The sequence below is a fragment of the Lactuca sativa genome, chromosome 8, assembly GCF_002870075.4.
Source record: "Lactuca sativa cultivar Salinas chromosome 8, Lsat_Salinas_v11, whole genome shotgun sequence".
In the NCBI taxonomy this organism is placed as follows: Eukaryota; Viridiplantae; Streptophyta; class Magnoliopsida; order Asterales; family Asteraceae; genus Lactuca; species Lactuca sativa.
Window position 1 is genome coordinate 207,828,295 of NC_056630.2, and position 72,089 is coordinate 207,900,383.

At 35.1% G+C, this 72,089-nt stretch overlaps 1 protein-coding gene and 1 pseudogene across 5 annotated transcripts; both read left to right on the forward strand.

The window, feature by feature from the left end:
- The first annotated feature begins 36,799 nt into the window (after positions 1-36,799).
- On the forward strand, positions 36,800-39,317 carry LOC111915610 (uncharacterized). 5 transcript variants are annotated; one of them, XR_002858213.3, is made up of 4 exons: positions 36,800-37,165; positions 37,257-37,593; positions 38,032-38,158; positions 39,043-39,317. XR_002858213.3 is itself a non-coding variant. In XM_023911253.3 (3 exons), exons 1-2 carry the CDS (start codon positions 36,847-36,849, stop codon positions 37,553-37,555), a joined length of 618 nt encoding a protein of 205 aa, XP_023767021.2. In that variant the 5' UTR covers positions 36,800-36,846; the 3' UTR covers positions 37,556-37,593; positions 38,032-38,313. The 5 variants fall into 5 exon arrangements, 2 of the variants coding, with proteins under 2 accessions (XP_023767021.2, XP_023767020.2); XR_002858211.3 differs by having other exon boundaries at positions 37,257-37,496; XR_002858212.3 differs by having other exon boundaries at positions 37,257-37,496; positions 39,048-39,317.
- Positions 39,318-51,104: 11,787 nt separating this feature from the next.
- LOC111915605 (uncharacterized) lies at positions 51,105-55,803 on the forward strand (annotated as a pseudogene).
- Positions 55,804-72,089: the final 16,286 nt, after the last annotated feature.

The following is a 72,089-nucleotide window of genomic DNA, read 5'->3' on the forward strand; positions in this document are numbered from 1 at the left end:
TTTGCGGAAAAACTTATCCTTACAATCCATATGAAAACTTGTTGTTATCTATTCCTTAAGCAATATCTGATAACTCCTAAGAAGTAGCTCAAGAATCCGATCTTCAAACTACGCGATAGAAATCCATCTACGCCATCAGATTCAGCATATTCTTTCTTTAAGTTTCTTCACTTTCCTTTGATTCTTAAACCATCACCATGTGACCCAGTCACATCATGTATCAAGAATCTCAGAATAGAAACTTAACAGAGTTAGATAGTGGAATTTACCTGAAGTAGAGTCAAACTTATTGACTTTAACATCCTTAGGTAAATTTGGCAGCTTCGCAACCAATGCCCTTTCTTTGGCAATACAAACATATGGACCCTTTGATAATGGTACACAGGACTATCACAGACTTAGCTTTTCTCTTTACCATTTGGTCAACCGAGTTGACTATAGCCGATCCCTTTCCATTGGGAAGAGAATGCTTTACTGGATATCCAATGTCATCATTGTCAATGTCCATAAAGTTTTAGGAAGTTGATCTTAGCAAATAGATAAGATCATTAAGGGTCTTGTCATAGTCTGTTTCATAGGTGTCCCAAAGGAACTCACTATGTGACTTAGAAAGTGATTGAACCACCAACTTTCTCAAGACTTTGACACCCAACTCTCCCGGCTTGTCAATATGTGACTACATCTCCAAGATGTGATCACACCTAGACCTTGCCTTGCCAATAGGGCTTGAGTGACCTTAAACTTTTCAAGAACTTGTGGGTTAGGGAGAATAGTTGGAGGAGGAGAAAGAAGTATGATATCCATGGGACATCATCTTCATTAGGAAACCTTGTTTCAAGAGATTTGGGAAGATCATAGGTGTCTAAACCAGACATCTTTTGGGAGATATTCAAGATAGTTGATTTAAAGTCCTTAATATAACACCCAATATGAAATATTAAGGCTAGAACCCAACAAACTATTTTATAACTTAGAAGAGGTATGCCGTAATCCAAGCTATAAAATATTTGAAGGTAGGTGAATGACGATTCACCAATTTCCACCAAGATAAACGAAATGTATAATTAGGTTTTAATTGGTTTTTGAAACTCCTAGATCTTTGAGATTCATTGAACTTTTCAAAGGCATGTTTCAATCTCGAGTGTGCCCTTCAGGTTTTGTGACTGGGATGCCGAGGATCACAAAACAAGGTGTGAAGTAACCATGCAAATCACTTGGTACCCTTAATAAATTACCCCTCAATCGATGTGCCGGTTAACCACACACGCTCCATCGATACTATGATAAATATTAAGTCACCCTTTACCTACCTTGTTAAGTCCAAGTTAGTGTGCCGGTTAACCACACACGCTCCACTAACGACTTAGACAAAGTGTAAAGTGTAATTTCATGGATTAGCACCTTATTCACATTTTTCCTAAGTAACTAAGATTGGGTATTATTAAAAGTTTAGTTACTTAGTATTTTCATTAATACTTTTAATGAAGGGAGAATTATAGTCCTGTCAAACCCGTTCGGCTAACGACCCTCCACCGGTCAAGCAAGCGGTGGGTGAGAGTGGACACCCATTAAGTTGCCATTTTATAGGCAACAACCTTATACCCACCTTATAGACCGGCTTCGTGAATGAGGCGTACTAGCGGTAAGACTGACTTTACTCTTATACATATATATATTATTAACTTATAATATTATAAAGTATAAGGGTTGAATTTTAACTTTTAAAATTCTAAGGGCTAACTTGGAATTAAAGTATTCATTAGAGAAAACTTTACAAATTCCAAAACTTGAGGGCAAGTTTTGAAACTATTCAAAACTAATTAATTCCATAACTTATGTGTTTAAAGTAGTTTTAATCCAAAAACTCTTCAAGTTCCATAACTTGAGGACAAGTTATGGAAGACTTTAAACTAATAAAAGAATTAACTTTTCTTTATTTTATAACTTATGGAATTAATTAAGGTTACACCTTTTTTTATTTTATATTATTTTATTAAATGAAGAGACTCTTGGTCCTCCATAACTTGAGGACAAGTTATGGAGTCATAAAACCATTTAATTAGAACTAGACTCTTCATTTTGTAACCTTTGCCAATTTTTATGAGTTTTATGATTCTTAAATGTGACTTTTCATATAACTTGAGGACAAGTTACAAAAACACATTTTTGAATCAATTCTTAGATTAATTTGGATTAAAACCAACTATCACATAATTTTCATCATTAATCCAAATTCACTCATAAAACAAGATAACACAAAAAACTTTTGGTGATCCATAACTTATTCTTAAGTTATGTAATCCTTTAAAACATTAACACCAAATTTTGTAACTCCAAAAAAACTTTGAATCAAAATTTTTTTTTTTAAAACCTTTTCAAATCCATAACTTATGGAGGTTTAAAAAAAAAATAAAACTCTTTAGATCAAACTTTTAAAACTAATAAAATAATCATATTATTTTATCTTTTATTAAATTTGACCTAATTCAACTCATAAAGCAAATTATTCAAATTTTACAAATAATTAGTTTTTTCACAAGAACAAGTAATTATCTTAAAATTTGACGAACTTCATGTTTTTTTTTTCTTTTTTTTTTCAACTTTGAAAATAAAATATTTGCATCAATATAACAGAAAACAACCCGTGGCTCTGATACCACTGTTGGGTTTTGAGCATTCTAACACTTCCTAAGTGTACATGCAACCCTAAATACCTTGGATCTATGTTTTCTCTATTATACATGCAAATAAGAACTTCCAAGGTATTATCCTAATCTAGCATACAAAACAATAACTATAGCAAGATAGAATACATACCTCTTTGGTGTAGAATGTCTTCATGAAGCTTGAGTGCCTAGTGCCCCAAGTGTGACACCTCAAGTGGAATCACAATCATCAAAACACTTAGAATAACTTGAGAGAATTCTTACAACTCATGAAATCGGCTAGCCCTCTCTAGAATAATACTAGTGCCGATTTTGCCAAGAATAATATCTTTATATAGTGTTACAATTAGGGTAAACTCTTAATTGTCATGGCTTTCCATTTCCTTGGATCCATGGGTTCAAATACACCATGGAGCATCCATGAACCATCTTATGGGTTTTAGCCCAACTTGATTATCCATGGAGCATTAGCCCACTATACAAGTATAGATGATTTACACAATCAACCCATATATTTAATTAGTCTTCTTTTGATCACTTAATTAATCCTAGATTAATTCTTGATCAATACTAATTAAATAATCTCATTATTCTTATTATTAATATACTAGAACTTATAATATATTAATAACCATAAGTGTCTTATTTCTCTCATTATAGTCTATCCAAGTGCATGATGGTATGCAACCCAAATGGACCATGCCGGGTCGGGTCAAGTCTTACCAATTATAGTTATGGACTTAGACATTAATCCAACACCCACAACAATCCTTTGGTTACCTCTTCTACAGACCTAGTGATAATGTGGTCTTTGTAGCAAGAAGAGGAGTTTTTTGAGAGAGAGAATTTATAAGCCAAGGAAACAGTGGGAGGCAAATTGATCTTGAAGAAATTCAAGAGTCAAGTGGTGAAGGAACTTCAAACCCTAGCCCTCAACTTGAGGAGGAAACTCCTGTTGAGCCAGTTGATGTGCCTGTACCTCTGAGACGTTCCACGAGAGTTAGGAATACACCTGAGCATTATTATGGCTTCCATATTACTGCGGAAGGCGAGACACTTATTAGTGATGAGACACTAGTAGGTCTGGATGAACCTAACAGCTACACGGAAGCTATGGCAGGCCGTGAGGCTGCTAAATGGAAAGAGGCTATGTATAGCGAGATACAATCCATGTATGACAATCAAGTTTGGAACTTGGTTGAGAATGTACCTGGTCGTAAGACTGTAGGGTGCAAATGGATCTTCAAGAAGAAGACCGACATGGATGGTAATGTACACACTTATAAGGCACGACTGGTTGCAAAAGGTTATTCTCAAACTCCGGGAGTTGATTATGATGAAACTTTTTCACCAGTGTCCAAGATAAAGTCTATTATGGTTCTGTTAGCCATAGCTGCATTTCATGACTATGAAATATGGCAAATGGATGTCAAAACCGCTTTCCTTAATGGAAAGTTGGCTGAGGATGTTTACATGGTTCAGCCAGAGGGTTTTGTCAGTACAGAGTACCCCAATAGAGTGTGTAAACTCGAGAAATCCATTTATGGATTGAAACAGGCACCTCGCATGTGGAATCTTTGCTTTGATGAGAAAGTCAAGGAATTTGGTTTTTCAAGGAGTGAAGATGAATCTTGCGTCTATATCAAGGCTAGTGGGAGCATAGTCAGTTTTTTGGTACTGTATGTGGATGACATACTACTCATAGGAAATGACATCCCAACCCTGCAGGAAGTAAAGTCCTGGCTTGGAAAGTGTTTCGCTATGAAGGACCTTGGTGAAGCTGTGTATATCCTAGGGATAAAGATTTTTAGAAACAGGAGTAAAAGGCTAATTGGACTTAGTCAAAGTACCTACTTGGACAAAGTGTTGAAAATATTCAACATGCATAACTCCAAGAAAGGTGAGTTACCCATTTAGTGTAACGCCAGATTGAGTAAGACACAAAGCCCTAGTACTGAGGCTGAGATAGCAGAAATGAGTCGACTTCCTTATGCTTCTGCTGTAGGATCGATCATGTATGCTATGACGTGTACTCAACCTGATGTAGCCTTTGCTTTCAGCATGGTTAGCAGGTATCAGGGGAACCCTAGCAAGGAACACTGGACTGCGGTAAAGAATATCCTCAAGTACCTGCGAAGGACTAAGGACTGGGTCCTTACCTTCGGTGGGAGTGATGACTTGAGAGTTGTAGGGTATAGTGATGCTAACTTCCAGACTGATAGGGATAATTTCCACTCTCAGTCGGGCTGGGTCTTTACCTTAAACGGAGGAGCAATCACTTGGAAGAGTTCCAAGTAGGAGACAGTGGCTGATTCTACTTGTGAATCAGAGTATATAGCGGCAAGCGAGGCAGCAAAGGAGGCTATATGGCTAAAGAACTTCATCGGAGACCTTGGAGTTGTACCAGCTATAAAAGAGCAAATGGAGATTTTCTATGACAGCAATAGTGCGGTTGCCTTAGCCAAGGAACCAAGAGATAATGGGAGATCCAGACACATTGACAAAAAATATCACTTCATCAGACATCGAATAGAAGAAGGGATCCTCGTGGCGAAGAGGGTATCATCAGATGAGAACCCAGCAGATCCCCTCACGAAGGGACTGAGTAGGGTTAAGCATCTCCAGCATGCTCGGAGCATAGGGCTAAAGGATGATATAATTTTTAGTAGTTAGATAAATTATGAAATTTGTAAAGTGTAATTGACATTTGATGATGAATAAAAGGTGTTTTATTTATGAGTAAAGTGTTGCTATCTCTTGTCAATCGTTTACTATATTTCTTTTGCATGTTTTGTCTTCCAGAATATTTATGTTTGGTATATCATATTATTCAAACCTCCACAGTCGGTCATATGTCGGAAGTAGGTATGAATCAAGACTGTCATGATTGGTTGCAGAGGTCTAAGGTGTTGGACATGGCTACAACAATCATGAGTGCTCATAAGTTCTGAGCATTGGACTCAACCCACGCTCACTGGAATCACTTCATGGAATTTTATCTCGAGTGATCGTGAGACGGTAATATCATATAAGTCTTCAAACCTAGAGATATGATTTGTTACTTACGAGTTGGTTATGCATTGATTGTACGAAAATGCATTGGTAACTCGATTTTATAAAATGTGCTTTTGTGTGTAATTCAATGAGTGGTAGAACAAACATATGTGTCGAAGTTTATCTGTTCCTTCTTGGATTAGAAGCTGGTATCTGGGCCCCTCGATGATTCTGTTTTGACCTATGTACCGGGCCCGGTCAGAACTAAATTGATGTGTTCAGTTGAGTTCTATGTCAAACAAATCGGAAATCGGGAAACAAATGCTGGACAATAAGCAAGACAATGTTCCATGTATTTGTCCGGCTGATATCTAGAACAGAGGATTATATGATCAGTTATCTAAATGGCGCGTTCTAGTTCAACAGAGTTTAAAGAGCTACGATTGCTGATCGGTTCCTGAAGTTATACTTGCAAATATAGTTACTAGACTTATCCAAGTGGGAGACTGTTGGATATAGTGTCTAAGTCCATAAATATATTTGGTGTGTACTTGACCCGACCCGGCATGGTCCATTTGGGTTGCACTTCACCCGAACAATTTATGGATAATATTTGAGAATAGTACAAGTTATGATTTATTAATATATTATAAGTTCTAATATATTAATACAAGATCATATTATTTAATTAGTAGTGATCTATAATTAATCTAGGATTAATTTAGAGATCAAAGATGTTACTAATTAAATATGGGCTTCTATATTTATATAGTGTGGGCTAGTGCTTATTTGGAATGGGCTAGGCTTGCATGGAAAAGTCCATGGATACTCCATGGAGCTTTGACCCACAGATATCATGGAAATGAAGAGACATGGGTATTAGGGTTTACATGGATGTAACCCTAATCCATCCACACTATATAAAGGAGGCTTTGGTTCTTGAAATCATACTAGTTGACACTTGTTGAGGTGAGGGCAATTTCAAGATAGTAGTGACTATTCTCTTAAAGTTCCAAGTTTGTGGTGATTTGTGATTTCCACTTGAGGCATCCACACTATTGGTGCTAGGCTCTAAAACTCCAAGCAATCAACTTCAACTACAAGGTAAGTGTTTCTACTAGCTTTATTTGATTCAAGTTCCCCATGCCATGCTAGTTAGGATATAAGCCTTGGAAAATAATTATTTGCATGTATCTTAGACAAACATAGATCCAAGGTTTATTAGGGTTGCATGTACACTTAGGAAGTGTTAGAATGCTCAAAACCCAACACCATATCACTTAGCTCCAGCAGAAATGCAGGAATTATCCAGTCAGCTCAATGAGCTACTTAGTAAAGGGTTCATCAGACCGAGTTCCTCACCCTGGGGAGCCCCGGTATTGTTTGTGAAGAAGAAAGATGGATCCTTTCAAATGTGTATAGACTACCATGAGTTGAATAAGTTGACCATCAAAAACCGTTATCCTCTTCCTCGAATAGATGAGCTTTTTGATCAATTTCATGGAGCCAGCTATTTCTAGAAGATAGACCTTAGATCAGGGTACCATCAACTTCGAGTTCACGAGAATGATGTGGCCAAGACAGCATTCAGAACTTGATATGGTCACTACGAGTTCGTAGTGATGCCCTTCGGTCTAATCAACGCACCGACAGTGTTCATGGACCTGATGAACAGGGTGTGTCGCCCCTTTCTGGGCAAGTTCGTTATCGTATTCATTGACGACATACTTGTCTATTCCAGAAGCGGAGAAGATCACAAACAACACTTGAGATTAGTGTTGGAAACTCTTAGATCGGAAAAGCTGTACGCGAAATTCTCCAAGTGCGAATTCTAGATTCGGAAGGTAGCTTTCCTAGGTCAATGGTAAGCGAGGAAGGCATACACGTGGATCCGTCCAAAATCAAGGCGATAGAGAATTGGTCGGCATCGAAGACATCCACATAAATCCGTCAATTCTTGGGGGATTGATTCAGAATTTTTCCAGAATCGCCAAACCCCTTACTACTTTGAGACAGAAAGGTGTACCCTTTTGTTGGAGTGAAAAGCAGGACACTGCATTCTAAACATTAAAGCAAGCCTTGTGCAGCGCACCTATCCTGTCCCTGTCCAAAGGAACAGATGATTTCGTTGTATATTGCGACGCGTCCAATCAGGGCTTACGCTGTGTGTTTATGCAAAGAGGAAAAGTTATCGCTTATGCCTCGAGACAGCTGAAGGCACACGAAGTTAACTACACGACTCACGACCTGGAGTTAGGAGCAGTGGTCTTCACACTGAAGATTTGGAGACATTATCTCTACGGAACCAAGTGCACGATCTTCACTGACCATTAAAGCCTGCAACATATCTTCACTCAGAAAGACTTAAACATGAGACAACGGCGATGGGTAGAGCTGCTCAGTGATTATGAGTGCGAAATCCGCTACCATCCCGACAAGGCCAATGTGGTGGCAGATGCCCTTAGCCGAAAAGAGAGTTCAAGTCGCAAAGTGAAGACATTGACAATGACCATTCATTCCCACTTATCCGCACAAACCCAAGAAGCTCAGTTAGAAGCCCTCAAACCAGAAAACGTGGTGAATGAATCTTTAAGGGGAATGGATAAGAAACTTGAGATCAGAGGTGACGGAGTGTACTGTTTCGTGGATCGAATCTGGACCCCAAAGTTCGGAGGTTTCAGGGAAGTTGTCATGAACGAAGCTCACAAGACCAGATACTCCGTTCACCTAGGTTCAGATAAGATGTACCTGGATCTCAAGAAGCTATATTGGTGGTGTTGGGTAAAAAATATGGTTTATACTTTGCTTTTCTAGGAAAATATATTTTTATGTAATGTTGTATGTGTTTGCGGTTTGTGTGTACGGCCGTACATGTGTGTACGACCACACACCCTGTGTACGGCTGTACACATGTGTATGGCTGGAGGTCGATATAAATAGAGGAGTGCATGTGGGACTATACGGTTAAGAAGGCTAGAGAAGAGAGAGAAAGTTAAAGAGAAGAAGTGTCTGAGAGAGAATCTATTGTAAGGAGCATCAATCATATCATCAATACATTAGATTCAAGTTATTCTTCTTCTCCTTCTCTTCTATATTGATCTGACATCATCCAATTGATTGGGATTCCGCACCATCAATTGGATCTGATTGATGCACAAGCAATTTTGGGGACTTACAATTGGTATTAGAGCAAGGTTGTATTAGTCAATTTTGTCATTTCTGGAGCTTATTTGATCTTATTTTGAAAAGACAATTGTTTTTTTTGGATAGATCTCGGAAAAATAAAGGGGGTTTCTTCTTTGCATTTTTCATAAAAACGAGTTTTTGATCGAGTTTTGGAGCAAAAATGGTGAAAAACGTCGTTTTTTTTCGCAAATATGTTGAAGGTGTGCGGCCTCAGTGTGTGCGGCTCGGAGTATACGGCTCGGTGTATGGTCCTCATCCTCGTATCGCAACCTCGCATCGCCTCGGATCCTCGGCCTCGCAAGCAGGAACCTCGCACAGAAGCCCTTTCATAAAAAAGGAAGCGAAGTTGAGCCACCAGGGATCGAACCCTGGACCTCAAGGTCATTGCCCCAGCGCCTTACCATCTCATCTAGCGCCTTACCATTTCATCTGGAATACTCCTTGTGTCACTCTTTCGAAATTTAAAACATAACTTCTGCTTCTCGGTTATTATTTTCGAAAATTGGCACTTTTAACTCTAAAAATCAATTTTTTTATTTCTAAATTCTATTTTAAACCCAAATTTTTTTTTTCTGTTTTTAATTTTTGATTTTATTTTTATCTTTGAACTTAAAATGTTGACTTTGACTTTTAAAATTTGACCTTTGACTTTAACCTTTTGACTTTCTCGTTTGACTTTTAATTTTTCAAATTTGACTTTTCGGTTTGACTTTTAAGTTTGACTTTTCAGTTTGACTTTTTAAATTTGACTTTTAAGGTTGACTTTCTCGTTTTTTAAGTCAAAGGGCAATTAAAAATATAAAAAAATATAAAAAAATTAAAAAAATAAAAATAAAAAAAGAAAATGAAAATGAGTTCCATATCAATTCCGGTAAATGAAGTTTCATGTACTCCATCTTGTAAAGCTACGATTAAATTTCTTCGCGAACAAATTGATTTATTAAAAAGAGAAAATGAGGACCTCAAATACGAAGGCTATACTCTTAGGAAAGGACAGAAACCGTTAAAAGCTCAATTAGAAACAAAAATCAAGGATTTCCGGAAATTATATTAAGATTACAGCAACAAGTGTGAAAATTATGATCACATTAAGAAAAAACATGATGTTGTAACTGAAGAACTTGACGCTTTGAAAATAAATTGTGGAAAAACAGATGTTAGTTTCAAAAATTACACTGCATCAAGTAAGACAGTCGACTCCTTATATGAAGCCCAATTAAAATTCAAAGAAAATCAAAACAAGGGTCTAGGGTATGATAGTGTTCCTCCACCTTTCAATCATAACTACACACCCATCCCTATGACACATGACGAAATTGAAAGGGAGGTACATCTTCGATATGGCTAACCAGCTGGATTTGTGTAAGGAGGTATTCAAGTTGAAGATACTAATGCTTCTACTTTATGTGCAGGTAAAGTAGCAGAGGATGAGAACAAGGAGAACACCATTGAACAAACCAACATCTCCTTGAACTCTGAATCTATTGCTTCGAACTCAAATGCTTCTGATCAACCTGTCGTTGAGAAATACAAGCCACTAATTCCAACGCAATAGAGTTCTTGTTGCAAGTGTGCATATGGGAACAACAAGAGACAAGGAAAAGATACGCCACCAGGGGCAAGAAGAAACAACTCCACAGTGAAGAAAAAGACATGTTTTCACTGTGGAACACCTAGACACATTGCCAGAAATTTTCCAAATCGCGCATACGTTCCCTACTACGCACATGGCTGGCAGAAAACACCAAGAGGGAGATACTCCAAAAGAAACCCCTCAAGGCCACATTCAGAAAATAACGACTGGAATGCCACGAAGGCCAAAGATCAACCCCACAAGGCCAAGAAATCAACTCCCAAGGTCAAGAAGGGAATGTCGGACAAGAAGCCAAATCCAAGAGATGCTCCCATGAAGCCAAAATCAAAGTTATCTCGACGATCGGCTTCAATTTCAAATCAAGTGCCGAGGCACCCATCCGCTCGAAAAAGAAATGGGTTAAACCCAACTACAGATGGGTACCGAAGGTGCAATCTCCCAAATCATCTAATGCTTCTAATATTTCTACATTTTTTGTTTGTGATAAACAGGATATGTCATGGGAGAGAGTACCGTGAAAGGATGACAAAGGTCAACCCAGTTTCAAAATGGACTGGGTTCCGAAGACCAACTGATTCCGCTCCGTGTCGGAGCAGCTATGGAGGCATATCATCAGACTTCGGTTTGTTGGTAGTGGCTGTTCCTGGCACTTGATAGGGGACATCTCTCAACTATACAACACTCGGAATTTTGTTTGAGGGTATGTTTCCTTTGCGGGAAGGGAAGAAAGGAAAGGATCACATGGGGTCTGTGCTTAATGACATGAAGAATTTTCGGATCTTTTTTGAGATTATGTGTGCTGTTCTCAGACCTTCTAGATGCAAATTCAATCGATGATTTACGGTTTGAGTTTTCTTCTCTATACTCCTGAGTTTTTCTTAAGCTGATTCGCTTTAAAGACTAATTTTTGTTTTAGGATAGTTTAAATTTGCGCATTTACTTTCATTTCTCTCCTATGCACAATTTTAGGGGGAGAAATAAAAACAAAACAAAAATTAGAGAATTTAAAAAAATAAAAAAAAAATAAAAATAAAAAAATAATAATATGTTGGTTATGGAATGTGCTTTAGGGAGATGTTTTGGGAAGTGGTAGGTTTAGCAGGGAGATATATATGGGAATCTACTCGTCATATTAAATGAACCTGTATCTGGAACCGTGGTTTAACTTTTCCTTGATGTGCGGATTCTGTCCTTCATTCCGGTTGGATGGGCGACTGGTAAATTCCGATAAATTAGGTATGTAGAATATCATTTTCTTTCTTTCTGTCTGTTAGTCATATGTTGTCTCCTTTGCGTGAATTCCAATCCGACTTGGTACACAACATATGCAACTCTATTTCTCTGCATGTTATATATGTGAAATACTTCTTATCTATTAGCCATATGTTGTCTCCTTTGCGTGATTTCTAACCCGACCCGGTACACAGCATATGCAACCTTCTACTTCTCAACCCCTCTGAAATAATATGTAATAGAATTCTGAATCTATCCTCTCTCTTAATGGTTGTCTGCTCACCCGGTGTAAGGAGTACTCTAGAAGTTCTTGATGGCTGGGGCATATCAGGAAGTAGGAAACACGTTCTAGTACACTTAAAATTGAACACATACAGATTGTCTATAGATCTCGCTGCTCAATTTAGGTGGACAATAATATCCCTTGTCGTCGTCAGCTGAATGGTCCTTAAGATATAGTATCTAGAAACTTAGAATCAGATATAATATCTAGGAACTCAGGATCACATTGTCTTGTCACTTATAGTATGTCCTAATTTTGTCATAATTTTTTGTGTTTAAGTGGACAACAATATTGGTGATCGACTAGACAAAGACGTGAAGATAGAAGGTACCGACAAGCGGATAAAGGCTGTCTAAAAACTTTGATCCCAAATCATTCTTAAAGTTAGATATCATTTTATTTTTGTTAAATTTGTTCATAGTTCTCCTCTATGCACAAATTTTAGGGGGAGAATTAAAAATAATTCAAAAATAAAAAAAAAATCAGAAAATTAAAAATCCAAAAATAGTGTTATTTCTTGTTCAGAAAATCCAAAAATATTTTTGTTTTTGTTTTCATTTTTCTAGAAAATATAAAAAAAATCCAAAAATATTTTTTTTGTGTGCTAATTTTTCTTTTAGTTTTGTTTTGTCTTGAAAAGTGTTTTCAGGCATAATGAGACTCGTGGTGACTGTATTGAAGATCTTTTGAGCCAAGGCTTCATTTGTGAGCATCGAAAAATTCGCATTCGAAGGAGCAAGAAATGAAGATTATTCTTTCGACATTCAATTTGTCAACCCCAGAAGCATGGTGAAGTTGTACTTGAAGATTATGTGACAGATTGCATTGAAGTCTCCTCAATCAATTTGCTGCTATTTATGAACCAGCTGAAGTGATCCAGAAGATTATTTCTATCTGTTGTTCTCTCTGAAGATTCTCAAGCTGAAAGCGCTATCTTTCAAGAATCAGTACATCAAGCCTCCTCATCCAACGTGCGTTCAATGCCAAATTCTAAAGAAAATCCCAACTGCTCAAGATGATCTCATTGAAGATTAAAGCTGAAGCCAAGCTCCCATTAAATATTAACAAGAAATTGCCAGCTACTTTTTAGGGGGAGTTTGTTGGGCCAATTAGAAAAGAAAGCTATAAACCAAGGGGGAGATTGTTGGGTCAAAAATATGGTTTATACTTTGCTTTTCTAGGAAAATATATTTTTATGTAATGTTGTATGTGTTTGCGGTTTGTGTGTACGGCCGTACACGTGTGTACGACCGCACACCCTGTGTATGGATGGCGGTCCATATAAATAGAGGAGTGGATGTGGGAGTCTACGGTTAAGAATGCTAGAGAAGAGAGAGAACGTTAGAGAGAAGAAGTGTGTGAGAGAGAATCTATTGTAAGGAGCATCAATGATATCATCAATACATTAGATTCAAGTTATTCTTTTTCTCCTTCTCTTCTATATTGATCTGACATCATCCAATTGATTGGGATTCCGCACCATGAATTGGATCTGATTGATACACAAGCAATTTTGGGGACTTACACGTGGCCAAATATGAAAGCCGAAATCGCTACCTTCGTGGGCAAGTGTCTGACTTGCGCCAAAGTAAAGGTCGAGTATCAGAAGCCCTCGGGTCTGCTCCAGCAGCCCGAAATACCTGAGTGGAAATGGGAGATGATTACTATGGATTTCATCACCAAGTTACCCAAATCTCCGAGTGGGTACGATACTGTTTGGGTAGTTGTCAACCGATTGAAAAAATCCGCTCACTTCCTTCCGATTGCACGGTGTGCCTGTGTCCATTATCTCCGATTGAGATAGCAGGTTTACCTCAAGGTTTTGGCAGTCCCTTCAGAAAGCTCTTGGAACTAAGCTGGATATGAGTACAACTTATCATCCTCAGACAGGTGGGCAGAGTAAGAGAACTATCGAGACCCTGGAAGACATGCTGAGAGCATGTGTCATCGATTTCCAAAAGTCGTGGGACACCCATTTACCCTTGATCGAATTCTCGTATAACAACAACTACAAGACCATTATCAAGGCTGCCCTGTTCGAAGCCCTCTATGGTCGCAAGTGCAGATCCCCTCTATGCTGGGCCTAGGTAGGGGACACGCAGCTAGCCAAGATTCGAGTTCCCGACAGTGCTCTCATTGGTCCTGAAATCATCCAAGAAACCACCGAGCAGATCATCCAAATCCGAGAACGACTGAAAGCTTCACGAGACAGACAAAAGAGTTATGCCGATAAACAACGGAAACCTCTGGAATTCCAGGTTGGAGATCGTGTCCTGTTAAAGGTCTCACCCTAGAAAGGCATGATACACTTTGGAAAGCATGGAAAAATTAACCCGAGGTACGTTGGACCTTTCGAGATCCTCGCTAGGATCGGTCTCATAGCCTATAAACTCTGACTACCTCAAGAGCTTAGCAACATCCATCCTCTCTTCCACGTCTCAAAACATAAAAAGTGTCTATCCGATGAAACCCTCGTGATCCCTCTTGATGAGATCGAGATCAACGAAAACCTGAACTTCGTGGAAGAACCAATCGAAATCAAGGATCGAGAGATCAAACGTACTAAACAAAGCCGCATCCCGATAGTGAAGGTTCGCTGGAATGCCAAGCGGGGACCTGAATTCACTTGGGGGCGCGAAGACTCGATGAAACAGAAATATCTACATGTCTTTCAAAATCCATGATTTATATCTTAATTCTAAATTTCGGGACGAAATTCCCTCTAACGGGGGGAAATGTGACAACCTGAAATTAATTCCGTCGCTATAACCCGTTTCTGTCAATAAAACTCGTCTTTATCGAATTGTTCCGTTAACATTTTGGATTAGGTTATTTAAATTGAGACGTTTATTATGACTTCATGAGTGTCCAAATGCATTAGAAACACGTGAAACACCCTCAATATTCTTTTTAAAAGTTTCTAATTCACGACCATGTCGGGTTACGACAACTTAATCGGGTACGACCATAAGCTCCATTTAACGTCGGTATCGGGTAGATTTCCACCGGGCCACAAACTCAAACCGTATATAAGGGTGAGTGGACCTCCATTTGAAGCTTTTCCACTCTTAACACCCTCTCTCTTTCTATTCTCTCTCTTCAAGCCAATTTTGATTCAAAAACACCTCTTTCATGCTCCAAACTTGTAAGTAATCTATCCTAGCTTGTTGCTTAGTTTGTTTAGCATACAAATCCGTCTTTAAATCATCCAAATGTATAAAAATCATGTGTTTACGACCCTAGAACAGCTCCAAACCGTAAACACCCTTAAATGGGGTTTTGAAGCCCCAAAAACCGTTCCAAATCACTCCCAGTGCTTAGCTATGACTTAGGGACTTGCATGTACGAGTTTAGAACACCAAAATCTAATCATTTGGGGAGTAAACATGAGTTTACGGCCCAAGAACTTGGACCGTAAACCATCCTTCATAGGCCGTAAACATCATTTAAGGTGTTAAATTGCCCCTTAAACACCTCCTATGGCTTAGGGTAATGTCTAGAATAAACTACCATCGAAGTAGGGACCCTAAACATCAAGGAAACCATGACCTTAGGAGATTATGGCCATAAACCCCCCAAGGAATGGTCCCTTGGCCGTAAACTTCTCTAAGGAGGTCAAATGGTGCCCTAACTTCCTTCCATGGCTTGTATATTGGACTAGAATCATGTGTGCTTAACCTAGAACAATCAAAACATGAAGTGAGGAGACAAGTAAGAGTTTATAGCTGTAAACTCTATGTTTATATCCGTAAACTCCCAAAAATGGTCCACTTGAGGACTTAACCACTTTCTATGCCCTAGAATTGAACCTAGCCTAATTGCACAAGTGTTGTAAGACCTTTAAACATCCAAGAACACACCACCCATGAGCTTACGGCCGTAAACTCATGGGGATATGGTCATTGGGCCGAAAACTCTTCTAAGAGTTTACTCTTGAAGAGCAAACTCCATATCTACGCCCTACACCCCTTTAGATGCAACCCAGATCATTGCTAATACTTGAGATAAAGTGTTTTCTTGCCTCAGAATGTATTATCTTACTTAATTAGTAGTTCAAAGTCTAATTAGATACAATTATATATCTCCTCATGTAACATAGGATCCTCGCGCGTGTTCAAGCCCTATACTGACACTTAGCATCCTAACCGGCACATTTCTCGTCTGGTGAGTTCATACCCCTACACCTTTTTTCCGTGTTTTTTCATGTTTTCAGTGGGGGGAATACAAGCAAAAGTATAAAGAAATATTGTACTCAAACTTATTATTTCGTATGAAATGTTTCATATTCTGTATGCTTTTAACACTTAAAACCGTATTACCAACCGTTTAACTTGTAGAGTTAAATTTTCAGTCTAATTATGAAACTCATTATAAAATGTTATATTTTATATTTCACAAATGATTTTCCATATCATTACTGGTAAAATTGTTGATCTTAGTATTCTTAACACGTCCTTGGTAACACTCCCCCTAGATACGAGAGTGAAGGACCAATAACATTAATCTTAGAACTTTTGATACATCCTTGATAACACTCCCCCTAGATACGAGAGTGAAGGACTAATAACATTAATCTTCGAAATTTAAACACGTCCTTGTAACACCCCCCCTAGATACGAGTGTGAAGGACTAATAAAACAGAATTTTCCGTATTATTACTTTTAAAATTCATTAATCTTAAGATTTGGAGACACGTCCTTTGTATCACTCCCCCTAGATATGAGAGTGTAGGACTACCCATGTAACTAGAATCTCCTGGAAGGAGAACGTGACTTGAGTGTATAGATCTATACGGGATTGACTACCCTCACCTGGCTGCTAGCTACAGTGGGACCGACTGGTCCATAGGTGACAAAAGTCATAAAATGATATTGGCCCCGTTACGAGCCTTATCTAGTTTGTTGTATGGTTATGGAAATCGCAACATAGATTATGGAAATTTACTTTAGTAATTAGTTTACTAGCTACTTATTAGTTTTATATACATGTTAAAACTAATGTACTTTTCAAGGATAACCAGTCTTTCAGGAAACTTCACTTAACGCTACAAGTATGGTAGATACTTGTACGCTTCATTCCGGATCGATAACCAACTTTTAAGGAAAATAAGGGTTTTTCCTGGGATAACTTAACTTTTCTTAACCAGGCTATTTAACAAATGGATAACTAAATTTCTCTTATAAGAAAATATGGGATTTTCTTGGGTAACAACTTTTTTTTAGAAAACCAAAGGAAACTTGTTCTTTTACCAGAAACCAACCGGTTATGAACTCACTAGCTTTATGCTGATATTTTAAAACTGCTTGTATTCTCAGGTTCTCGTTAGACAGGTATCCCACGCTCTTTCAGAGAAGACGGTGCACATAGAAGTCTCGTCTTTACTTTTGTTATACTAGTGTATATATATATATATATATATATATATATATATATATATATATATATATATATATATATATATATATATAAACATGTATTACTTCGCCTTTAAACAAATGTAAATATTCCTATGTAACGTAATGTTCTGAGTTTACTATGCTTACTATGTACATTGGTTGTGATACTTTACATGACATCCTCCGCCCCGGAATGTTTCCGCCAACAGTTTCGGTGTGTGACACTTTCAAGATTTGTTGATTGCTATTTCGATGTTAATAATTGTTTTTTATGTTTCTTGTTTGATCAAATATCCTTATATGGTAAAGTACTAGACTTTGAGGTGGAAACTTGCATTATATAACCATTCTATGCACCAGTTAATTTGTATGAGCCTTGGGATTAATTAACATGTAAAATATTGCATGATACGAAGTATTTATTGATTATATTTATAACTAAAATCATGATCTTGAGTTTAAAAAGTCGTTAGAATCATTATGATTTGTGAACGGATCATAGGAACAAATCAATTTAGGAATCAATGAATAGCAAGTAATATCCGTGGCTAAAATAGAAATCAACCATATTTGAACCATGTAATCAAGTGTAAATAGAAGTACCTTCACTTATCTGATACCAATTAGTTTTCCATATTTATTTCGTTTTATTTTTTTTGTTAGTTTAAATTAGTTCAAATGCAATTTCCCTCACTACTAGAATAAATGCCTTTACTGACACGCAAACTCTAACACACACTAGATTTAGGACACGCAAAAGTGGATGTCATTAAAATTGTCATTTCTTATAAATTTTGATGGACATCGGACACACATATTTATGTGTCCTAAAACTAACTATCGTTTTATAATTTTTAGGTAATGCACGTCCTTTTCTTCTTTAATAGCTAGCAGTGGTACAACAAAATCCTAAAAAAAATTAGAAAGCCCCGTATCATGTTTTCCTTTACCCTCAACTCTATTTCCATCTTTCATCAGTCTTTATAAAATTAACAAGGGGTCTCCACCCGTCATCCACCTCCATTGCATGCAACCATCACCACCTCTTTTGGTCCTACTCCCCCTCTAATAGGCATGAATTTGATTTCGTTTTCACACGATTTTTTACGATTTTCGTTTTTCCCTAGTTTAGGGTTTGTATCTTAGACAAAGACAGAAAATGAAATTAGAAGCAATGTATTTTTCCTTCTATGGAGAAAATAAAATGGCTATTTGCATTTATATTCATCTCTCTCTCTCTCTCTCTCTCTCTCTCTCTCTCTCTCTTTCTCTCTCTCCATCTTTGTCTTTCTCCTTCCTTAGTATTGCCCGTCCATCAACTGTAATCAAGCTCGACGCTCGGTTCGATCTTACAACCAAAAGACCTTGGTTAAGAAATATCCTGAAAGCGATCCATCGAAGAACCCTACAAGACTTGTGCAGGATTCAAGGTATTATATTTGACTTATGATATATATATATATATATATATATATATATATATATATATATATATATATATGTGTGTGTGTGTGTGTGTGTGTGTGTGTGCGCATGTGTGAATTCAGGTGGATTATGGTCTTATCATTGAACTATCATTATCATTGTTTTAGGAATGGGATCTTGTATTAACTTTCATTAAGAAAGTTGTTTCGTGCTTTTTGTGTCAAGGTTTGACTTCTAATAAACCTAAGATATCACTTTTGATTAATTAAATCATTATTTCTACTGTTGAGTTGTTCGATTGCTAATCAAATATTTGAATAAACATTTAATGTAATTCGACTTTGAAGATGCTAAAATATCCAAAGAAGATAACATATGGAATAGAGCTGATACTTTATCAAAAAGCAATGCCAATATCACTTCATTTTGGAAGTTGTAACATATTTTCATATATGACTTTCGTTTCTTAAATATCATTTTTAAATTATATTAATTTTTTTTGAAATATGTTGTGAATCAGATCCCATGATTGAATGTGGAATTCCAAAGAAGAGGTGTGTGACATGGTCCCATGAGAATTTTGTTGTTCTTTCTTCACCTCAACTACAAATGCCAACATAAGTGCCAAAACATATGCCTTAGAGTAAGTATTCATGAAACAAATCCCAAAGAAATGCAATACAGTTAGAAGACTATCGACATGGAATTGACTTTGCCTTTATGCCTGAAAATTTGCTAAACTTTAGTGCCAAGCCTTTTCCTGAATGTGACCCCATACCACAGGTGAGAAACAACAAATTAGTTGTCAAAAAGTCATTGGCTCTTCCATTTAATTTTGATGATGAAGGAGAGAACGTTGGTGTTGATCTTGATCTTGTGAAGCCATTTCTTAGAAGTTTCTCCTATCACTTGGATTTTTTACATGATGTCAAAATAACAAGGTTTGATGGTGAATTTAGGAAATAGCTTTAACTAATGGGTGCTCTAGATTACTTTAATTTACATACAAAATTTCACATAACAATTATGGTCACATGTAACCTAGAAATCTATGGCTTTTCACATATTAGCAACATACTTTGAAAAACTAAATAACCCTAGCTAATATCGAAAGTTACAAAGTTTAGGTTACAAGTTTTTTTTGTTATTATCAAAAGTAACAACAAAATTTAAAGAACCCTTCTTTGGAATGCTAGACCAAATAATGTGGAAGCCTCTCATACGTCACACCCAAATCCTAGGATCGAAGATTAGAAAGAGGGAAGAAAGGGGTTTTCAAAAATCCTTATGAATTATGTAGGGTTTTCAACCCTTCTAAAGGTCTATATTGATAGTTGTATGAAACCCTGATTTGAATTTAAAATAATAATATTTTAATCAAATTCAAATAACTTTCCATATGAACTAAAGTAGGCTTCTAGAAACCCTAGAAGGGATTCTCAAAACGGTTCCTTATCAGGAGGTTTAGAATGCCTCCCTTCTTCAACGATTGAACAATTCCATTCTAACCCTTGTACGTTTAATTAATTCTAATTAATCAAGAACCATTAATTAATTAATTCTAATTAATTCATATTTTATTATTTACTATGTCTAGTTAATATATTAATCATATAATATATTAATAAATCATTTATCCCTCTCTTAATATCAATCCAAACTATTTCTTGATTATGAGGGCAACCTAAAAAAGACTTCAGTATTATTCACTCAAATATACCAATTTATTTAAGCCCTTAGACACCTTAAACCAATAGTTCCCACTTTGATAAGTCGCTAGCTATAATAGCATGTATAAATCTATAAAGAACAAGTAAAAAGTGCACGACAAATCCACTGTCAAACTCTGATTAAATCAGACGTCAACCCAATGATAAGCGATCAAATATCCCCTTTTTCTATTTCCTGATTTGTGATGACTTCATTAGACTATGAACTGAACACATGAAGTTAGTCCTAGTTGGGCCCAACACTATAATGTCAACATCAAATCACTGAAGGGCCTAAAGATATCGATTTCCCTAAATAGGTAAAAATCATGAATAAACTGTGACTATATGATCATACCTTTTACTTATCATTCTATACATAAAAATACACTTTATAACATCGAGTTACGGATGTAATAAGGCATGAAGGTTTGAATTAATCGGATACACTACAAGTATAAAGAACGAAAGTAAAATAATCATAGAAAAATAAAGAACAAAAAGTAAATAACACAGAGTTCTCCAAATTGATCTTTCACCATGAAAGAGTTTTCTCTTCACTAAGAATACGGGTTGTCAAAAAGGCGATTGACACAAAGCCGAACTCTCTACATTAGGGTTTACCCTAATGTAGATTATATACTAATTTATACATATGAATCCCATGATTTAAGGGATTGTATCTTATTTATACTCTGAATCGATCTTCATAACAAAGATACCTGATATTCTATCTATTCTATACTTATATATACCATTAACTAATATACAAAATATTACAATAGAATAACTATACTATGCACTGACACTAATAGGCTTGATACCCTGGCACTGGTAGTAGAGAAGACACTGATGCTGACAGCTAGTGTAGAGTGTTTGACTCATCAAATCATAAGGTGTGACCTTACAATATCCCCTATCTAATGATGTGAAAACTAATCTTCTTCAAAATCATCAGAAGAGCCATTATAAAACTTGCTAGTTTCTTTCAAGATCTTAGACTTGACCCATCTGAATTGATCAAGTTTAAGTTTATCCTATCTTCTACTTAGCTCCATAGATATTAGCACTTGATATCCTCTTTCTAGTTCATAGTGGGTAAGTCCTTCCAAGAGAAGATGAAACAAATGTTAAGTGGGACCATAAGGAAGATCATCATTGCATTGAAAGCACATTTGATTTTGAATGTCAATAAAACATATCCCATGCTCCGGTTCTGGAATGAACATGTATTGGACTAGTTCAACACCCGTTATCAATTTAATGTTGATGTACCTTATACCATAAGGAAAAAGAAACTTGGTATTCTTGGACTGTCTAGGAGCACATGCTTTTCTTGAGGAGGAGGATCTAGATGGACCTGTTGATGGCACAAGGTTCAACTTCTTGACTTTACTGAGTAGCTCCTGAATTTCCAACTTCACTTCCTGAACATGAATACCCATGTGTTTGTCAATGATTTCTTGAATTTGCAACTTCACTTCCTGAGCATGAATACCCATGTGTTTGTCAATGATTTCTTGAATTTGCAACCATCAGTATAGTCAAATTTGACTAGCTCATGAGCAAATACACCCTCAATGTATTCATATTCTATGTTCTTTCTAACCAAGTGAAGCTTCAGTGACTCATTCCTTGGCTTGGTGCATCTCACTTTGATAATGGGATCATGCTTTGTTCTTCAAGTTAGAACATCTCCAAACTTCTTCCTATCGATCCGGTCATTCAGGTCTGAAACTATGTGTTGTTTCTCCACATTATTATTGAAGATCTTCTTAAATTGATTATTAACTCTTTGTACATTAGCATTGCTATCAGCGAAAGCAAGAGCTTGAGCAAGTTTAGAAGATAGACGTTCTTCTTTTCTTGCTTCTTTCTTATTTCGAACATTAGCATTAGTCTCTAACATGATTTCTCTAACTTCATCAATAGGTAACCTCCATGTTTTTGTTAATTAATTTAGATCAAAGATGATATTTCTTTTCTTTTTAGGAGGAGGCGCTGAAGGATCACCAACAACAACAGAATAAGAGCTTCCAGCTTCAGCGTCATGAACTCCCCCTGAGAAGGAAGCCTTCATCTTTTGAGAATTGAGTTATTCATTGTCAAAGACGATGTCACTATTAGTTCCTTGAGGAACTTCTTCTTTTTGGAATCTCCCCCTCAAAGTAATAATCAAGGTAGACAACATTTAAAGGAACAATAGCTTGTGGAATGAAACCAAGTCCATGAAACCCTGCATACTCATCGGTCTCCCATTGGTCACCAGTATTAAAACAGACTGATCATCACATGTTGCATCAGCATATGGAATATCAGCAACAACAATCTACTTTTGAGGATCAGTTTTAGCTTCAACCCTTCCATTCATCTCAGGCTGAGATGGAGTTGGTACAATTACCACTTGCATTTTCATTTGGTTGAGGACCCCCCCTCCTGAATATTCTCCCCCTTTTTGGCAGCATTAGATTGGGGAGGAGAGTTAGAAGGTGGTGGAGGAGTTCTAGAAGCATGATGTGATGATGGAGGAGTGGTGGAGGAAGATTTGTTGATGGAAGTGTAGGGGGAGGAGGATTATCACCTGGATAGTTTGGTGGAGCGTCATCAAGAACCATATCATCATCATCATCATCATCATCATCATCATCATCATCATCATCATCTAAAGTCATAATTTGCTTCATTATATAGCCACATCTCCATCAACTTTACTTATGCTTTTACCTAGGATTAAGTAATCTGCATATTTAGAGAAACTTAGGAAAGCACACCAGTCTAAATGTTAGAGATAGATTCTTCGTAATTATCTTGATGAAAGGCAGCAATCATGATATGAGTTGGCATAGGGGAGCAATATCAACTTAGTAGGAGGAGACGTTGACTTCTCTTGCATCAATGGTTCGACAATTTCGACAAAAGTTATGGGTTTTATGAAAAATAAACAAAACTTAAACTCTTAAGTGTGCATGCAACCCTAATAATGATCTATGTTTTCTCTATTGAATCTATAACTATGAACACCAAAGGAAACCCTAAGAACATTAGGCTATTTTGGAAAAATACCAAATTAGGGCTAACGATTCACACCTTGATTGTTATTGTAGAAAATAACAATGAACACTTTCTTGTTGATCTCTTGGAAGCAAGAACCACAATTGTCGTGCCTCTAATGGAATCACATCCAAACTAGTAAGAGGATTAGTATAGAGATAGGAGAAGAGAGCCAAGATTTCGTACAAGGATCTTAGGAGAAAGCCATGGATGAAATTAAGGGGCTAGGGACTCCTTATATAGTTAAGGAACTTGGTGCCAAAGCTAGGTTAAGGGGATATGCCCTAGATCCTTTGCTTGGTGATTAAGCAACCCATTCCCCTTATCCAAGGGTCTTGGATGAAAAATCGTGGGCTTGACCAAGTGATTTTCGTCCACCTCTTCCAATGAGTTCCTTGTGTCTTCCTTCTTCAACTTTCAATAAATAACCAAATAGTTCTTGCACTTTTAGTTAATCCAATTAATCCCAAAATTAATTCAAATTAACTTCTCATTAACAATTAATTAAATAATATGATTTCTAATTAATATATTATATTCATAATATATTAATAAATCATTTATTTCAATTTATTAATCACATAATAAATTAGTCTCTCTGTGTAAAATTATCTTGTCAAATTGCTAGATTTGAGGGCAACCCAAAAGGATTGTGCGACTATCAATTCAAGTTTATATCAATTATAGTTATCGACTTAGACACCTAATCACATAATGTACTACTTGGATAAGTCTGTAACTATAATTGCTAGTATAACTTCCAAACTGATCAAAAAATTGTAGCCTCTGAAAGCCACAATTGAACTCTAACCCAGTCAATTACATGTCCTAAGAAAAGTGATCAAATATTTTCCCGTTCTACAAGATATCGTACAAACATGAGACAAGGATTATAATCAATCTTATTGCCCAAGATTTTGTTCCCCGGTTTCTGATTTGTGATGCAACATAAGGCTTCTAATTGAACACATCAATTTAGTCCTGGCTTGGCTTTGCACTTATAAGTCAACACCAAATTACCGAGGGGCCAAAAGACATAGATTTTCCTTTTAGGGCAAAAGAAACAAATAAGCTTTGACTTAAATGCTTGCACTATTTACTCATCAAATCTTACACAACAATATGTTTTATAACATCAAGTTACTGATGTGTTTACGTATTATCAATGCACAACTGAATTGTAAACCATAACTCATATATCTCTGTTTTAAGAATATAAGATATTATCGTCTCAGTATTACTTGTGATAAAATCCATGAAGTAATTCTCTCAGCGTGGGTTTATCCAATACTCAAAATCTCCATTTTCCAAGTACTCATGAACATCATAGCAACCATTACAATGTCTAATCTCCATAGACAATCTACAATTCAACTCATGAAAACCTTAATTCACTTCGTACTTCTAAAAGTATGAGCGACTATGGAATTTCAAATAATCATATTATCCAGGAAGTAAAACATGCAAATTGAAACACAATAATAACCTAATTAACTATGGTCTTAAAACTATTGAATATAAATAAAACTCTTACTATTTAATCACCATAATAATTAAAACGATATTCATTATATAATGTTACGATTAATTAACTAACCACTTGAATTAAACAACAGGCACATCATGTTATAAACATGCATAATATGTTTCTTTATAGTCCTTCCTTTGTGAACAGATCGACTGGACACTATACTAATGATGCTCATTTCAAAATTCCAAATTCTTGTCACTACTTAAAATGTGTTAGAATTCCAACCTTACATGTATTTTCCTTCTGTGATATCGAGGCTTCAATGTCACAAAGACATAGCCAACGATATTACATAATGTTCCATTGGAACTTTGTTACTAAAACAAATTACATGGTAATGAAGTCTCAAATTGAAGGTACACTCCTTAAACATCTTTCTTGCATTAATGTTTCCAACTCACACGTAGATTTTAATAATTAACTCCCGCTGTGGAAACACTTCCATATTCCTATATGACCATCAGTTCTTATCAAGAATCATAGCAATCTAAATCATGTCACTATGGTTCTTCTAAACAATACCATACTTCTAACTGTCTACAAGTAACAGATCTTCAATAAACCTCATAATGTTCTTGATAGTTGTTTAACAAATTAAGTCACACAAAATTCTAGTCCTTTTTCCCTCTCAATGTGCAAGACATTTGGAAAAATCAGAACAAGTGAATATTATAACATATGTAATCGATCCTATATCCAAAGCATATGGGACTTGATTCATTATGTCTTACATAACGACCTTGTACCTCTTGTTATAATATTTCCATATACTAAACTTCCTACATTGAATCATTTCAACATGATATTCATATATGTCCAAGACTAAGTTGCATTAAAACCTTCAATCTAAACTTTTAGATTTGAAACGAAGTATGAGTAACCTCTCCCTTAAGTCTATCATAGAAAACAATTCCCAAATTTTGTAAATCTCAAATTGAAAACTTTATTCCCTAAGAATAGAATTTCCAACACATAATACCAGCATAAAAAATTGTTGAAACAATAAATTAATGATCGATAGATTTAGTAAAAGTAAAGTGAATCAAACAATAAGAATAATGATCAAAGATGAGCCGAATGCTTAATAGTATCAAAGCTTTAGAAGAGTTCAATGAAAACTTTTCTGTAAAAGCAATGTAGGGCAAAACAATCGATAACCATAAACCGATACATGCACGCACATTAAATAGTCTAACCTAAACAACATATAGAATCGGGTGGATAGGCCCAACCCATTGTAAATGAGACTATTCTTGTACAAAACAATTGACACAACACATTATAACCCAACAATCTCCCCCTTTATGTCAATTAAAGAAAGGAGATTCTTCATTGTTGTTGACGTTTCTGAACTTTGAATAGCTTTGACATTAATCCAAGAAGAGTGTTCCGAACAGAAATGTACCACTTTATCATATCCGAGAAGCATTTCTTATTAGCAATATTTGTCAATTTACAAGATTCTATTAGCTCTATGATATAGTTTAGACAGGAGGTGGAATATAAATGCTTGTCCTGTAAGAAGAACGAACACTTCAGAACTTTTCCACCTTCTTTCCTTTGAAATTCCACACACCAATTATCCTTTCGGATTTTACCCAGCTTCATCTTATCGAGATCCTTCAGATCCTCTTTAGTTTCTGAATAGGCTTCTTTTTCAAAACAACTGCTATTTCCACATCCATTTTGCCTATCTCTTGAACGTAGTAGACAAACATTCTTTTCAGATGAGCCAAAATCGGTTCATATTTATGTTCCTCTTTTGACAAAAGAGAGAACAAAAAAAAATCCAATCATATGGATTCAAGCAAGGTAAGTCAGCAAGAGTAAACTCAAAGACCGAATTACTTGCTCCTCGGAATGCTTTGAGCTGAACATTTATGAAGTTTTCAGTCTCAATAGGTCTAAAGACTTTTACTGAAGCAATCTTCTTAAAACTCCAAGTTTGATATTGAGGCCTTCCGTACAAGAGATAAAAGGAGAAGAGCATGTGATTCACATCATTATCTAAAACTGGAGCTTTCTCAATCTTCTCAAAACTTCTGAACAGGAAAGCTTTAGGAGTAATCGGAAAATCAAGTTGTGATTCTTAAGTGTTATCCAACTCAAATGAAAAAACTGGCTCCAACTTGTGAGTACTCAGATTATTAACCGCCTCATTCAGAATCCTTTCCATGGACCAAGGAAGGAAGAGGGTCTTCTGAGATTCGAGAGTAGCCTTCGCTTCATGAGGTTCCCTTTCTTTTGCTTCTTCTTCTTTTATAACGCGCATGATCTCATCAAGCTCCTTATCTTGATTTTTTCGGATAAGTTTTTCTCCTTCGGAGATCTCTTCTTCTTCTTCTTCTTCTTCAAAATCATCGACTATATTCTCTTTGCCTTTTGACCCTGAAGCTTCATTACCATTCTGGTCAACTTTCGGTTTCTATTCATGTTGCTCATTGGATTTTGGCTTAAGTTGGGGTTGTTCCTTCTGAATCTTTTCTTGAATAAACTGCTCTCTCCCTGTTTTTGGAATAACACGACATCCCAAAACACACTCTAACTGGTTAACCAATGTGAACACAGGTTTAAGCTTATCAGAAAAATGTTGTCGGACCGAAATGGTGAGTATTGAGTCATGTGTTTCCATCAGCCTTTGCAAATACTGATTGATGTCCAAAATGTAGCTTCGGAAGATGGTCTTATCAGAATCCAAGTCATCTAAGTGCGTCGTTGTATAGTTAAGATTGACAAACAAAACTTTGGCTTTTTCAGTCTTTTGAACCAATTTATCCATTATTTCATTTTCAGCAGTAAGATCTTTTTGTAGCTGCTTAATCTTGGATACTTTGGAAGCACACATCTCTGTATTATTAACCTTGAGGTCAAAACAAACCATAGAAAGAGCTTCTTTTTCAAGTTGAAGGGTTTTTTCGAGGCTCATAATAACTTTGTTTGCTGTTGCTGTGTTTTGATCCGAAGAGGTTCAAAATTCAGCCATAAACCGCGTTACATCAACAAGTAGTTTTTTCACTTTTTCGGTCGTCTCCTGTACGGTTTTCTCCAATTTTCAACGGCTTTAGTAGATTCGGCTAGAATTTTCGCATGTGTGACATCTGGAAAAGTTAGATTCAAGCAAAGTCTAAAGATGTTTTATGTATAAGTAAAACCACATCTTAACCATGTTGAAGTGAACCATCTATAGCAAAAGAGGCATCATTTGTATAAGCAAATATATATAAATTTAAAGCCATGTTGAAATGGACTATTGCAAGTCAACACAAGTCACATTATTAAGAGTTAAAAGCATGAATTATACCCCACTAAAAGGGAATTCGGTTTTCGGAATCAGAAGCAATGAGATTTCGGTCATGTAGGACCACCACCTCTTGCCTAAAACCGAAATCACCCTCAACAACTAATCATATGACTGACAACAACTGGTTAAGACGCACTAAGGCCGAAAACTCCACACACTAGGACTTAAATCTCTTGCTTGAGGCCCATTAGGACCGAAATCATCATTTGTGAGTGTGTATAAGCGTTTTCGGTCATGCCTTGCTCGAAATCACCCTTATATTGGCTGAAATCTCATAAATAAAAAGATATTTTGGAACCACTTGATATGTGAATTGTTTTCCCAATACGATTAATTACACACCCCATGCATACATCACTTCACATTATCCTTTCTTCACCTATATAATCACGTTTTGGGACTCTTTCAAAACACTTCCCAGTTAAACATTTCCACTACATTCTCTCAAGCATTTAAACCTTACCTTCATACATCCCTAGTGACATCTTCAAACATTTCCAAGAGCTTATTCATCAAGTTAATTCCTTAAGAATTATAGTAAGTATTTCCTTACCAATTTAGTATTTGTACAACAATTAAATACTAGTTCATTCTAATTCACATAAGGTGAATTCATACCCGTACATTTTCCACGTCTTTTCTACATTTTATGGGGGGGGGGGGGGGGTGAATACAAGTGAACCATAAGGAAACTTGTGTTAAAATACAAACCGTTACTTATGTTTTTTTTTTTACATTTTGTATATATACATTTTACGTGAAAATATTAAATATGTAAAATAAGGTTACTACCAAAATTACAAACTTTTACATACAAAGTCGTTAGTATACAAAGGTTTTCATTTCGATGAAACATACATTTACAAACTATATTAGGTATAGTTTGTGGAATATTCACGCTATTTTTACACTATGAAAGGGTAATACATACAATTACAAGAAAAATGGATTTTTCATATGTAAACTTGTTGATACAAATTTTGTGAGACATTTGGCTTCACAGTACTTTTCAGTACATAACTTAAGTCTTGTATTATAAAGCGGACTCTCTTGTAGGGAGAGCGTGATACTTGCGTATAGATCTATACGGGACTAACAATCCCGCACTTAAATTGTTAGCTACAGTTAGACCGGCAAGTCTGGGGTGACAAATGTCATAACGTTTTGACGCCTGAAGAAGGTCATCACAGGCCAACTAGTCGCTAGCATGGTTATAATAACTCAAATGGGGTACTAACAATTCATTTTTGTTTACGGGGTTATCGTACATTTAAATGGTTTTACGGAAATTAAAACTACATAATACAAAATTTAAGTACATAAAACTTATACATTTCGGTCTTGGAACGTGTAAGAATACAATTCATTTTTATAGAAAATATTGGATTTTCTGGAACTAACACTATCATTTTATGAACAAACGGCTTACAACTCATTTTATAGAAAATATCAGATTTTCTGGAAACAAACACGATTGCTTTACTCGAAAAGGCTTACATTCACACAAACATTAATGAACTCACCAACTTAATTGTTGACACTTTTTCAAAACAAGTTGTGTTCTCAGGAACCAGTAAAATAGGTGACTACCAGCTTTTGAGGACGGGACGCTAAAGCGTCAGTTCTAAACCCATTTTGTCATTATATTGTAATTTATTTGGAAAAATGTAACAGAAAAAACAATGTAACCTTTTAAATTATATCTATGATGGCTGTGGTTGCTTTCTTTACTATTACTCAATTGTTATGATATTGTACATGACGCCATCCGCCTCCAAACCTTTCTGCCGTTCTGGTTTTGGGGTGCGACAACATGCTCCTTCGTTCACGTCTCGATTAGCGCTTTATGAGACTGAAAAGAATACTTATTACTTGACGAAGATTTGTAAGACTCAAGCATAGTATCTAATTATTCATTGAGGGCTTTGAACAGCCCTTTTTTCATTAGGGCTTCGTGATCATCACTAGACTGATTAATAGTAAAGGGACTTAAATGGAAATCTTGAAAATCTTCTTGAGCATCCTCAAAGATGAGATCTGGATCAACATTGCGTAGAGGAGAAGCTGTGAAAGTGCTTGGACTGACAGTAGCACCGAAATCATATGCTCCCATATTAGATACGTTAATAGTAGACGTTGGAGTGCTAAGAAAAGTTGTTGTGGTAGAGTCAGTATACAATAGAATGGACAGTGGAACTGAAACTTGTGATAGACAAACACCAACAAAGATTATAAACATGAACATTAGATGTAGGCTTCTTATGGTATTCATTCACAATAAGATTATCAACATCAACATTCGGCAACGTGGCTTCTAGAATAGACCTAATGAAGCTAAACTTTGTCGGATCAAACATAACAATGTTGGAAGTATGCAAGATTGGAATCACAACGAGTACCGAGTCATCCTTCAATTGAATCTGGAGGCAATCAATGGCATGCTTCACATTGAAAGACCAAATTCGAGCACATGAAGTCTTTGAATGCTTGGAGGTAGAGAGTATGCTCTGAATGAGTTTTGACCAATGAATGGTACCATAGTCTAGGTTAACACCAGAGAAAAGACCATAGATAATGGTGCAGAATAATCGGCTGGCACTGTCGGACGCAATAACTCTCTCAGTGAAGCTTTTGAACAAGAGAGTAAACAGCCCATTCCACATTGGATGAAGATTGGGCTTCCTGAATTTTGATAGTCGTTAGATATTAGTAATATAACCCATTTGATAGAACATATTGATGATTTCAAATGAAGAAAATGATTCAGGATGGACAAGACCTTTTGCAGAAGAAAACCCTAGCATCCTAGAGAATCGAGCTTTGGAGATGGAGGTAATGTTTGAATCGATCTCAAAATCAATCGAACATTCAATTTGACTGTAGTTTGAAGATGAGTATGCCTTAGACAGATGAACCAACGGTACACTCTCAAAAATTATTAGGGCTTGAGCTAGTGGAGAGTATGACAAGCATTTGATCATCACTTTGAGGACGTCAGAGTAACGGGATGAATCAAGATCCAAAGACATATTCTAGTTTGGACTGATGTAAAGCATAACAGTAGAGACAGTTTGACCAGCATTGGAAGTTGTTTCAGATGAGGTAGTCATGGAAGAGGTTCAAGACAACAATGAACAGTGTGAGAAAGAGGGTTTTGCTTTGAGAGTAGTAAGTGAGAGGTGACACAAACCAAGTCGTCAAAACCCTTATATATGTCTGTGATAAGTGGAGAGAGAAAATTTTTCATTTGATGTACCTAAATCCCAATAAAGTAGCCTAGGATTACGTGACAACGGTATTGTCAGGAGACGTTAAATTTGGCATGCATGATGTCAGGCGATGAAAAAGGACGCACCATAATTTTAATCCTTATCCCCCATGAAAACCATCATCTCATTTTTACGCTTTTAGAATTAATAATAAATCACAAAAACCTGCTCTCGGAATAACAGTAACCACTTGAATTAGAACAAGACTTTGAAAAATCATAAAGACTTTTATGCAAGAGTGTGCCAAAGAAAAAGAATAAAGCAAAGTTAATTTATAGGATTTAGTGATGTCAACTAAAAGTGATATGGAATTCAGATGGATCCTCGACAACGATCTCTTCCTTCGGAATAAAGGGAGATTCGGAAATGCTTGTGTGGTTTCCCGTTGAATTACGTTCATCTATTTGTTGTGAAATAGTGAAAGACATCTTTTAGGTAGACTGTGAGGGTGGCTATAGCTTCAAACAAATTTTGAAACTTAACATAAGTCCGAAAGTCAAGAAGAAGTACTTGTCTGACCAGTGTATCCATAAAACAAGTAAGTTTTGGATCTTTTGTAAGTGACAAGATAATTCTAAAAATCTTAGCAAAAATAAAAACTTGATCTTTTAGGAAGAAAACTCTTAGGTCGAGAGCTTTTCATAAAGACCACACAAAAATAAAAAATGAGATTTTATGCCTTATAAGGTACCAACCATAAGGTTATTATCGTTAATTCCATGGTGAAAATCTATAATATTTTAATTGTTCACCGTCAATTCAGAAATTGGTTTTGGATATTGGGTTTCACTCAAATTGTGGTGATAACGATTTTAAGATCATAAACACAGATGTTGTGTAACCATAAACGTCAGTGGTAATTGTTGAGAGTCTCGAGGGTTACATTTATGAATGTGAAATTAATGGAGACAAATTGAAGGTAGTTCCGAAGAGAAATACGTAACTCTGCAATAACGAATGGCAAAGCAGTCAACCTTTAACTCAATGTGAGAAGTGTAAGGTAGCTCAACGACTTATGTGAATAAACAGCCTGATTAGGAAGAAACAATCGAAATGAAAGTTTCACTAAGGCTTTAACATATATTCTTAAAGGCTTGGGTGAACATGCGTCACATGCTTCTAGAGACACTTAACCAGTACAAAGATTCAGAATTATATACCTGCCATATCGTTCTGAATTGAGATCATGATGAATATGGTCCTGCAAGATTCTTAATTATCTGATACTTTTGGGTATTTTCAAGTTTTTTTTGATGAAATAAAAATAGAAAAAATGACGAGAATATATAAATATATATATATATATATATATATATATATATATATATATATATATATATATATATATATATATATATATATATATATATGGATTTTTTTTTTTGGTTTTCTAAAAGTAAAAGAAAAATAGAAAGGCAAAGAAATATCTTTGTAATTTTTGTTTTTTGCTAAAAAGAAAAGAAAAACAGAAAATAAAATAAAATAAAAATATTATGAAAAATAAATTTAGAATCTTAAATGAACAGAGACTTCTGAATCATTCCGAATATTTGGAGTCAGTCGGAAGACAGTTAATATACGATGTATACAAAGGTGTTCCGAAGCATTCTGAATGCTTGGAACGTGAACGGTAAATTCCGATTGAGTAAATTACTGAAATAGTCCCTATGGTTTGGTCAAAATTACACGTTTGATTCCTAACTTTTTTTTTTGCACTCGGATCGTCCGTGTGTTTTGATTTTGTTGCGTTTTTCGTCCCTTACATACAAAAGGTTAGGGACCAAATATTCAATTTTGATAAACCATAGGGACGAAAAACGCAACGAAATCAGACCACAGGGACGAGCCTAGTGCATAAATAAAGTTAGGTACCAAAGGTGCAAATTTGACCAAACCATAGGGACGATTTCATTAATTTACTCATTCCGATTCAATCGGATTATGAATGTGATTTCGGAACTAAGTCAGCTTCTATTATTCCGAGATCGTGTAAAATACGATTGAACGTTTTTTCTGGTAAGGCCGTAGTGAAGATTTCAGCCAAATGATCTGAGGATATGATAAAGTGTACTTCAACATTTCCATCCTCTACGTGATCCTTGATGAAATGATATCTCAGTGGAATGTGTTTTGTCTTAGAGTGTTGCACTGGATTATGCAAATTCGAATTGCACTTTTTGAATCACAGTATAAAGGGGTCCTTTTCATATTTATCATGTAATCTGTAAGTTGACATTGTATCTATATAACTTAAGAAGTGCATGATGTAGCTGCGGTATACTCAGCTTTAGCGGTAGACAAGGAGACACATGTTTGCTTCTTAGATTGCAAACTGAGTAGTTTGCCATCCAGAAACTGACATCCTTCGGTCATACTTTTATAATGAAGACCGCATCCACCAAGTTCAACATCAGAATACGTTTGAACAAACAATACAGAGTTAGATGGGTACCAGATTCTGAGAGAGGTGGTTATTTTTACGTATCGAAGAACATTCTTTACAGCAGTCATATGTGGTTCACGACGATTAGCCTGAAACCTGGCACAATAGCAAATATAAAACATTATCTTTTGGACGATTAGATGTTAGATACATTAAAGATGTAATCATTTGTCGATAAAGAGTCATATTAGCTGCTGGGTTGTCCAAGGATGGTGTAAGATTTGTTTCGAACGCCATTGGAGCCTTGACCCTAGAATCTCCCACCATTCTGAATTTCGCAAGTAATATCTTCGTGTAAGCCTCCTGGTTGATAAATACACACTCTATAATCTGTCTAATATCTAAACAAAGGAAAAAGTTAATTGCACCCATTGAACTTTTGTCAAATTTAGTTTCCATCATTTTTTGGAATTTAGCTGCTAATGTAGGATTAGTGGATCCAAAAATGATATCATCAACATAAATTTCAATGATCATTATATAGTCACCATCTTTCTTGCGAAAGAAGGTTGGGTCGACCGAGCCTTGTTTAAATTTGGATTGTTTCATGAAACGAGTTAGGGTTTCATACCATGCATGGGGTGCCTTCTTTAGACCATACACAACTTTATCCAAAATATATCAATGATTTCGATATTTTTCATCAATGAAACACGGGGGTTGTTCCATATAGATTGTTTCCTCTAGTTCACCATTTAGAAATTCATATTTCACATACATTTGATAGACTTCGAAATTTTTATGATTTGCATAGGCAAGAAAAATGCAAATAGATTCTAGCCTTGCAACCGGTGCGAATGTCTCCTCATAGTCTATCCCATCCTTCTGGTAGTATCCCTTGATAACTAATCGTTCCTTGTTCCAAATCACATTGCCTTCTTTTGCAAGCTTATTACGAAATGCCCATTTTAATCCTACCACAGATGCATCCTTGGGAGTTGGAATCGGTCTCCATACTTTGTTGCACTCAAACTCATCAAGCTCTTCCTACATAACTTGTAGCCAATCTAAATGATCGAGAGCAAGCTTTACAATTTTAGGCTCAATTTTGGAGATGAACAAATTAAACATGCAAAATTCAATTTTTGAAAATAATAAATTTTGATTCGTTTTTTCTTGAGCTCTTGTGAGAACTCCTGAAGATGTTGCTCCGATAACTTGAGACTTAGGATGATCATTGGTCCGCTTGGCCTATGGAGGATAGTTCGGATCATAGGATGGATCCAATTCTGCATTCACTTCTTCAAATTCCGATTGAGCGTCAGATTCATTATTTTGATTCTCCTTCTCCCCCCTGGAAGTTTGCATGGGACACTACATTCAGAATCTAATTCTCCCCTTGGATTGGAATGTCACACTACAAGAAAAAGTCGAAATAACTACAGAAATTTGCTACGAAAGTAAAATCCGTAGTTATTCTGCTACGGATTATGCTATAGAATGGCTTGTCGTAGCTATTTTGCTATGGAAGTTGCTACAGAATTACATTCCGTAGGTAATATTTGAATAACTACGGAATGTTACTATAGAATTAAAAACCGTAGCTATTCTACTATGGAATATACTACAAACTAGTTAGACGTAGGTATATTTGCTATGGAATTAGCTACAAAATTGCATTCTATAGCTAATATTTGAATAACTACAGAATTTTGCTACACAATCGGAGTCCGTAGTTATCATGCTACGAAATTTGCTACAGAATTATAAGGCGTAGGTATTTTGCTACAACTGTTACTACAACTTAAATTTTGTAGTTACTTCGCTACAGAAATTGTTACAGAATCAGAATCTGTAGCTATTTTGCTACAAAATTTGCTACAACATCTAAGTCTGTAGCTAGCTTGCTACATCATTTGTTACGGAGTCAAGATCTGTAGCTATCTCGCTATAGAATTTGCTACAAGTTCATAGATCGAAACTATTATACTATAATATAAAAACCATAAGTAGTATACAATAGAAGTTTCCAGTATGCAATTTTAAGTGTTTGGAGGTCTCTCAAGTAAAGTTTAAACCCTTAAAACCAAAATTTTGAATTGCAATTACTAATTACTTAATGAAAAATTATTTTTATATTTTATACATTAAATAAAATATTAAATAACCAATATAAAGTTAAATACATTTTAGAGCTTAGACCGTTTAATGGTTTTCAGTATTCAGTATTTACGACTCATAATCCTCACGAATTCACGACTCACACCAAGGAAACCGATTCAAGGAAACTAAAACACCCATAAACCGAAACCGATTCCCACCTTTAATATTTAAGATTGAATCCGTTCTTAAATTGTGAGTCCAGACTTTAGTAGCAACCATGTTGCATTTAAGGTAAGAAAGAACCGCCAAAATCTTAGAAATAGTTTGGTAGGGGCTGGTCACATCCCGTTTGTTTGATCGATTTAAAGTAAGAAAGAACCGCCAAAACCATGTGATAATTGTTTCAGGTATATTTAAACTTTCACCACAAAGTGATAATCATATGCTATTACAAGAAGTATCATATTTATTTTTGTGATAATGATATTATTTTTATATAATTTTAAAAAGATTTTTTTTATAAGTTATTTGATAAATATGATTAATATAAAGTATAATATAATATAACATTATTAATTTTTTTTATATTATTTTAAATATAAATATAGTTTAAACTATTTTTTATAACTATTTTAGAAGAGGGACTCTTGATTACCATCCTTAAAAACGGTTTCCCTATCTTGCACGATTAAAAAAAAAAGCCTAACACCACTAAACCTAAAATGGCGGTCCTTCATAATCACAATCGATCGACTCTACTTACCTGCTTCCTTCTTTCTCAATCTCAATCGATCGATTTCTTCAACCATCAAGCCTCTCACTACGACCGATTGATTCCTTCCACCATCAAGCCTCTAAATACGACCGCTCACAACCAGCAACATCGTATACATCTAGACCTCCGCCTCAAGTATCTTCGATCGACGTGCACACCTTCCACATCCTCCATCCGCCCTCCAGTCCGGTCACCGTCGGTGTCAGCCCTAATTTTAGAGATTCACGTGGCCGGACCGCCCTCAATTGGGCTTCAGTTTATGGCAGGTTTTGACTTTTGATCCATTTTTAAGTCAATGATCAAAACGAACATCATTTTATTGAATGTTTGTGATATAAGAAAGTGTGTTTTTTGCAGAGAGGAACACAGTGGTGGCACTGATGAAATTTGGTGTGTATGCATGGGTGGTTGATGACCCAACACCTATGAATCCAGGTGGACAAATGGCTGCTGAGAGCTCCAAAATCGGAAGCATCAGACTAAGCAAAAAGGGCTGGAAAAATACCTACGCCAAGCAACTTGGAACACCGCCCCTAGTGCACATTAGGGGGCTCGCCACCGGAGACTCATTATCATGCTGGCGAGAAGAGAAAGAAGGTGAGAAACTAATGTTATTGGTCCGTCAAATCTATTCATCATTTTCACTCCAAGGGTAGAATGGTGGATCAGAGACCAAAGAACGAAGCTCTTGAAGGTAACCTGACCACAACAATGGCCTGTTGCTATGATTGTCTGTGTGAATGCTGCACTTTCCATTTTTCTTTCATAACTAATATATAGGACCTCGCGTAACATTGATATGCACACACATGTTGTATAAATTCTAACCTTTCATAACTATATCTTCTTTTTATTGAACTTGTAAAAGAATATATATTTTTTTATGATATTGTTAAAACTATGAAGTCAATCTTTTACTATCATAATCTGTGATTTGCAATGAATGAACATACAATTTATTTTTATTTGCTTTGTATTTGACAAGTTAGTAGTTATATCCTTATATTAATCATTCTCTGTGGACATTCATTTGGTGGAGGAGTAAGTTTGGATTGTCCTACAACTTGATGGACTTTTTTGCTTGGCCTTTCTTTCTTCAAAGATTAAAACTCACTTTTCTTTTTCTTTCCAGGTTGCTGTTTTATCTACCCTTGCTCTCTTGAGGGTGATTGTAGCTGCTTCTTCATCAACAGAGCATGAAAAGTTCATGTGAAGTGTATCACATTTTCTCAGACTGTTGGCAATGCTTCTTTGAGAGAGTATGTCTTATTGTCTTAATGTCTTATGGTTTCATAAAAAGTAGCATATGAAAGACATAAAAAGAAAACATAGTTGATGGCAATAAAAAAAGATAATTTTTGGTTGATTGTAAACATCATTAATAGATGTTTGTTATGGATTGTATATTAAATTATATTGGGTTTAAAAAAAATACAATTTAATTATTTTTGAAAAAAAAATCAAAGAAAAAACTATAGTACTAGGAGTGTTACCACTAAAATTTGTCAATTCTTTATATTCCTCTAATTTCAATTAATTAACAAAGTAGGATGTTATTTGACATATGTATTTGTCAGTTGAGCAAAGGAACGTGTAGTTTAATCTTTGAAATTTGTCAATTTTTTACATTCCCCTAATTTCAATTAATTAACAAAGTAGGATGCTATTTTAACATATGTAGTTGTCACTTGAGCAAAGGAACGTGTAGTTTAATCTTTAAAATTTTTCAATTTATTACATTCCTCTAATTTCAAGAAATTACCAAAGCATATCATGTAAGTTTCCATGTTTTGACAAAGTAGGATGCTATTATGTCATTTTTGTTACTTTCAAAAGGAACATGTAGGTTAAACTTTCGAAAATTTCATTTTATTACGTTCCTCTAATTTCAAGAACTAAACAAAGTATAACATGTAAGGTCGCATGTTTTGACAAATTATATAATTGATAAAGTAGGTTACATGCATGCAAGAAACAACAATGTACTTTCATTTATTTAAAAATACAATGCAATAATAGAAAACGAATTAAAAGGACCATTCTATGTTTACTTTTCAAATTGATGGGTAGTATATGATGTCAAATTGCTTACAATTTTTTTTGTATATATCCCATGATTTTGCATGCTCTTCCCTCTTTATAGTGTAGTACATTTTTTTTCTTACGTTGGGGGTGGCAAAGATGGATACACAGATGCTGATATTAATGAAATTCGCAAAGAATGGTCTTCTTTTGTGGCAACCTGTATTTTTCGGTGATCTTTTGTACCAACAAACAATATTTTGGTAACTTAGAAATTTTTATTAGCATTTCACATAGGATTTCTACAATATTTTTGATAAATTGTTATTGCATTTACATAATGCTGATTTTGCTATAAGTTTGCTGTGGATATAAAAATTAAGTCATTTTTGAATGTATTTGAACTAATCGTGTCACCATTTTTGGCTATTGATATTTTTATGGAGTTACTACAGGTGTTTTTATGTAGTATTGTGTAGCTGGATTTCTATGGAATCTATTATGTCATATTTTTTCTGCAACGAAAGTAGTCCGTGATAAATTTTACTAAGAAATATTTGCAACAGAAGTGTATTGTAGTAAATTTGCTACGGAAATAAACCGTAGTAAAGTTACTATGAAAAATTTGATGCGGAATTATGTTGACGGAAATTCACTACGGAATATTTGCTACGCTATAATCGGTAGTAGATTTACTATGGAAATCAACTACGGGGTTAGTTTGTAGCTAACTTGCAACGGATGAACTACGGATTGAGTCGTAGTTAATTTGCTACAGACTTGTTATGGAAAAAATTATAGTTAATTTGCTACGACATTGCTACAGGTATAGTTCATAGCTATTTTGCTACGGAATAAGTTTGTTGCAAATTCCGTTGCGAAGGTCCTACGGATTCCGTAACAAACCTTTACTAACGAAGAATTTTGCTATAGAATGGTTCCGTAGCAAATTCTGTCTCTAATCATGTTTACCTACGGAATATCATGTTTTAACTACGGAATTTTTCCATAGTTATTTAGGTTTTTTCTTGTAGTGTCAACACTGACTTCGGAATTTGAATTCTCCCGCTCAATAGGTGTATCAAATGTGGAGGTTGAAGCGAAATCGCCCCCCTGGACTAGTACATTAAAAGATTATGGTCCTGGAGGAATTTCCGAATTCTTCCGAATTGGTGGCCCTTTTCCAAGATATTTGGCAGTATCATCAATGATTTTCTTCAATTCATCTTCCGTATTATTTGCTGCTTTGGATTAAGAAGAAATAGCCTTTTCGGGTGCATCAAACAAGTTCATGAATTCCTCGTAAACATTTGAAAGAGTAATCATCATCAGATTTGTCGAAGAAAAAATTTCCTCGGATTGACAATCAGCTTTCTGATACTTCTTTAGATAATTGTTGTCAAAGGTGACATAACTGGTTTCTTCTATCTTTATGGACTTTTTGCTCAGAACCATATATGCCTTCGAAGTAAGAGAGTACCCTAAGAAGATTTCATCGTCTGTTTCACATCAAACATGCTCCGTTGCTCTTTGGAATTAAACATGAAACACCTAAAACCAAAGACATGAAAGAACTTAATGTTTGGTTTTCGTTTATTCAGAATCTCATAAGGAGTGATTAAGAATCTTTTATTGATTAGAGATCTATTTTGAGTGAAACAGGCAGTTCCAAAAGCATCAACCAAGAAGTAAAGTGGAAGGTTCACTTTTGGGTCAAAATATGGTTTATACTTTAATTTTCTAGGCAAATGTATTTTTCTGTAATATTTTATGAGTTTAAGGTTAGGTTTACGGTCAGTGGGTGTTAACGGCCGTAAAACCATTCACACAAAGCCCATGTTTCTTATGTATAAAGATAGGTGTAAGGGGTAAGGAATAGATTGGTGAACAGAAGAGAATAGAGGAGCTTTAGTGTATGTTAGTGTGTGTGCGAATCTTGTATCTAGATCTTCATTCATATCAATACATACAAGATGCATCATCTTCTCCTTCTCCTTCTCTTCTATTTGATCTGACATCATCCGTTTGATTGGGATTCCGCACCATCAAACGAATCTGATTGATATACAAGCAAAAGAGGGACTTACAATTGGTATCAGAGCTGGGATTGTATCAGTCATTTTTTTTCCAGATCTGGAGCTTATTTGATTTAATTTTTGAAGGATTCTTGCATTTTTGGATAGATCTCTGAAAAAATGCTATCTTTCCAGAATCAGTACATCAAGCCTACTCACCCAATGTGTGTTCAAAGTCAAATTTTTAAAGAAAAACCCAACTGCTCAAGATGAAGTCATTCATTGAAGATTCATATGTTCGTCTTGATGTTGTGTAGAATTTGAAGATTAATACTGAAGCCAAGCTCTCGATGAAGATTGACAAGAAAAGCTAGCTACTTTTTAGGGGGAGCTTGTTGGGTCAATGAAGAAAAGAAAGCTATAAACCAAGGGGGAGATTTTTGGGTCAAAATATGGTTTATACTTTACTTCTCTAGGCAAATGTATTTTTTTGTAATATTTTATGAGTTTAAGGTCAGGTTAATGGTCAGTGGGTGTTTACGGTCGTAAACCCATTCCCGGCCCATGTTCACTAAGCCCATGTTTCTTATGTATAAATATAGGTGTAAGGGGTGAGGAGTAGATTGATGAACAGAAGAGAATAGAGGAGCTTTAGTGTGTGTGTGAATCTTGTATACGGATCTTCATTCATATCAATACATACAAAATTCATCATCTTCTTCTTTTCCTTCTCTTCTATTTGATATGACATCATCCCTTTGATTGGGATTCCGCACCATCAAATGGATCTGATTGATACACAGAAATTCTGAGGATTTACATTCACAAAAGATAGCATGGTCCTTGCAGCTTCACAAAGAGACCAGTTTCGTTTTTCAACAACATCATTCTGTCGAGGAGTGTAAGGAGCTGAGAAGTTGTGACCAACTCCTTTTTTAGTCAAGAATTCTTCAAACATTTGTTTGTAGAATTCAGAACCATTATCACTACGAACATTATGAATGGGCTTTTGGAATTTGAACCTCGATTTGCTTGATAAAATCCTTCAGCATTGAAGTAGCATTTAATTTATGTTTAAGAAAGTAAACCCACATGATGCTAGAAAAGTAATCAACAATAACTGTAATATACTTATTACCACCAATGCTTTCGATGGCAGATGAGCCACAAAGATCAATGTATAAAATCTCAAGTGGCTCGATTATTTTTTTTATTGATGATTGTGGAGTGACTCTTCCTACTCTGCTTTCCTATTTCGCACGTTGTACACAGATGTTCCTTCTCAAACTTTAGAAGAGGGAGACCTCGTACAAGACCACCAAGTTCAAGTCTGTTAATGACATTGAAATTCAGATGCCAGAGCCTTCGTTGCCATGGCCAACTGTCATCTGAAAATGCTTTCGTATGTAGGAAAATGGAAGGATTTCCAGTGATCGACTTTATGTTCAAATGAAACATCTCCCCCTTCCTTTTGGATTTCAGAAGCACTGACTTTGTTTTCTTTTCAATGATTTCTGATCCCTCATCATCTAATATTACTTTCTGCCCTGTACCTACAACCAATTGAGAAACACTTATCAGATTATGTTGTAGTCCTTCCTCATAGACAACCTTCCGAATGGATAATTCGCCATTCGTAATCATGTCATATACTTTAATTTCTCATGTGGCATTGTTTCCAAAGTTTACTTTGCCACCGTCCTACAGCGATCGAAATTCCTTCCTTCTTATCATGTCACACAAACAATCACTGTCGATGTACAATTTAGAGTCGTATTGTTCATCACTGATTATCTACAAAATTCAGAGAGATTTAGGAACCCAGACTTTCTTGGCTCCTTGTGAGGTTTTCTTAAAAACTGGAAAAGTTATATTCGTATCAACCCAGAAGGTTCTTTTGAGCAAAACACTATTATGTCCTCTGAATATTTTAAAATTTTTCATATTATTATCAAAAAGATTAACCTCAATGGGAATTGTTTTTCTTTGAATAAAATCCCTGTGTTTTTTAGCCATCTTCTTTTCAAAATCCGTTTTCTCCTTTGTCAATTTTGCTTCGAATTCCTCGAGAGAATTCTCTTGTATCAAAACCACTTTATTTTTTCTCTTAACAACCTTTGATGTGCTGATAGATTTTGAAACATTTGTTTTTGGAGAATAGTTGGGTTTTATCTTTTCCAAAGGTTTCATTTGTTTTAAAAATGATGGTTTGAGAAACCTTTTGATTTTGAAACTTATGGAGTTGAAGGTTGTAGCTTTGAAAATGATTTAGGTTTCAGATTTGGAGAGGATTTCGCATTTTGATTTACAGATCTTTCTAGGTTAAAAAAATTTGAATTTTTAGATTTCCACAAACGTTTTCTTTCTTTTAAGTTTTTCTGATATTTAACAATCAACTATCTTTTCTTTTCAATTAATTCAGATGCAGATTTGTGAATGTTAGGTTTAGGTCTCTCTTTTCTAGGTGGTGTTTCGTTTTGTTCAGAAGAGATTTCACTCGGAATATCCTTTGTGCCACTCGATCCTACTTGATTGTAACGAAAGTCAACATGATTCAGAGGTTCCGAAACATATTTTCCTTTCGTTTTCTAAGAGGTCATTTTGGAAAGACCTTTTGTTTTGTCCAAATTGTCTATTGGTCCAGACCAAAAAATTCGTCACAACCATCAGCGTTATCATTATTAACAATGGATGTTAGTTCTGACGTGTCGTTTTTGTTCAGTCTGGTTTTTACTAAAACTTCATTAGGGATTGTTTGTACTTTTGGAAATACTTTGGCTTTTGCTTTTAAGACTTTTGAACTTTTATTTTCAACAACACGAATATATTTAATTGAGTTCTCAGAAATCAACTTTTTCTCTGGTTCAGCCTCACTTTGTACAAATGCAAAACAATCTATCTCATCCTCTACAGAAATTTCACTCATGTCACTTTCATTGAATTCAAAAACATTTTCAGCATTAAAAGTATTTTTTGAACTCAAGTTTGGTAATCATTGAGTCAGATTTTTACATAGTATTATATTTAATTTGTTCGTTATCCTTATCATCCAACATTTTTTAACATATTCTTGTGTTCTTTGGACTGAAAGTAAGCTTGAATTTTTTCAAGTCCAATTTTGTATGAATCAGAAACGTCATCAGAGGAAACAATAGATTCACATTTATAGCATTCTGCATAGGTTTCATCCTTTTTCAATTCCAGAAAGGGTAAAATTATTTGGTGTATATTTTTACCAATTTCACAATCAAGATGTAGTTGAGTGATATTGAAATATAAACGCTTTGCAATTTAACAGATAATATTTGATTGTTTCAAAAGTGCTAAATTGTGTCTCTTAAGATAATTGACATCATCATTCGCCCTAATAAGCTCTAATTCCAACTTCTCTGTCCATAACCTTCTGTCTTCACTTTTATTTGTTATCCTGCTAATTTGATCACTTAGGTTAGATTTTCTTAGACGAGTTCTCTTTAAACTATCACTCAAATTAGAGAACGTGTAACTTAAATCATCTACTTCACATTCGTATTGTGAAACTATCATATTAAGAGATTGAAGTATAGAGTGTACCTGACTGATGACCTCCTCGCACTCACTCATCTGTTCAGAAACACGTCTCGCAGCAAAACAGTTTTCAAAGGCCGACCCACCATCAGTTGCGTATCCCCTCTGTTCTGAGACTCCGCTTTGAACAATTAAATATTTTCCTTCGTACTCCAGGGCTCCAGACTTAACCTTAAAACATCCACCATGTGTGGGCTTCCGAACTTCCTCATCCTTTGAAGCTATTCAACAGACTTCAACACGTCCAAACTCATCATCTCCTTCCTGCACAATCAAAGCAGGATTCACATTATCAGCATTCTTTTTCTTCCTTAGCTTTTCTATCTTTTGAAGATAGTAAGCTTCATCTTTGTCTTCTTCTTTCTTTTCACTCTTCCTTCTCAGCATACACTCTTTGGCAAAATGATTATTGCCATTGTAGTAGTTGCAATCATATCCAGAATCTCCCAACAAAATATTCTCTTGTTTTTATGCATCCCTTTGAGAGTTATTAAAGCTCTCATCCTTTTGCTTGTCTGAACTGTATTTTCCAAGTCTCTTCCTATTCTTAAAACGTCCAAAGTTCTTTTTAGAAAACTTCATCGGATTAGTTACCAACAGAGTGTATTCCTTTTTTGTAATATCACAATCTGAAAGGTCGGATTCCGAATCTTCTTCAGCTACCTTTTTGCCCTTCGCAACCAGAGCCAATGATCCCATGCTACACACAATCTTCACATGCTTCGTCACTTCATCTTCGTGGGATCTTAGAACTCCCACAAGTTTCGCCAAAGTGTAACATTTGAATTGTTCATGAGCTTTTACTGTTGATACGACTGCATTCCATTCCAATCTTAAATCGTTCACAAATGTGACTTGTTGATCTATTTTTTCATGCTTGATTTTGTGTTTTAACATCCTACTCAAAAGATGATAAAAATAATTGAATGTTTGATCAAGTTTTTCTTCAGGCTTTTGAACAAAAACACCAAACTCTGATAGAAGCAGTGTTTGAACCGACTGTTCCAAATCGATATCGCTTAAATAGAGCTCCTTTAACCTATCCTAGATTTCCTTTGTCGTATCACATGCATTTACCACACAAAAAGTATATGGTGGAAGAGAAAACCTTATTATTTTCAAAGCCTTTATGTTACTTAGCAGCTTCTCTTTTTCATCTTGAGGTGTATCTTTATGATCCACCAGTATGGAGTTGTATCCGGCTTGAGTCCTGACAATCTTCCTTGTAGCTATGTGAGAGAAATTATGTTGTGTCATGGCCTCCCATATGGTTGAGCCATGTTCTTCAAGACCTAGAACATAGTCCATAGTGTGCAAGGCCTATACCTCATAATCCTACAGAAAAAGGATTGGGATTCTGGTAGTAGATCCGAGGCTGCTGGACAAATTGAAGAAAACAGTATGAGGATCTTCGTGTTGTATGATGTTGATTCACAAAAACATGTATAGAATCATATGTGTAAAACAATAATCGAGTTTAGAGCAACACAAGGACCCAGATCTAACGTCCACAATCGATGAAAGCAATGAAGATGATAAGAACAGATCCACCAAAAACTCAAAACCATAATAATACTCAACAAAAGATTTGAGTATGATTTACACAATCCCTTGATCTGATACCAACTGTTGAAACAATAAATTAATGATCGATAGATTCAGTAACTGTAAATTGAATCAAACAATAAGAACAATCATCAAATATGTGTCGAATGCTTAATATTATCAAAGTTTTATGTCACACCCCAAAACCAGGAACGGCGGAAACGTTCTGGTGCGGAGGACGTCATGTACAGTATCACAACAATGAATAGTAGTAAACATGCAACAACATCATCCATTGCATTAATAATATAATCTTAATACAAGTGTGTTATGACATGATTAATAGACACTAAAGTATAATTCAAAATGAAAGATGAGTCCTGAACGAGCTCCATCTTCTCTAAACCTTGCATCGGTACCTATCTACTGTTGACCTGAGGATACAAGTTATTTTGAAAGAGAGTATCAGCTTTAAAGCTGGTGAGATCATAATTATTTTAGTGTCTAAATTTGTAAGAAAGTATTTGTAAGTATGTGAAGTGTAAGTATGTAAAAGTTTTGAACCTCCTACCTCCTAGAAACCTTATGTTTCCTACTAAAAGTAGCCTTCTACCAAGTCATTTAGTATCTGTGTGTGTGTGTCTCTTGTAAGTGTGTGTATTTTCCCAAATCCGACTATCATTTATCAAAAATATAGTTTTTACATTACCGTGCATCGTGTGAATGTTCACAGAGTGAATGTAATGGAGAAAATAATATGGTACTGTAGTATTGCAATAAGTAACTACCACTGTACTAACTACCTTAAACTAATCATAATTTAAAGTATAATGATGAGCGGCCTGTATCCTGCTACCGACTATAGAACGCGACAATGTATAATGTCGGAGAAAAATGACATTTGGCACCCATAGACAATTAAGTCTTATTGTAGCTAGCAGCGAGGTGTAGGATAGTCAATCTAGTATATATATATATATATATATATATATATATATATATATATATATATATATATATATATATATATATATATGCAAACTCATACGCTCCCCAATTAAGGAGATTATGGATATATGAACGACTATGGCAGGTAGTTCCATGCCCCGTAACGTGGCTCTCATAACTGCAAAACTGCATATGTAATGAATGTGCTAGCTGTATTGTATGTTCTCCCTCTGTCTAGCTTGTATGTATTGTAATGTTCTGCATGTACTAGCTATATTGTGTGTTCTCTCTCTATCCAGCATGTATAGTAATGTATTGTGTGTACTACATGTATTGTGTGTTCTCTCTCTATCTTGCAAGTATAGACTCATGTATGAACTGACTCATTGTATGAATCATTACTCTAGTAATAGTATTAGTAACTTTCTAAACTACGCCTTTTATAGTTTACTAGTAATATGACTTGTAGATATCAATACTTTTGACTTTCTTACTAAAGTGTAGATTTCTGATATGTGATGCTTCGATAAGTCTCCAACTAGAATTCTTAAGCTTATACACCTTCACTGGATAGCATACATGTGTGTTTAAACCCTTTCAAAACTTATAGATATATGTCTTGAAAGCACAAACAATTCCTTGACATTTCTCACAATTCAAAATACGAAGAGGGATTTCGTAATCCTATTATTAATTTGAGAAAGAAATTAACATAATCGCTAACCATGTTGATCTTTATCTAATCTTTATCATATCTTTAAAATCTACTAGTGAAAGTGTGTTCTCATATTTAATCTCGAAAATTAGAGAGAAAACTTTTCACACCTAGATTTTATGGTGTATAGTTCCCATCCATATGAATCTATCATTTCCAACCTACAATCTTAAGATAATGTTAGGGACAGAAGAAAATATACATTTATCTTTCCTTCATGGACTGAAATTTGTTATTCTAAATTTCTTGCCCTCTAGTAGCACAAGGATCTACCAGTGCTTCTATGTTGTTAAGCAGCTCACCCATATTGATCAATGCACTTTCATTGACCAACGTGCTTTTCCTTTTGCAGTCAAATTAGAAGCATAGACCTCATTAGCATTGGCAAATCAACTGGAAGTTGTACAAAAGCAAGAATATGTCAAGTTAACACGATAGGTTGTCAACCTCAGGCTATGTGCTATCCATAACTGAAAGGTTTATTGTCAACTGACTTTTAAAACTCTCAAGATCAATAAGACTCCCACTGACTTCTTGACATATAAGTTTCTCTGTCAAGGAATATTCCTTGATGAGCTAAAACAAATATTAAAAAATAAGTGTGGATTCCCAACAACAAAACACTTCATAGAATTGGTCTCAGTTTATTCTTTGTGTTAACCAAAACATCACAACTTCGCATTCCAAATGTGCTAGATTATAAAAAAATTATTACTCCATTCATGAGGTGTTATAAACCTACTTAGTATGAAATAAGTTTTCAAAATATGATATGTAGTAACTAGAGCATGGATCCAAAACTTCATTAGAAACAAATTGTGACTCATCTCTCAGTTTAACCATTTAACAATATTCGATTCCCCTTCTTAGTCAAACAATTGCAATAAGATGTTTTTTGAGGATCAATTGTGATATAGTTCCAAAATCATTAAGATGATCGTAAAACATGATGCTAAAGTACTCTCATTTCCTTTCTGATTGGAGAAACTCTTATCATTCTACCAAATTGATTCTTCTTATTCATTCTACTACTCTTTGAATCTTTCCAAAGTATCAGAATTATGGTTAATCTTATGAACACGATCATATTTACTAAAATATTAGTAAATCATGATGAATAGATTTTTCATCCTTTGTGGTGGATCTGAATACTCCATATTAACATGTGCTAGATGCATTAGTCCTTCACTTGACTCACATAAACATGTGATCAATGAATTAGTCATAATCCTCCAACGATCAAGATTCTCACACATCACGCAATTCAAATTGCATGACTCCAAATTTCTATCTAATTGAAACTTGAGTGATGAAAATTTATTTCTACTTATTTAATTATGGCACTAGCACAAGCGATATAATAAGAATCAAATCCACAATTAATATTACTAATAATAGAAATATAACCAACTCTTTCATTGATGCCATTTCAAGGAAATATAAAGAAAGGCAACTCAATAAACCCGAATTTCATTTTTATTGATAAAAAATGGAAAATTGGAACTTGTCCTTACAATGCATAAAATTGAAAACTATGTTTCTTTACATATCCTAAGCAATCTTTAAATTATACTAACTCCGAAGAAGTAGCTCTAAATTTTGATCATCAACCCATGCGACCAAAGTCCATCTCTCACGATCAGATTTAGCTCACTCTTCTTAAGCTTCTTTCTTTTTGTTAGATCCTACAATAACATCAAAAAGTGATCATCACATCATGTATTAAGATTTCATGAATAGGAATTTGTTAAGATAATGTAGTTAGGTAATGGACGTACCTGAAGTAGAGTCACACAACTTGGCTTCACTATCTCTGAGATCTTTTAGGTACTTTGGGCAGCTTTCCAATCAATGTCCCTTCAATTGACAGTAGAAATGTATGGACTCTTTAGGGTTAACACATGGAACTATCTTAGAACCGTTTATGTTTAGCATACGAGCAAACAGTTTGACCTTCTCTTATCCTTTTCCATTGGGAAGAGAAATCTATTTTGGACCACCATTTCCAATGTCCATGGAAACTTTGGAATTCGACCCTTCAACCGCTTTTGCTTTTCTTGTGCTCTTAAGCATTTCTACTTTACCAATAATCAACATTTGATTTAGATTAATTAGTGTCATGTAGATATTCCTCATATGAAAATTCGCAATGAACTGACCATATGAGCTTGGGAGTGAAATATTGACCAAATCAATGGCTTGCTCCCGTGGTAAAATGACACCCATTCTATCCAACTTGTCAATGTACAATTTAATTTCCAGAACATACGCGCACATAGAATTTTCATCTTCATGTTTATAAGCCAATAGGGTTTGAGTAGTTTCATATATTTCAACTCGAGGAAAGCGTGACATGGGGAGAGTTACTGGAGGAGTAGGAGGATGTGGAAGAGTTGGAGAAGCATAACGTCCAGTTCCACCATTTCCTGAAGAAGAAAAAACATTTTCACCATGATTAGAAAGTGGAAGATCATTGACAAAAAAAAGAGAAAACCATTTCAAAAAGAATAAGGAATACCATTATTGTCTTGACTTGACATCCATAATTGGAGAAAAGAGAATTCAAGTTAGTTAATTTTAATCCTTAATTATTAACCCATAAATGCTAAATTCAGACTAGGATATCGGTCCTAAGAGAGATGATCAAATATTCCATCGTTCTACATGATATCCTATGGACACGAGACATGGATTATAGTCAATCTCTTGTCCAAAATTTCGTTCCCCGATTCCCCAATTTATGATGACCCATAATACTTACTAATTGAACACATCAATTTAGTCCTAGCTAGGCCCAACACTATAGTGTCAACGCCAAATGACCGAGGGGCCCAAAGATATCGCTTTTCTGTTAGGTTAAAACGAACAAATAAATTTTGACTCATATGCTTGTATATATTACTCACCTAATCATGCATGACACTACATTTCACTACTAGAAAACAGACCTTTAATGACGCGCTTTTTACGATACGCAAAAGGATGTGCCCTTAAAATAGCGTCGTCTCTCCAAAAAATTTGAGGATTTACGTCACGCTTTATTGGGTGCCCTTAATTTAGTGTCTCAAGAAAAAAAATTAAAAACATGGAGGGCGCTTTATCTTAAACGCGTGTCGTCTGTACCTGTCGCTTTATAATTTTAATGAAACGCGCTTTTAGTAGACAAGGAGGAAACGAAATCCCCAAAATTTTGAAAACCCGCCTTGTTTTTTCTATCTTCTATCTATCTTTCATCTTCGCAATCACGACCATTCAACCTAACAAGGACGAGCAATGCACTCTTGATTTCCCTAACTCTTTCTCATTTTCTGATTCAAACTTGAAAGAATCGAAAAAAATCTATCAATTTTGAAGCCAAGAGAATCACAACAACCGACTTCATTACATCTTCATCTTATTCACATTACCACTTTGAATCTCCTACCCTAATTTTCCCTCAGCAACAATTCTAGCAGCTTCGCAGACATGGCTCAAAAACCCAGATGGGGCGAATTGGAGGAAGAAGATGATGGCGGTGACTATGAATATTTGTTGCCTCCGAAAGAGGTTATTGGACCCGACGAACACGGGTTGAAAGTACAAATTCAACGACGACGGTAATTGGGTTAAGATTACCACCACCACACGCGTCCGAAAACTCGCTAATGCTCGGCTGAGCAAGCGCGCCATGGAGAGGCGTTTTTGGCCTAAGTTCGGTGATGCCGTTCAAGAGGACGTCGGTGCCAGACTCACCATGGTTTCTACCGAGGAAATCATCTTTGAGCGACCAAGGGCTCCAAGTACGTTATCCCTAGATCTGAAATTTCATATAATTGTAACAATCCTTTATAATTATTTATGTGAAATTGTTAAGACATATGTAGTTTAAGAAGTTTATTGCTTTATTTACATCTAGCCCTAGTTCTTTAGATCAGGTTTATTGTCTAGATCAACAGTTTCAGTTGCGATTCACTATGCACATATCAATCATCATGACAATAGTCAATCACTACTGATTTAAAAACTTAGGAATCTATCTCAATTTCATTGGTGCTTGTTAGATATGCAGATTGTGAATGCGAAGTTTTGTATTTTAGGTACAAAAGTTGAAGACTCAAATGCAGCTGGAGACCCAGGAGGAGATGTATTGATGGTATGCAGGACATGTGGGAAGAAAGGAGACCATTGGACCTCAAATAGCCCTTACAAGGACTTGGCTCAGCCTACCGAGTCCTTCTCTGAGAACCCAAACCCTTCAGACTCATCAGCCACGGGTGAATTTGGACTCTGGTTCCCATCATAATCGCACTAATTTTCTTACACTTATAGACCCGATGATTTAGGGCACTAATTCTTGATTGAATTGACCGATTAAGATGAATGCATTCAGTTCTTTCTTTTTCTTTTATTTGACAAGTGCCACCACATATGAACTTCATATATGGGTTGCCCTGTTGCAAAGCTTGAAGGATAGGGACCTAAACGTGGGAGGAGAAACAAGAAGTAAGTTTGATTCTCTGTACACTTCATTTTAGTGATTTAACTGTGGATATTATGTATGATTACCTTATTATGAATTCATATTTAGTTGCTTGTGAATCTTTACTACGAGAATAACTTGTTGGCAACATGGTTTAAGTTCTTTTTCGCATCGATGATCAGGGTTACATTAGTTGATGAAACTTGAAAGAAAGAAGCTTTAACAAATTGTCCAGTTGAAGTTAGGTTGATAGTTTTCACATGTTTGCCTGTTCTAGATCAAGTGTTAATAGAAGGAGAAATGGCATTTTTTTGCTGTTTTATTTATCTACTAGGGCTTGCAAATATTGGAAATCTTGTTGTGTAAACATTCATATACATGTATCTGTTATGTATGTGTCTCTGCTTGCAATGAATATGATTTCTCATGGTCTAAATTACTATGATTTTTATTTTCAGATAGAACTGAATGGTGAACAAGCAACAAAATGGGGTCCTTCTTGCTAATAAAATACCACTATTCAAGGAAGCTGGCTTCGCCAAAGGGAACCACCCTTCTAGAGCAATGCACAATGGAACTAACTCAAAGCAGAGATTTTCTAGTAAAGTTGTGGGTTCTAGATCCAATCTACTCATTACAATGGGCATATATGGGCCAATCTTATAGTTGGCTTTGAATAGGTAAAAAAAATAGTTGTGTTATTTGAAATTGATACATTTTAGGCGAAAAAATTTGAAATATTTGTTTTAATCAATTCATTTGGTATCTGGTAGCATCTATACAAAAGAGCTTTTATATAAATGTTGTCTAAAAAGCCAACATTGATCTTTTTGTTTTTTCAATTGTGATAGTTGATGAATATTATTTGTTGGGTGTGTAAGGGTAAAATGGTCATTATTTCTATTTTTTTTACTTTTGATAAAAATCTTTCTGAATAATTTTGCCTACTTATTTACAGTCTAGCATTCCTTGTTAATTATTTTCAAGATTTATTTGATATTTTACAGGGCATCACCCATGACATGGAAAAATAGAGCAACTTTTATTGTATTTGGTTTTCATTGGACTAAGACATAAACTTTGACCAGGACTTGTTTTCAATCTCTTGTGTGTGCAAATGACGTAACTACCCCTAGAAAGTTTTTTAAGAAAAATAAATTGGCAGCAAGCATACCAGATCAGCATCAGGATCTGAGGAAGGCACCATGACATTGACTTCAGTTGCTTTAGTAGTTGTTATAGAAGTTTCTAGAGACTCTCGACTCAAGTACAGCTGGCACCCTACTATATTATCTACAGAAATCGTAGGGGTTGCACCCTATACATTTATATAATAACAAAATAACATATTTCTCTTTCACCATATTATTATTAACTAACATTAATTCAACAAAACTAATATATAGTATACATTACCTGGCATTGCACCTCAATACTGCTACACTTAAGTCTCAAAAAAGCAGAGTGTTGGAGTAAGGTATTTTCACTAATGATTTTCTAAGCACTTTTCATATATATAATGAAAGCGTTGTATGTTCTCTAATCTGTATCTTTTTAAAACTTATCCAGATTTGATAGGCCAACAAAGGACAACATACTGAAGTTTATCTTGGGATCTGCACTATCATTGCATCCATATGGAGGGGTAAGTTTCTTGCAAAATGCTAATTTAGTTGCCTTTGACTTTCATCCATTCTGCAGTTTTCCATGTTGATAGAAGTTCAAATCCTATGTCTTCTACTAGAGGTAATTTCTCTAAAAACTTTACATAATCATAAGCCTTTAAAATCTCATTCTTTCATTGAATTAATTAATTCTCCCTCTTCTTAGAGCAGTACAAAGCTTACGTCAGCAACTGGTGGGCCGCTGTTGAATCATATATTTTGAAGGCTCTTCAAGTTGATCATTCAAACTCTGAAGATCAATCCATCATACAACCATGGTGGTCAACATTTCTGTGTAAGTAACTATTTTATTCATATCTTGTCTCTCTCTCTCTCTCATGTCCAAATCACTTTTCCATTCTATAGTATCTCAAGTAGCAACATATTTTCAAGGAAAAAGCACATTTGATGTGCTGCAAAAGAGATTCACAAACTTGACTTTTTAAACCTGATGTTTAAGAGTACACTGACTGTGAGATAGAAGTTTATGCAGAGAAGGAAAAAGATATAAGTTTATGCATTAAGTACATCCCCAACAACACCTTCTCTCACAATGATCAGGTCCTTGACACCACTGCCATGCTTGGTCTTGTCCCCTCAAGATAGAAGTTTTGCCTTTTCTATTCAAAATTATAACTTAAAAACACCACCTGTTCCCTCTTTTCTAACTTGTATTACTGTTGCTGGCTTCCAAATGAGGCCTTAATTTGCATAAACATTCTATTATTAGATTTCGCCCTAATTTCTTTAATAGTCAATGATAGTGGGGTAGCATATCGAACTATTTGCTTAAGAAAGACATTATATCCTGTCCAATTTACATTTGAATTCAAGTTATGCATAATGTCGATATTGTTGGATTAATAAATACATTATACCTAAAGAATAAAGATTGTATGATGAAAGAAAGATTGTAAATTACCAAATATTGGCTTATCATCTGCTGAGTTAACCTATATTTTTTTTTTGTAGTTTTATCTTGTTTCTGATATAGCCGTGAAAGAACTCATTGTAGTTGCCACCAATAGAGAAGGTAAGCTATAATAAGCCAAAGTTGAATTACTTTTTAAGAAATAGCAACCTACTCTTAGTGATTTGTTTATTATATCAAACTTTCATCTCTTCCTACTACTACAACATTGAAAACAAAAAAAAAATCACATTTTCATTATTTTAATTGGATATATTTTACCTCCCAAGATTTTAGAATGTTATCAATTTTTTTTTCTACAATTATAACGTTTTTTTAATAATTTTCAAATCTTGAAATGATTCGTTTAACCCTTAAAACACAAAAGCATATGATATGTAATTACCTTCTGTTCAAGCTTAACCTTCTTTCCTTCACCAAGAATCTCCTCTAAAGTGTGAAACTTTACACATACAACATCAGAACGCTTCGTGTTGAAGTTGCAAGAAACAATGAAATCGAAGCATCACTTGTGGTTTAATTCAGATTCTAGGACAAAAAGAGTCCTAGGGGTATTTTTGGAATATTTAGTTTTTTTTAACTTTTATGCGTAGTCCTAGGGGCTACAAAAGGTGCTGATGTTAGTGATGAAAGCTTGGTTCAAATTTAAAAAGTGTTGTAGAGCTAACAAATGGTTCTTCAGGTATGCAATACTCTAGGCATAATTATAATATAATATTATAAAAAATTTCATTTATATATATATATATATATATATATATATATATATATATTTGTTTTATAGAGGTTACTAAAGAGCAAATCTTGCAAAGGATATTTTTTGTTTTGTTTTGCAGAGGATACCGCTCACATTTTCCCAAATTACCCCTTCCTCTATAATGTTTTTTTTTTGTTTCTGTGTATTTTGTGCATCAGGTAAAGTTGGTGGAAGAAAGAAATATGAAGCCACTTGATTCAAGTCTTGCAGCATTATCATCAAGATGTAGTAAAGACTTGGAGTTGAATTTGGCTAAGTCATTCTTGAGTGAGATGGGCTAATGTACAATTGCTTATCCATATAATTAGCTACTTGGAGCATTAGTCTTAAAGTATTATGAAAGACAAGATGAAACTTTACTTAGTTGGAATTTGATGTATATAGTAGATTAGATGCAAATTTAGATATTGTAAAAAATAGAATTGTATGACATTAAATTTTATGCAATGGATTGCATTTTTTGTATATGATATTTTATTTCTATTATGATAAATTAAATGAAAATTTAATTTAAAAATTAATAAATATATAAATATATTTTTTTTAGAATATTTAAAATTATGATACGCAAAAATAAGTGTCATCTTCATTTATGACATGGTCTTTCTTGACAGGGGCTTCCTTGATACGCATTGGGTGTCATAAACACGCATGTCGTAAGGTTACGACATGCAAATGCGTGTCGTCTTCATTTATGACAGGGCCTTCCTTGATACGCATTGCGTGTCATAACCACGCGTCGTAAATGCGTGTCATAAATGCGTGTCGTCTCTCTTTATGACAGGGCCTTCCTTGACGCGCATTTGCGCGCCGTCTGAGCATTTTACGACGCGCAATGAGCGTCGTAAAAGGTCTTTTTTCTAGTAGTGTTTTATAATATCAAGTTACTAATGTGTTTACATATCACCAATGCACAACCGACTTGTAAATTGGAACTCATATATCTTTTTTTTAAGAGTGTAGGATGTTATGGTCAAAAAATTACCCATGATATAATCCATGAAGTAATTATATGAGCGTGGGTTTATCGAACACTCAAAATCTCCATTTTTCTAAGTACTCATGAATATTGTAGCAACCATTTCAATATCTAATATCTACAGACAATCTACAGTCTATTCATGATAGTCTTGATTCACTACTTACTTCAAAAAGTATGAACGACTATGGACTTTTGACTAATCAAATTATTCAGGAAGTAAAACAAGCAAAATGAAACACAAGAATAAATAATTGGAAAAAGGCAGTAACCATACTCATAAATAATCACTATTATTAAATAATGAAAATCAATTAAATTTATTTTGATACAAATTTCCAAAGTATCAACTAGCTACTAAAACTAATATCATCTCTTAAGCTATGCTCCTAGCATGTTGGTTATGCTTAACCTTACATACAACCTTCAGGGGAGGATTTGCAAGATTATCTTCTGAGGATACTCTATTCACTATAAGATGACATTCTTCAACCCAGTGTCTGACTTAATGGTACTTTATGTTGATATGATTTGATCTACCATGATCCTTAGTTTTTTTTTTCAAAGCAACCGTGCCTTTATTATCATAGTAAAGTTCCAATGGATCTTGAATGGTCAGGACTACTCCGAGATCTCTGACAAAGTTCTTCAACCAAGCCACCTCTTTTGATGCCTCACTCGCTGCGATGTACACTAATTCACAAGTTGAATCAGCCATCGTATCCTACTTGGAACTCTTCCAAGTCACCGCTCCACCATTTAACACAAACACCCATCCCGAATGAGAACAAAAGTTGTCTCGATCCGCCTAAAAGTTGGAATAACTATATCCAGTTACTCTTAATGTATCACTACCTCCAAGGACTAAAATTATATCTTTATCCTTCACAGATACTTAAGTATATTCTTTACTGTAGTCTAATGAACTTTACTAGGATTTCACTGAAAACAGCTAACCATGCTCTAAAAAAAAGATAGATCAAGGCGATTACATGTCATAGCATACATGATTGAACCTACAGCCAAAGCATATGGGGCTCGAATCATATCAGCCATCTCTTCATCTATACTAGTGCTTTAAGTCTAACTCAACTTGGCATTACTATGAATAGCAGTTCCCTTTTCTTGGTACTTTCATACTAAAACGCTAAAGTATTTTACCTAAGTAAGTACTTTAACTAAGACCAATAAGTCTATTCTTCCTATCCCTCAGAATCCTTATTACAAGAATATAGGCAACTTCCCTAAATCCTTCATGGAGAAACACTTTCTAAGCTAATATTTCGCTTGTTACAAAGTCGGAATGTAATTTCCCATAATGAGTATGCCATCAACATACAACACTAGGAAAGTTACAATACCCCCACTATCTTTGACACGCACGTAAGACGCATCCTTTCTCCAAGAGAAACCAAAATCTTTCACTTTCTCATGGAAACAAAGATTCCAGTTACGAGATACTTGTTTCAATCCATAAATGGATTTCTCAAGCTTACACACTCTATTAGGAAACTTTGGATGTACAAAACCCTCTGGGTGACTCGTGTAAACATTCTCATCTAACTTCCTATTAAAGAAAGCAATTGTGACATCTATTTGCCATATTTCATAATCATGAAAGGCAACTATGGCAAACATTATCCTAATAGACTTGATCTTAGCCACTGGTGAAAAGGTCTCATCATAGTCAACCCCAAAGGTTTGAGTAAAGCCCATTGCCACCAATCATGCTTTGAACATGTGTAATTTCCCATCCATTTCGGTCTTCTTCTTGAAGATCCATTTGTAACCTACTGTCTTACGACTAGGTTCATGATCAACCAAATTCCAAACCAGTTTGTTAAACGTGGACTGAATCTAGATTTCTATTACCTCTTTCCATTTGGAAACCTCAAGGCTCGCCAATGCTTCCTTGTAGTTAGTAGGGCCATCCAAATTTATCAGTATACCATCACTAATAAACATATCACCATATGACATTATATGGAAACTATAAAACATAGGTGGCATGCTAACTGTACCTGATTGCCGAAAAGTTAATGAACTGTTAATGGGCTTAATAGGAGTCTCATCCTCTAGTTGAGAGCTAGTGTCTTCTAAGGTTCCTTCACTGGTTGATTCTGGAATATCTTCTAGGTCAATAGAACTCCCACTATCCTCTTTGAATATGAGCTCTCTCTCACGAAAGACTCCTCTTTAAGCTACAAAGACCACATTCTCACATGGTCCGTAAAACTAGTATCCAAAAGATGCTTGCGGTTAACCAATGAAAATAAACCTCTCACTTCTTAGTTCTAGCTTATTGTGAGTCTTTCATCTAACAAAATCTTCACAGCCCCAAACCTTGATGTGGCCTAGCAAGGAAACTTTCCATATGTACATCTCGTGAGGTGTTTTGGTAACCTGCTTAGTAGAGACCAGATTAAGAATATGGGCAGTTATCTCTATGGCATATCCCCAGAAAGAATTATGAAGCGAAGCTCAACTCATCATGGAATGAACACTGTATAACAAGGTTCGATTTCTCCAATCATCCACACCATTAAGTTGTGGTATCCTACGAGGAGTCAATTGTGAAACTATTCCACATTCCTTGAGATAATCATGGAACTGGATTCTAAGATACTCTCGTGTTTAAAATCTTTTAACTTTTCAAAGGTTTCTGATTTATGTTTGATTAAGTAGATATATCCATATCTACTATAATCATCCGTAACATAGAATCAATTGCCATCCCTTATGCTTGATCTGACGGGTCCACACACATCTATGTATATGAGATCCAACAAACCTTCACCTCTTTCACAAGATCCACTGAAAGGTGAATTTTTCATCTTACCCAAAAGACAAGACTCACATTCATCATCCAACCTTAAGTCAAATGATTCCGACACTCCATCCTTTTGGAGTTGGACGATGTGTTTCTTATTAATGTGTCCAAGACGACAATGCCACAAGCATGCTTTGTCTAAAAAAATAGACGAATCAATATTTAATACACTATTGCCTATGCTATCACCACAAATCACAGTTTCATACACACAATTACAAGGTAAAGCTTCAAACATAAAAATACAATTTTTATAAGCTATAATCAAACCATTCATATCATTAAAAGAATATCGAAATTCTTGTCTAAACAATGCATGAAAAGAAATAATGTTTTGTGTCATTTCTTACAAATAACAACAATTAATGAAATCTATCACAACATCACTACTAAGCATAAGACCTTATGTTCTAATCTTGGTAACAGGAAGATTGCCTATTTCCCATGATCAAATTTATTCTTCCATGCTCCAGTTCTTCACTTTCTATTAGCCCTTGTAAATCAGAACAAATGTGAAATCTACATCCTGTATCAAGGAACCAAGAATGAGTAAGATGTGAGTTCTTGACTTGAATATTGTATATACTTGCCGCTTTACCTTGTCATCTTTGATGTCTTGAAAGTATTTAGGGTAACATCTTTTCCAATGCCCCTTTTCAGTACAACAGTAGCAAGTGGCCTCTTTGGGGTCACTAACAACAAGAATGTTTGAATTGCGCATGGTACATGACCTACTTCTTGACGATTAGTTTAGGCCTTTCCCTTCCAGTTCGATTGATGTTTATCCTTCCTCACTTTACTCTGTTTTGCCCAATGGAGAGAATGGAAGCACTTTTAGCAGAAGGGACTTGACTCTTTTTCAACCCTGATTCAGCTATCTGCAACAAGTTATGGAGTTGGATCAGTGTTTTTTTTATCAAATGATAAGTCAAGACGAACTGATCATAATAAGATGGCAATGAGTTAAGGATTATGTCAATAGGTAACTCCTCGTCAAATTTCACATTGAGCCTTTTAAGACGCTCTACATATCTCTGCATTCTTTGCACATGATTGGAGACAGACTCTCCCTCCTTTAACATGCATACCATTAACGCTCTGATGACCACATAATTTTTCTTGAAGCTCTCTCTTGTGGAACTTTTCTGTAAGATCTAATCCCATCTAATATAGCCATTAGTCCTCATAAAACTTTTGCAACTCAGGTACCATGGTTTGTCTTTATCTTTTAATTAACAAATTAATTACATCATTGTGGCTTAAATAATTATTTACAATTAACCAATTAATAAAATAATTTAAATTTAATACTAATCCAAACCCCCTAATTTTCAAAATAGGGCTTGGGTCTATTTGATTTTAATTATTTAAATTTTAAGGCTTTAAAAATTGCAATTAAGGAAACATGATAAACCCTAAAAGGGCTCCCTAATTTCGAAAAAGATATAGGAGGCTAGGGATTCAAGAGCCCTAGAAAATTTTGAAAATTTTAAGGGTGGACGCTAGGGTTTCAAGAACCCTATCAATTTTCAAAAATACCTCTTATAGGGTTTAATTTCAATAAACCCTAATTTTGATCTATTGAAGATTGTGCAAGATCAATTGAAAACAATGGCTTTAATACCAATGATAGGTTTTATAAGTTACAGAAAAATATGTGGCGGAAAAAACATAACCTTAAGTTAACATGCAACTTATTGGATCTATGTTTTCTTATTTATTGCAACAAACAACTGAACATCAAGAACCCTAAGTGGACTCTAAAATTTTCTAAATTCATAAATTGTTTTAGGGTCTACATACCTTTCAATTATTATACTGAATTATCAAAAAATTCCTTGTTGAACAAGCTTCAAAAAGCAATCACCAGAAATCTCATGTCTCTAATGGCTTGTACCCAAACCCCAGTAATAAAAGACTTCAGAGGAGAGGGGAGGGAGGAGGTGATTTTTGGCTTTCTCTTCTTGACAAGGAGTGGGTGAAATTATGATCCCCAAGGCTCCTTATTTAGCTGAACAAAAAAACCCTAGATAACCCTAATTTGAATATAATATTATTATCTCAAATTAGGTAATTATCCATATTCCTGATTATCCTTAAGCATTAATCTAGAAACCTAAGGAGGCTTCAAATTTTTGGCCATCCCTAGATTATTCTAAAATTATTCTCTTGTTCAACTATTGAACAATTAAAACATAGGTCCTTACACTTTTAATTAATCCAATTAATTCCAATTAATTTATTATTATTATTAATTAAATAATGATATTTCTAATTAATATATCAACTCATAATATATCAGTAAATTATTTATTGGTATTTATTAGTCATAAACCAATAAATCAACCTCTCTCTTCAAAAAGTCATTATGTCAATTACTAGTTTTGCGGGCAATCCAAAAGGACTCTGTTTTTTTAACTCAAAGATACATCAATTTAGTTATTGGATTAGACACCTAATCCAACAGTTTTTTGTACTATCCATTCTGATATTTGGACTTCACTAGTTATTAGCTCTTGTGGTATTTGTTATTATGTTATTATGTTATTTTCTTAGACCGCTACTCTTATTTTCTTTGCGTCTACCCCTTAACATGTAAGTGTGATGTTTTTAGTAGATTTCTTCATTTTTTTTAACATTGTCAAAAACCAATTCGGTACAACCATAAAAACTTTTCAATGTGACATGGGGGCGGGGGGGGGGGGGGGGGGGGAGGAATTATCACAACCATTTGTTCCATGATTTTTTTTCCTTTTCAAAAATGGCATCTCCTTTCGCTTCTCATGCCCTCATACCTCTCAACAAAAAAGTAAATTTGAACGTATGCTTCGCACCATAAATATTGTTGTTCAAGCACTCATATTTCAATCTCACAGTCCTCCACATTTTTGGGTCGAAGTATTACACAAGGCTTTTTACTTATTCAATATTACCCCATTCTCTGCCATTCAAAATGGCACCCCATTTTATTGCCTACACAAACGCCACCCCAATTACTCCAACCTTAAAGTGTTTGGTTGCCATTGTTATCCTCACCTCACCACATCCTAGAAACTCTAACCTCTTACCACCCCATGTGTTTTCCATGGATTTCTGACTCTTCATAGTGGTTTCTGATGCTATGACCTCTCCTATAGAAAAATTATCATTTCCCGTCATGTAAATGTTTATGAGACCATTTCCCTAACGGCTCTATCACTCCTCGTGAAGCCTGATCCTATCAATTCATTGATGATAAAGTCAACAAATCACGTCTCTCATTGCGTCACCTACATTCATCCCACCATTCTCCCTCCAACACTTCACCTACATCTACTCCTCAAAATGAATCTCCATATGAACTTTCCCCCTCTCGATATTTCACCACCTTACCATCTCCTACTCACATATCAACTAACACCACCAATACAATTACATTTCCTACTCAAAATAACCCTCCCTCCTCTTTCTTGCCCCATGACCACTTTCTCCAAAAGTGGTATTCACAAACCCATTGATTGCCTCAATCTTAGTAGCACTTCTATCTAACTTGTCCCTCAGTCATAATTACAGGCACTTCAGGATCCTAAATGGAAGCAAGAAATGAAAGAAGAATACCTTGTTCTTATGTTGAATGACACTTGGACTCTATTTCCAAGACCGATAGAGAAAAACATTGTGAGATCTATATGGTTGTTTAAACAAAAATTCAATAATGATGGATCTCTCCCTCTCTTGTTACAAAACCAGACTTGTAGCCATTGGACATAGTCAACAACAGCGTATTGATTGCAATGAGACATTAAGTCCAATGGTGAAACCAGCCACTATTCATACTATACTTAGCATTTTCGTCTCTCACCACTGGCCTATTCATCAACTAGATGTGAATAATGCATTTCTTCATGGTACTCTTCAAGAGAAGGCTTACATGCACCAACTACCAGGTTTTCATGACTCTCGTCACCCAGATCATGTATGCCTCCTTCAACACTCTCTACATTATCTTAAATAGGATCCACGTGCCTGGTACCACAAATTTAATGATCATGCTTCCAGACTGTGCTTCTTTCATAGTCGTTCAAACCCCTCTCTTTTTGTGTATCGCTCTATTGAAAATAGTGCTTACCTTATCCTATATTTCGGTGACATCATTCTAACCTATTCTTTCACAACTCTTCTACAACAAATTATCTATCTTTTGAAAAAAAAATTTCCATGATTGATCTCGGGCCACTAAACTGTTTTCTAGGGATATATGCGACTCGAGACACACAAGGTCTTTTCTTGTCTCAAGAAAAGTATGCTCTTGACATTCTTCACAGAGCTAACGTAATGAAGTGCATTCCATGTTTCACACCTGCTAAAACCGTCCACAAGTTAAACACAGACGGTAAAATGGTTATCGATCCCACTCTATATTGCAATCTTGCGGGTGCCATGCAGTATCTTACCTTTACCAAATTGAATATCTCCTTCATTATTCAGTAGATTTGTCTCTACATGCATGACACTAGAGACCCTCGTCTTCATGCTCTCAAACGTATTCTGAGATACGTTCGTGGTACCATTAATCATGGTCTTCATATTCATGTTTCCACCCAATCCTCTTTCATAGCTTATTCAGATGTTGACTGTGGTGGATATCCTGCCACTCGGAGATGGACTTCGTGCTACTGTTTTTTTCTTCGGGTACAACCTTATATCATGGTCATCAAAACGACTTGGTGTCATCTTCTATTCATGTGCCGAGGCGGAATACAAAGGAGTTGCAAATGTCATTACTCGGACATGTTGGATATGTAATCTCCAAAGAGAACTCCACTATCCCCCTAACAAGGCCATAATTTTCTACTATGATAATATAAGCATCATATACATCATCCTGGAATACCAACACACAAAACACATTGAGATTGATATTCACTTTATTTGTGACAAGGTTGCAACCGGTATCATCAGAGTTCTTCATGTTCCCTCCTCATCATAGTACATATATATTTTCACAAAAGGCTACCTTTCATGTTGTTCCACGACATTCAATCCAGTTTAAATGTTCGTCCATGTATAGTTGGTTATATATTCGGCCATGTGGCCCATATTGTATTTGTATATATAGTTTTCTACGCATGCATTTATAAGTCAATGAGAATGATACCTACTTTCAATTTAAGTGATAATTAATATCATAATCATTGAGCTAAAAGTGCTTAAAATTAGTAGGATTTAAGAACGAGCCTAAGGAATGAATCAACATAGGAATTAGTGTAGATCATGTATTATCCATTGTACGACATATAATCAACCATATTTGAAGGATGTAATCAAATCTAAATAGAAGTTGCTTTCAATTATCTCTTACCGATCTATTTTTCATATTTATTTCGTTTTGTATGTTTCTTAATTTAAATGCAAATTTTCCCTTTTCGTTTTATCGTATTCAACTCAAATAATAATAACATTTTTTAACACTAATTCAATTGGTTACCCTAGAGTTCGACATTCGTTCTTACGAATGATATATTATAATACGATTGGATACATTTGCCTAATTTTTTTTTTAGTCTCTAGATAAAATCGGTTATAAATTTAAGACTGCATCTAATGCATCACTTTCACATCATTTTATTTATCTTGCTCCGCTAATTCAAGTTAACTTTAATTATTTTACTTTGGAGCAAGTACGATAACCATAAAATTAAAGATTTATATTTCGTGGGGGTTTTGAGGTGCCATCGATAGTGATTTCATGCCTTTCATAATCATTGGACGGCCAAATAGAAGAATGCAATAATTATTCACTAAATGGATTTAACTACTAATATCATTTCTATATAAGTTTTATCCACTAATATACTTTGTATATAAGTTTTATGAGAAATTGGATATCCTTATATATTTTCACAACAAAAAAACCATACCTTTAGCGACGAGAAAAAAACGTCGCAATTTATTCTAATCGTCGTCGCTAATACCTTTACTGCTCGTCTCTAATACTTGTTGTCGCCATTACCTCGTAGCAAATACTCAAATGTCGTCGTAATTACTATTGTCTCTAATACTTTTCGTCGATAAAAGAATCCGTCGTCGCAATTAGCGATGTCTCTATTAGATATCTAAGTCCATAACTATAATTGATATATATTTGAATTGATAGTAGCACAGTTGTTTTAGGTTGCCCTCAAGACTAGCAACTGGGAATGATGATTTTGGAGAAAGAGGATAATTAATTAATTTGATTAATAAATTTAAATAACTAATTTATTAATATATTATGAGAATAATATGTTAATTAGAAATTATAATATTAATATTTAATCATAAATTAATTAGAATTTTTGGGATTAAATGACTTAATTAAAAGTGTAGGGATTGGATTTTAATTGTTCAATACTTGAGCAACAGACAATCTAGAACCCTTCATAGGCTATGTACGTTTTTCCTAGAGCCTTAGGGTTTCTAGAAGTCTTTAATTGATAATCATGAAAGTAGATAATGTTGGATTAATGTCTAAGTCCATAACTATAATTGGTAAGACTTCACCCGACCCGGAATGGTCCATTTGGGTTGCATGGCATCATGCACTTGGATAGACTTTAATGAGAGAAATAAGACACTTATGGTTATTAATATATTATAAGTTCTAGTATATTAATAATAAGAATAATAGGATTATTTAATTAGTATTGATCAAGAATTAATCTAGGATTAATTAAGTGATCAAAAAAAGACTAATTAATATATGGGTTGATTGTGTAAATCATCCATACTTGTATAGTGGGCTAATGCTCCATGGATAATCAAGTTGGGCTAAAACCCATAGGATGGTCCATGGATGCTCCATGGTGTATTTGTACCCATGGATCATGGAAATGAAAGGCCATGTCAATTAGGGTTTACATGGTGTAACCCTAACTATATAAGCATCTTATTCTTGACCAAAATCGGCCACTAGTGTGTGAAGTAAAAGGGCTAGCCGATTTCATGAGTTGTAGATTTCTCTCAAGTCATTCCAAGAGTATTTGGTGTTGTGTGAACCATTTGAGGTGTCATACTTGGGGCACTAGGCACTCAAGCTTCATGAAGACTTTCTACATCAAAGAGGTATGTATTCTATCTTGCTATAGTCATTGTTTTGTATGCTAGATTAGGATAATACCTTGGAAGTTCTTATTTGCATGTATAATAGAGAAAACATAGATCCAAGGTATTTAGGGTTCCATGTACACTTAGGAGTGCTAGAATGCTCAAAACCCAACAGTGGTATCAGAGCCTAGGCTTGTTTTCTATTATACTTGATGCAAATTGCTGAAAAATGCTGAAAAACTCGATTTTCTGGCTTTTTGGGCACTGGACTCGCCGAGTCCACTGATGAACTCGCCGAGTCCATGAGTAAAATCATCCTACTCGCCGAGTAGGTTCATGCACTCGACGAGTAGGAGCCCCAAACAACATATTTTCGAGGTTTTTGGCTAGAAATGGACTATGAACATTACCCTAAGTTGTTTTTGAACTTATAAACTTGTTTTTGATGTGGTAATGTTCATGCTAATCCAATTTCAAAGATAATTGTCAATAGATTCATGTTTTGTATTAGTTTAAGGTTTAGACTAATTACATGAAAAAGTTTGATTTGAATTATCTTGTTCTTATGAGTTGCTTAGATTAATAGAAAGTTGAGTGAAATAGTTGTTTTCAATCCAAATTAATCTAAGAGTTGATTCTAAAATGTGTTTTTGTAACTTGTCCTCAAGTTATATGAAAAGTCACATTTAAATTTCATAAAACTCATAAAAGTTGGCAATGGTTACAAAAGATGAAGAGTCTTGTCCTTAAGTTATGGAGGTTCAAGAGTCACTTCATTAATAAATAAATAAATAAAGTGTAACCTTAATTAATTTCATAAGTTATAAAATAAAGAAAAGTTAATTCTTTTATTAGTTTAAAGTCTTCCATAGCTTGTCCTCAAGTTATGGAACTTGAAGAGTTTTTGGATTAAAACTACTTTAAACACATAAGTTATGGAATTAATTAGTTTTGAATAGTTTCAAAAACTTGCCCTCAAGTTTTGGAATTTGTAAAGTTTTCTTATATGAATACTTTAATTCCAAGTTAGCCCTTAGAATTTTAAAAGTTAAAATTCAACCCTTATACTTTATAATATTATAAGTTAATAATATATATATGTATAAGAGTAAAGTCAGTCTTACCGCTTGTGCGCCTCATTCACGAAGCCGGTCTATAAGGTGGGTATAAGGTTGTTGCTTATAAAATGGCAACTTAATGGGTGTCCACTCTCACCCACCGCTTGCTTGACTGGTGGAGGGTCGTTAGCCGAACGGGTTTGACAAGACTATAATCCTCCCTTCATTAAAAGTATTAATGATAAATACTAAGTAACTAAACTATTAATAATACCCAATCTTAGTTACTTAGGAAAAAGTGAATAAGGTGCTAATCCATGAAATTACACTTTGCACTTTGTTTGAGTCGGTTACTGGAGTGTGTGTGGTTAACCGGCACACTAACTCGTATTTAACAAGGTAGACAAAGGGTAACTTAATGTTTATCATAGTATCGGTGGAGCGTGTGTGGTTAACCGACATATCGATTAAGGGGTAAACACTTAAGGGTACGAAGTAATTTGCATGGTTACTTCACACCTTGTTTTGTGATCCTCGGCATCCCAGTCACAAAACCTGAAGGGCATACTAGAGATTGAAACATGCCTTTGAACAGTTCAATGAATCTCAAAGATCTAGGAGTTTCAAAACCAATTAAAAACCTAATAATACATTTCGTTTATCTTGGTGGAAATTGGTGAATCGTCATTCACCTACCTTCAAATATTTTATAGCTTGGATTACGGCATACCTCTTCTAAGTTATAAAATAGTTTGTTGGGTCCTAGCCTTAATATTTCATATTGGGTGTCATATTAAGGACTTTAAAAATTAAACTATCTTGAATATCTCCCACAACATGTCTGGTTTAGACATTTATGATCTTCCCAAATCTCTTGAAACAAGCTTTCCTAAATGAAGATGATGTCCCTTGGAAATCATACTTGATTCACCTCCTCCAATTATTCTCCCCAACCCACAAGTTCTTGAAAAGTTTAAGGTCACTCAAGCCCTATTGGCAAGGCAAGGTCTAGGTGTGATGACATCTTGGAGATGTAGTCACATATTGACAAGCCGGGAGAGTTGGGTGTCAAAGTCTTGAGAAAGTTAGTGGTTCAATCACTTTCTAAGTTACATAGTGAGTTCCTTTGGGACACCTATGAAACAGACTATGACAAGACCCTTAATGATCTTATCTATTTGTTAAGATCAACTTCCTTAAAACTTGATGGACATTGACAATAGTGACACAGGAAATCCAGGAAAGCATTCTCTTCCCAATGGAAAGGGATCGGCTATAGTCAACTCGGTTGACCAAATGGTAAAGAGAAAAGCTTAGTCTGTAATAGTCTCGTGTACCATTATCAAAGGGTCCATATGTTTATATTGCCAAAGAAAGGAGCATTGGTTGCGAAGCTGCCAAATTTACCTAAGGATGTTAAAGTCAATAACTTTGACTCTACTTCAGGTAAAGTCCACTATCTAACTCTGTTAAGTTTCTATTCTAAGATTCCTAATACATGATGTGACTAGGTTACATGGTGATGTTTTAAGAATCAAAGAAAAATGAAGAAACTTAAAGAAAGAATATGTTGAATCTGATCGCGTAGATAGATTTCTAACGTGTAGTTTGAAGATCGGATTCTTGAGCTACCTCTTAAGAGTTATGAGATATTGCTTAGGAATAGATAACAACAAGTTTACATATGGATTGTAAGGATAAGTTTTTCTGCAAAGTTTTAAAATAAAAGAAAATTTTTGATTTTATTTATTTTAAAATATCCTTACAATGGCATTTGAGGAAGAATTGTTGCTTATATGATTCCATTAATAGCAAGAGTGGAAATATGAAATTGATTCTTTCATTTGTGGTAATGTCTAAATTTACCAAATAAGGAAAGACTCTCATCACCCAAGTTTCAATTGGACCGGAACTTGGAATCATGCAAGTTGTATAGCATGATGAATGAGAACTTTCAAGTATTGGAAAATTAAGACTAATTACTTATTCACATGGATGTGTGAGTCAAGTAATGGACTAAGGGATCGAGTACATAGTCTTGTGCACTGATTAAGTCCACCACAAAAGATTGATAAGACTATTCGTCATAGTTTACTAAAGATCAGTAAATATGATTATACTTACAAGCTTAAGTGTAACTCTGAGACATTGGAAAAAGGTTCCAATGTATGGCAGAGCGAATAAGAAGAATCAAATTAGGCAGAAGGATAAAAGTTTCTCAAATTTGAAAAGATGGGAGAGTACTTTAGTATCAGTTTTGTGATCATCTTAATGATTAAGAAACCATATCAAAATTAGTTCTCTACGGAAATCTTAGTGCATTCTTATGACTAAGAAGAGGGAACTTGAATTGTTGAAATGGTTAAATCAAGAAGATGAGTCATACTTCGTTCCAATACAAGTCTTAGAGTCATACTCCAAGATTGTAATTTGAGTGACATGTCTTAAAGAAGGTTTAGAACACTTGTCAAATGTAAGAGTAAAAGTTTTGTACTCTTGTACATTTGAAATTGGTAATTTGTGATGTTTTGGATAAAACAAAGACCAACTTAGGCCAATTGTGTGAAGTGTTTGTCTTGGTTAGAATCCTCACTATCTCTTGAATGTCTGACAAGGGAGTCTTATAGGTCAAGAGGATAGTGGGAGTCTTAAAGGTCTTGAAAGTCTCAAGAACTAATCAAGAATAGAACCTGAAGTTCTTCACTAGCACACGACTTGAGGTTTATAACCTATCGTGTTGACATATTCTATGCTCATTCCAGTTAAAGTTGGCTTTGCATATGAGTTCTTAGAGTTCTCAATTGGTTGCACAACAACTTGGAAGCAATGGCAGGCTCTTGAGCTGCCAGGTGGCAAGAAGTTAAGATTGAGTTCAATCCATATGAGTTTGGATTTGTCATATGGTTTTGACAATTCACATGGATAAGAACGCATACACCAGTAAATCTAAGTGTCATAAGGTTTCTCTCCGATTCATGAAAATGATGGTGAGGAAACACTTTCACTAAGTAGGTTTTAGCTAGATAGCAATTGTGATATTTGCATTCTCAAAGTCGTTAGTGGAGCGTGTGTGGTTAACCGGCACACTAAACTGGACTTGTGAGAAGTGGCAAAAATAATTGTTTAAACACACAATTGTGCTATCTAAGGAAAGGTGTATGATTTTGATAATGTCTTATCAAAACAATCTAGTATCAGAAATCTGAACTTTGGTAAGAAAGTCAATGAAGTATTGATTTCTAGAAGTCCAACTGATTTCTGAGTACATGTCAAAGCTAGTGGGAGCATAAGTGTTATGCTAATAATCATCATGTTAGTGGGAGCATGATAATTATGATAAGTATTGCAAGCTAGCAATGTTAATTATAGAAAACAAAATGTTTCAATTGGGAAAAGTTGTTTTGCTATAATTAAGGGAGAGGAAATTATACTTCATCTCAAATCTATAAGCTTAGATCGTGAGGTTTTAATCATTTAGTCAAGGATATATATGAATTTCATGTTGGAATGGCTCAACATAAGGAAAAACATGTATATGGGTCCATTATTTGCGTTCTAAAATTCGATTATGATTACGGCATCCCTTTTCATAATCTGAATTATGAGAACTTGGCAAATAAAAATGGAAATGTTATAGCAAAAGACTGGTTTAGTCTTTATGTGAGACATCATGAATCGATTCCCATATGCTTCGGATATAGGATCGATTACATGTGCTATATTCATCCTTTATAAAATTTTCCAAATGCCTAGGGCATTAAGAAAGGAAAAGGTTTAGAACTGGATATGACTAAAAGGATTAAACAATTGTCGAGGACAATCTAAGGTTTACCAAAGATTGGTTGCTCAAGGACAGTTGGAAGTATAGTGATAATTCTGGAAGGACCATATTGACATAATCTGTAAGGAGGCAACTCTTGTTCAGAAGTGATAGTCAAAATGGAATCTGGAAATGTTTCAAAGTTAGAATTTTCAATCTGTTTAAGATTAGGAAACTTAATGCAAGAAGGATGTTTCCAAGGAGTTGATCTCCTTTGGAATGCTCTGTAATGTTTGTTGTCAAGTCTTTCTGACTTTGTGCATAATCATTACAAGAAGATCAATGCATATAAGTTTAGAATCTAACAGATTTCAGTAAATGGCATGAATTTGGAATTCTTGCCTTTGCAGTAAGGATTTGGGAGTGTGAAAAGAGAATCATTGAAGTTATGTTCAATTGATCTAGTTCACAGAGTTAAGATCATAGACAAACATAGTATGCATACTTGGTGTATGGCATGACTAGTGTTTAGAAAAACATAGTGTACATGCTTGGAGCATGGGACAACTATTGTTTTAAATTCAAGAATAAAGTTGATAGCTGAAACAGTACACAATGAATAATGTGTAATCATAGGGTGATAAATAAAAGGTGTTTTATTTATGTTTATAGGTTTTGATACCATATTGGATTCAATTATTATTGTGTTTCATTTTGCATGTTTTGACTTCCCGAATAAACTGGGTTATTCTTCCGGAATGACTAAGTTATTCAAACCATCCACAGTCGGTCATATGTTGGAAGTAGATATGAATTAAGAATGTCATGGGTTGGCTTGTAGAGGTCTAAGGTGTTGGACAAAGGGCTACAACACT

Excerpts from the sequence above, each read along its gene's own strand:
- LOC111915610 (XM_023911252.3), top strand. The coding sequence starts at position 36,847 with ATGGCGGTCCTTCATAATCACAATCGATCGACTCTACTTACCTGCTTC. Across the intron at positions 37,166-37,256 it reads TGGGCTTCAGTTTATGGCAG|AGAGGAACACAGTGGTGGCA; the intron begins GTTTTGACTTTT and ends TGTTTTTTGCAG. Across the intron at positions 37,497-38,031 it reads CTGGCGAGAAGAGAAAGAAG|GTTGCTGTTTTATCTACCCT; the intron begins GTGAGAAACTAA and ends TTTTCTTTCCAG.